This window comes from Lissotriton vulgaris, chromosome 10, assembly GCF_964263255.1.
Source record: "Lissotriton vulgaris chromosome 10, aLisVul1.2, whole genome shotgun sequence".
In the NCBI taxonomy this organism is placed as follows: domain Eukaryota; kingdom Metazoa; phylum Chordata; class Amphibia; order Caudata; family Salamandridae; genus Lissotriton; species Lissotriton vulgaris.
In genome coordinates, this window is record NC_141698.1 from 354,143,065 (window position 1) to 354,215,153 (window position 72,089).

Here is a 72,089-nt window from a genome sequence, read left to right on the forward strand (position 1 = left end):
TCACAATATTAGACACGCCATAGTACTAATAATTGATGCTTTATAAAAATCTTTTTTTGGTAGTGTTGCATTTGGTTTTGAAATATTCAAGTTCTAAAAATTGACTAACAGTAGACTTTTCCATCTGCAGTTTATACTGAATGGCCAACAGAGGCAGTGTTGCAGAGGAATATTTCTCTGCTTGCTGAGAAAAAAAAGAAAAGTCATTCCTCAGCCTTCTCCATGCCTCGATAAATATACTTGGTAAGTCAAACTCTAATTTAATAATTATGCCATTAATAAAAATTTCATTCCATCTGATGGCACTCAGTGCCTTTTAGTGGGGTCTTCCGCATTTATATAATCTTCAAAGATGGTAGCAATATGGGTAACACTATGGCCATCATGATACTTTATCAAAGACTTTGGCTGTCTATGTGGCTGACAAAATCTTCTTTAGATACTTGTGAAGGCAATTTCTTCTCTGAGTTAATTACCATCTTTCAGGCTGGAATGAGGTTTCTTAGGTTAGAGCAATTGACTTACTTTCAGATGGAGGGAAGCTATTTAACCTGTTTCCCTGCTCTCTGCGAGTGGGACACTGATACTCAAGATGGACTGGTATTTAGAAACTGTGTTCTTCTAACTCTAGCCCTCTTTAAATAGGAGCCCAATGCTTTCAATGGTGCAGAGTACTTTCCCATTACACCTCCTACTTGCTGTGCAGACTTATTCCCAGATACCTCCCTAGTGTGTAATTGCAGATGTCTGGTCCTCCGGTGTAATCGTCATCCAGGGCGATTGATCAAGTGGTGCCATTACATCACAAAGCTACAGCAGGATGTCATCTCACATGAGGGCCAATCAGTTGCCTCTTCTAACTCTAGTCTTCTTTAAATAGGAGCCAAATGCTTTTAATGGTTCAGTGTACTTTCCCATTACACCTCCTACTTGCTGTGCAGTCATATTTACAGGTAGTTACCTAGTGTGTAATTGCTGATGTCTGGTCCTCCGGTGTAATCGTCACCAAGGGCGATTGGTCAAGTGGTGCCATTACATCACAAAGCTACAGCAGGATATCATCTAACATGAGGGCCAATCAGTTGCCTAGTACGCAATAGGATACATGTATCATGGTATAGCAAAGGGAGCAATGTAGACAGGATGCCCAGCTGAAGACTAAGGTGGTGAGATGAAATGACCTAGGCCATTATTTGAAACGTATACATTTGTTTGAAGGAGTGGTTGATCATAACATTCTGGAGTTCTCTATAGGTTAGCTGATAGGGGTGTGCTAAAATTAAGATGTTGGAATCGGTTATTCATAGTTTTTATTATTCCCACAAACTGTAGTGTAAACCTTCCTCCCTTAACATATCAGATCACTGAATTGCGATGGTGTACCATAACCTATAATATTTCCTGTGAGAAGGGCACACTATCTTGTCTGCCAAAGAGATCTTTCTATCGAAGTCCTCATATAGGTGCTAGAGTTGTGTAGAGAGTACCAGCAAATGAGGTATAGGATGGAAAGAAGTCTGCTAGGTTGAAATCTAAATTGAGATTATAATTTTTAGTGAGCTTTAAATTGTCACAATATTAGACACGCCATAGTACTAATAATTGATGCTTTATAAAAATCTTTTTTTGGTAGTGTTGCATTTGGTTTTGAAATATTCAAGTTCTAAAAATTGACTAACAGTGGACTTTTCCATCTGCAGGTTATACTGAATGGCCAACAGAGGCAGTGTTGCAGAGGAATATTTCTCTGCTTGCTGAGAAAAAAAAAAGAAAAGTCATTCCTCAGCCTTCTCCATGCCTCGATAAATATACTTGGTAAGTCAAACTCTCATTTAATAATTATGCCATTAATAAAAATTTCATTCCATCTGATGGCACTCAGTGCCTTTTAGTGGGGTCTTCCGCATTTATATAATCTTCAAAGACGGTAGCAATATGGGTAAGGCTATGGCCATCATGATACTTTATCAAAGACTTTGGCTGTCTATGTGGCTAACAAAATCTTCTTTAGATACTTGTGCAGGCAATTTCTTCTCTAAGTTAATTACCATCTTTCAGGCTGGAATGAGGTTTCTTAGGTTAGAGCAATTGACTTACTTTCAGATGGAGGGAAGCTATTTAACCTGTTTCCCTGCTCTCTGCGAGTGGGACACTGATACTCAAGATGGACTGGTATTTAGAAACTGTGTTCTTCTAACTCTAGCCCTCTTTAAATAGGAGCCCAATGCTTTCAATGGTGCAGAGTACTTTCCCATTACACCTCCTACTTGCTGTGCAGACTTATTCCCAGATACCTCCCTAGTGTGTAATTGCAGATGTCTGGTCCTCCGGTGTAATCGTCATCCAGGGCGATTGATCAAGTGGTGCCATTACATCACAAAGCTACAGCAGGATGTCATCTCACATGAGGGCCAATCAGTTGCCTCTTCTAACTCTAGTCTTCTTTAAATAGGAGCCAAATGCTTTTAATGGTTCAGTGTACTTTCCCATTACACCTCCTACTTGCTGTGCAGTCATATTTACAGGTAGTTACCTAGTGTGTAATTGCTGATGTCTGGTCCTCCGGTGTAATCGTCACCAAGGGCGATTGGTCAAGTGGTGCCATTACATCACAAAGCTACAGCAGGATATCATCTAACATGAGGGCCAATCAGTTGCCTAGTACGCAATAGGATACATGTATCATGGTATAGCAAAGGGAGCAATGTAGACAGGATGCCCAGCTGAAGACTAAGGTGGTGAGATGAAATGACCTAGGCCATTATTTGAAACGTATACATTTGTTTGAAGGAGTGGTTGATCATAACATTCTGGAGTTCTCTATAGGTTAGCTGATAGGGGTGTGCTAAAATTAAGATGTTGGAATCGGTTATTCATAGTTTTTATTATTCCCACAAACTGTAGTGTAAACCTTCCTCCCTTAACATATCAGATCACTGAATTGCGATGGTGTACCATAACCTATAATAATTCCTGTGAGAAGGGCACACTATCTTGTCTGCCAAAGAGATCTTTCTATCGAAGTCCTCATATAGGTGCTAGAGTTGTGTAGAGAGTACCAGCAAATGAGGTATAGGATGGAAAGAAGTCTGCTAGGTTGAAATCTAAATTGAGATTATAATTTTTAGTGAGCTTTAAATTGTCACAATATTAGACACGCCATAGTACTAATAATTGATGCTTTATAAAAATCTTTTTTTGGTAGTGTTGCATTTGGTTTTGAAATATTCAAGTTCTAAAAATTGACTAACAGTAGACTTTTCCATCTGCAGTTTATACTGAATGGCCAACAGAGGCAGTGTTGCAGAGGAATATTTCTCTGCTTGCTGAGAAAAAAAAGAAAAGTCATTCCTCAGCCTTCTCCATGCCTCGATAAATATACTTGGTAAGTCAAACTCTAATTTAATAATTATGCCATTAATAAAAATTTCATTCCATCTGATGGCACTCAGTGCCTTTTAGTGGGGTCTTCCGCATTTATATAATCTTCAAAGATGGTAGCAATATGGGTAACACTATGGCCATCATGATACTTTATCAAAGACTTTGGCTGTCTATGTGGCTGACAAAATCTTCTTTAGATACTTGTGAAGGCAATTTCTTCTCTGAGTTAATTACCATCTTTCAGGCTGGAATGAGGTTTCTTAGGTTAGAGCAATTGACTTACTTTCAGATGGAGGGAAGCTATTTAACCTGTTTCCCTGCTCTCTGCGAGTGGGACACTGATACTCAAGATGGACTGGTATTTAGAAACTGTGTTCTTCTAACTCTAGCCCTCTTTAAATAGGAGCCCAATGCTTTCAATGGTGCAGAGTACTTTCCCATTACACCTCCTACTTGCTGTGCAGACTTATTCCCAGATACCTCCCTAGTGTGTAATTGCAGATGTCTGGTCCTCCGGTGTAATCGTCATCCAGGGCGATTGATCAAGTGGTGCCATTACATCACAAAGCTACAGCAGGATGTCATCTCACATGAGGGCCAATCAGTTGCCTCTTCTAACTCTAGTCTTCTTTAAATAGGAGCCAAATGCTTTTAATGGTTCAGTGTACTTTCCCATTACACCTCCTACTTGCTGTGCAGTCATATTTACAGGTAGTTACCTAGTGTGTAATTGCTGATGTCTGGTCCTCCGGTGTAATCGTCACCAAGGGCGATTGGTCAAGTGGTGCCATTACATCACAAAGCTACAGCAGGATATCATCTAACATGAGGGCCAATCAGTTGCCTAGTACGCAATAGGATACATGTATCATGGTATAGCAAAGGGAGCAATGTAGACAGGATGCCCAGCTGAAGACTAAGGTGGTGAGATGAAATGACCTAGGCCATTATTTGAAACGTATACATTTGTTTGAAGGAGTGGTTGATCATAACATTCTGGAGTTCTCTATAGGTTAGCTGATAGGGGTGTGCTAAAATTAAGATGTTGGAATCGGTTATTCATAGTTTTTATTATTCCCACAAACTGTAGTGTAAACCTTCCTCCCTTAACATATCAGATCACTGAATTGCGATGGTGTACCATAACCTATAATAATTCCTGTGAGAAGGGCACACTATCTTGTCTGCCAAAGAGATCTTTCTATCGAAGTCCTCATATAGGTGCTAGAGTTGTGTAGAGAGTACCAGCAAATGAGGTATAGGATGGAAAGAAGTCTGCTAGGTTGAAATCTAAATTGAGATTATAATTTTTAGTGAGCTTTAAATTGTCACAATATTAGACACGCCATAGTACTAATAATTGATGCTTTATAAAAATCTTTTTTTGGTAGTGTTGCATTTGGTTTTGAAATATTCAAGTTCTAAAAATTGACTAACAGTGGACTTTTCCATCTGCAGGTTATACTGAATGGCCAACAGAGGCAGTGTTGCAGAGGAATATTTCTCTGCTTGCTGAGAAAAAAAAAAGAAAAGTCATTCCTCAGCCTTCTCCATGCCTCGATAAATATACTTGGTAAGTCAAACTCTCATTTAATAATTATGCCATTAATAAAAATTTCATTCCATCTGATGGCACTCAGTGCCTTTTAGTGGGGTCTTCCGCATTTATATAATCTTCAAAGACGGTAGCAATATGGGTAAGGCTATGGCCATCATGATACTTTATCAAAGACTTTGGCTGTCTATGTGGCTAACAAAATCTTCTTTAGATACTTGTGCAGGCAATTTCTTCTCTAAGTTAATTACCATCTTTCAGGCTGGAATGAGGTTTCTTAGGTTAGAGCAATTGACTTACTTTCAGATGGAGGGAAGCTATTTAACCTGTTTCCCTGCTCTCTGCGAGTGGGACACTGATACTCAAGATGGACTGGTATTTAGAAACTGTGTTCTTCTAACTCTAGCCCTCTTTAAATAGGAGCCCAATGCTTTCAATGGTGCAGAGTACTTTCCCATTACACCTCCTACTTGCTGTGCAGACTTATTCCCAGATACCTCCCTAGTGTGTAATTGCAGATGTCTGGTCCTCCGGTGTAATCGTCATCCAGGGCGATTGATCAAGTGGTGCCATTACATCACAAAGCTACAGCAGGATGTCATCTCACATGAGGGCCAATCAGTTGCCTCTTCTAACTCTAGTCTTCTTTAAATAGGAGCCAAATGCTTTTAATGGTTCAGTGTACTTTCCCATTACACCTCCTACTTGCTGTGCAGTCATATTTACAGGTAGTTACCTAGTGTGTAATTGCTGATGTCTGGTCCTCCGGTGTAATCGTCACCAAGGGCGATTGGTCAAGTGGTGCCATTACATCACAAAGCTACAGCAGGATATCATCTAACATGAGGGCCAATCAGTTGCCTAGTACGCAATAGGATACATGTATCATGGTATAGCAAAGGGAGCAATGTAGACAGGATGCCCAGCTGAAGACTAAGGTGGTGAGATGAAATGACCTAGGCCATTATTTGAAACGTATACATTTGTTTGAAGGAGTGGTTGATCATAACATTCTGGAGTTCTCTATAGGTTAGCTGATAGGGGTGTGCTAAAATTAAGATGTTGGAATCGGTTATTCATAGTTTTTATTATTCCCACAAACTGTAGTGTAAACCTTCCTCCCTTAACATATCAGATCACTGAATTGCGATGGTGTACCATAACCTATAATAATTCCTGTGAGAAGGGCACACTATCTTGTCTGCCAAAGAGATCTTTCTATCGAAGTCCTCATATAGGTGCTAGAGTTGTGTAGAGAGTACCAGCAAATGAGGTATAGGATGGAAAGAAGTCTGCTAGGTTGAAATCTAAATTGAGATTATAATTTTTAGTGAGCTTTAAATTGTCACAATATTAGACACGCCATAGTACTAATAATTGATGCTTTATAAAAATCTTTTTTTGGTAGTGTTGCATTTGGTTTTGAAATATTCAAGTTCTAAAAATTGACTAACAGTAGACTTTTCCATCTGCAGTTTATACTGAATGGCCAACAGAGGCAGTGTTGCAGAGGAATATTTCTCTGCTTGCTGAGAAAAAAAAGAAAAGTCATTCCTCAGCCTTCTCCATGCCTCGATAAATATACTTGGTAAGTCAAACTCTAATTTAATAATTATGCCATTAATAAAAATTTCATTCCATCTGATGGCACTCAGTGCCTTTTAGTGGGGTCTTCCGCATTTATATAATCTTCAAAGATGGTAGCAATATGGGTAACACTATGGCCATCATGATACTTTATCAAAGACTTTGGCTGTCTATGTGGCTGACAAAATCTTCTTTAGATACTTGTGAAGGCAATTTCTTCTCTGAGTTAATTACCATCTTTCAGGCTGGAATGAGGTTTCTTAGGTTAGAGCAATTGACTTACTTTCAGATGGAGGGAAGCTATTTAACCTGTTTCCCTGCTCTCTGCGAGTGGGACACTGATACTCAAGATGGACTGGTATTTAGAAACTGTGTTCTTCTAACTCTAGCCCTCTTTAAATAGGAGCCCAATGCTTTCAATGGTGCAGAGTACTTTCCCATTACACCTCCTACTTGCTGTGCAGACTTATTCCCAGATACCTCCCTAGTGTGTAATTGCAGATGTCTGGTCCTCCGGTGTAATCGTCATCCAGGGCGATTGATCAAGTGGTGCCATTACATCACAAAGCTACAGCAGGATGTCATCTCACATGAGGGCCAATCAGTTGCCTCTTCTAACTCTAGTCTTCTTTAAATAGGAGCCAAATGCTTTTAATGGTTCAGTGTACTTTCCCATTACACCTCCTACTTGCTGTGCAGTCATATTTACAGGTAGTTACCTAGTGTGTAATTGCTGATGTCTGGTCCTCCGGTGTAATCGTCACCAAGGGCGATTGGTCAAGTGGTGCCATTACATCACAAAGCTACAGCAGGATATCATCTAACATGAGGGCCAATCAGTTGCCTAGTACGCAATAGGATACATGTATCATGGTATAGCAAAGGGAGCAATGTAGACAGGATGCCCAGCTGAAGACTAAGGTGGTGAGATGAAATGACCTAGGCCATTATTTGAAACGTATACATTTGTTTGAAGGAGTGGTTGATCATAACATTCTGGAGTTCTCTATAGGTTAGCTGATAGGGGTGTGCTAAAATTAAGATGTTGGAATCGGTTATTCATAGTTTTTATTATTCCCACAAACTGTAGTGTAAACCTTCCTCCCTTAACATATCAGATCACTGAATTGCGATGGTGTACCATAACCTATAATAATTCCTGTGAGAAGGGCACACTATCTTGTCTGCCAAAGAGATCTTTCTATCGAAGTCCTCATATAGGTGCTAGAGTTGTGTAGAGAGTACCAGCAAATGAGGTATAGGATGGAAAGAAGTCTGCTAGGTTGAAATCTAAATTGAGATTATAATTTTTAGTGAGCTTTAAATTGTCACAATATTAGACACGCCATAGTACTAATAATTGATGCTTTATAAAAATCTTTTTTTGGTAGTGTTGCATTTGGTTTTGAAATATTCAAGTTCTAAAAATTGACTAACAGTGGACTTTTCCATCTGCAGGTTATACTGAATGGCCAACAGAGGCAGTGTTGCAGAGGAATATTTCTCTGCTTGCTGAGAAAAAAAAAAGAAAAGTCATTCCTCAGCCTTCTCCATGCCTCGATAAATATACTTGGTAAGTCAAACTCTCATTTAATAATTATGCCATTAATAAAAATTTCATTCCATCTGATGGCACTCAGTGCCTTTTAGTGGGGTCTTCCGCATTTATATAATCTTCAAAGACGGTAGCAATATGGGTAAGGCTATGGCCATCATGATACTTTATCAAAGACTTTGGCTGTCTATGTGGCTGACAAAATCTTCTTTAGATACTTGTGCAGGCAATTTCTTCTCTAAGTTAATTACCATCTTTCAGGCTGGAATGAGGTTTCTTAGGTTAGAGCAATTGACTTACTTTCAGATGGAGGGAAGCTATTTAACCTGTTTCCCTGCTCTCTGCGAGTGGGACACTGATACTCAAGATGGACTGGTATTTAGAAACTGTGTTCTTCTAACTCTAGCCCTCTTTAAATAGGAGCCCAATGCTTTCAATGGTGCAGAGTACTTTCCCATTACACCTCCTACTTGCTGTGCAGACTTATTCCCAGATACCTCCCTAGTGTGTAATTGCGGATGTCTGGTCCTCCGGTGTAATCGTCATCCAGGGCGATTGATCAAGTGGTGCCATTACATCACAAAGCTACAGCAGGATGTCATCTCACATGAGGGCCAATCAGTTGCCTCTTCTAACTCTAGTCCTCTTTAAATAGGAGCACAATGCTTTTAATGGTTCAGTGTACTTTCCCATTACACCTCCTACTTGCTGTGCAGTCATATTTACAGGTAGTTACCTAGTGTGTAATTGCTGTTGTCTGGTCCTCCGGTGTAATCGTCACCAAGGGCGATTGGTCAAGTGGTGTCATTACATCACAAAGCTACAGCAGGATATCATCTAACATGAGGGCCAATCAGTTGCCTAGTACGCAATAGGATACATGTATCATGGTATAGCAAAGGGAGCAATGTAGACAGGATGCCCAGCTGAAGACTAAGGTGGTGAGATGAAATGACCTAGGCCATTATTTGAAACGTATACATTTGTTTGAAGGAGTGGTTGATCATAACATTCTGGAGTTCTCTATAGGTTAGCTGATAGGGATGTGCTAAAATTAAGATGTTGGAATCTGTTATTCATAGTTTTTATTATTCCCACAAACTGTAGTGTAAACCTTCCTCCCTTAACATATCAGATCACTGAATTGCGATGGTGTACCATAACCTATAATAATTCCTGTGAGAAGGGCACACTATCTTGTCTGCCAAAGAGATCTTTCTATCGAAGTCCTCATATAGGTGCTAGAGTTGTGTAGAGAGTACCAGCAAATGAGGTATAGGATGGAAAGAAGTCTGCTAGGTTGAAATCTAAATTGAGATTATAATTTTTAGTGAGCTTTAAATTGTCACAATATTAGACACGCCATAGTACTAATAATTGATGCTTTATAAAAATCTTTTTTTGGTAGTGTTGCATTTGGTTTTGAAATATTCAAGTTCTAAAAATTGACTAACAGTGGACTTTTCCATCTGCAGTTTATACTGAATGGCCAACATAGGCAGTGTTGCAGAGGAATATTTCTCTGCTTGCTGAGAAAAAAAAGAAAAGTAATTCCTCAGCCTTCTCCATGCCTCGATAAATATACTTGGTAAGTCAAACTCTCATTTAATAATTATGCCATTAATAAAAATTTCATTCCATCTGATGGCACTCAGTGCCTTTTAGTGGGGTCTTCCGCATTTATATAATCTTCAAAGACGGTAGCAATATGGGTAACGCTATGGCCATCATGATACTTTATCAAAGACTTTGGCTGTCTATGTGGCTGACAAAATCTTCTTTAGATACTTGTGCAGGCAATTTCTTCTCTGAGTTAATTACCATCTTTCAGGCTGGAATGAGGTTTCTTAGGTTAGAGCAATTGACTTACTTTCAGATGGAGGGAAGCTATTTAACCTGTTTCCCTGCTCTCTGCGAGTGGGACACTGATACTCAAGATGGGCTGGTATTTAGAAACTGTGTTCTTCTAACTCTAGCCCTCTTTAAATAGGAGCCCATGCTTTCAATTGTGCAGAGTACTTTCCCATTACACCTCCTACTTGCTGTGCAGACTTATTCCCAGATACATCCCTAGTGTGTAATTGTAGATGTCTGGTCCTCCGGTGTAATCGTCATCCAGGGCGATTGATCAAGTGGTGCCATTACATCACAAAGCTACAGCAGGATGTCATCTCACATGAGGGCCAATCAGTTGCCTCTTCTAACTCTAGTCTTCTTTAAATAGGAGCACAATGCTTTTAATGGTTCAGTGTACTTTCCCATTACACCTCCTACTTGCTGTGCAGTCATATTTACAGGTAGTTACCTAGTGTGTAATTGCTGATGTCTGGTCCTCCGGTGTAATCGTCACCAAGGGCGATTGGTCAAGTGGTGCCATTACATCACAAAGCTACAGCAGGATATCATCTAACATGAGGGCCAATCAGTTGCCTAGTACGCAATAGGATACATGTATCATGGTATAGCAAAGGGAGCAATGTAGACAGGATGCCCAGCTGAAGACTAAGGTGGTGAGATGAAATGACCTAGGCCATTATTTGAAACGTATACATTTGTTTGAAGGAGTGGTTGATCATAACATTCTGGAGTTCTCTATAGGTTAGCTGATAGGGATGTGCTAAAATTAAGATGTTGGAATCTGTTATTCATAGTTTTTATTATTCCCACAAACTGTAGTGTAAACCTTCCTCCCTTAACATATCAGATCACTGAATTGCGATGGTGTACCATAACCTATAATAATTCCTGTGAGAAGGGCACACTATCTTGTCTGCCAAAGAGATCTTTCTATCGAAGTCCTCATATAGGTGCTAGAGTTGTGTAGAGAGTACCAGCAAATGAGGTATAGGATGGAAAGAAGTCTGCTAGGTTGAAATCTAAATTGAGATTATAATTTTTAGTGAGCTTTAAATTGTCACAATATTAGACACGCCATAGTACTAATAATTGATGCTTTATAAAAATCTTTTTTTGGTAGTGTTGCATTTGGTTTTGAAATATTCAAATTCTAAAAATTGACTAACAGTGGACTTTTCCATCTGCAGGTTATACTGAATGGCCAACAGAGGCAGTGTTGCAGAGGAATATTTCTCTGCTTGCTGAGAAAAAAAAAGAAAAGTCATTCCTCAGCCTTCTCCATGCCTCGATAAATATACTTGGTAAGTCAAACTCTCATTTAATAATTATGCCATTAATAAAAATTTCATTCCATCTGATGGCACTCAGTGCCTTTTAGTGGGGTCTTCCGCATTTATATAATCTTCAAAGACGGTAGCAATATGGGTAAGGCTATGGCCATCATGATACTTTATCAAAGACTTTGGCTGTCTATGTGGCTAACAAAATCTTCTTTAGATACTTGTGCAGGCAATTTCTTCTCTAAGTTAATTACCATCTTTCAGGCTGGAATGAGGTTTCTTAGGTTAGAGCAATTGACTTACTTTCAGATGGAGGCAAGCTATTTAACCTGTTTCCCTGCTCTCTGCGAGTGGGACACTGATACTCAAGATGGACTGGTATTTAGAAACTGTGTTCTTCTAACTCTAGCCCTCTTTAAATAGGAGCCCAATGCTTTCAATGGTGCAGAGTACTTTCCCATTACACCTCCTACTTGCTGTGCAGACTTATTCCCAGATACCTCCCTAGTGTGTAATTGCAGATGTCTGGTCCTCCGGTGTAATCGTCATCCAGGGCGATTGATCAAGTGGTGCCATTACATCACAAAGCTACAGCAGGATGTCATCTCACATGAGGGCCAATCAGTTGCCTCTTCTAACTCTAGTCTTCTTTAAATAGGAGCCAAATGCTTTTAATGGTTCAGTGTACTTTCCCATTACACCTCCTACTTGCTGTGCAGTCATATTTACAGGTAGTTACCTAGTGTGTAATTGCTGATGTCTGGTCCTCCGGTGTAATCGTCACCAAGGGCGATTGGTCAAGTGGTGCCATTACATCACAAAGCTACAGCAGGATATCATCTAACATGAGGGCCAATCAGTTGCCTAGTACGCAATAGGATACATGTATCATGGTATAGCAAAGGGAGCAATGTAGACAGGATGCCCAGCTGAAGACTAAGGTGGTGAGATGAAATGACCTAGGCCATTATTTGAAACGTATACATTTGTTTGAAGGAGTGGTTGATCATAACATTCTGGAGTTCTCTATAGGTTAGCTGATAGGGGTGTGCTAAAATTAAGATGTTGGAATCGGTTATTCATAGTTTTTATTATTCCCACAAACTGTAGTGTAAACCTTCCTCCCTTAACATATCAGATCACTGAATTGCGATGGTGTACCATAACCTATAATAATTCCTGTGAGAAGGGCACACTATCTTGTCTGCCAAAGAGATCTTTCTATCGAAGTCCTCATATAGGTGCTAGAGTTGTGTAGAGAGTACCAGCAAATGAGGTATAGGATGGAAAGAAGTCTGCTAGGTTGAAATCTAAATTGAGATTATAATTTTTAGTGAGCTTTAAATTGTCACAATATTAGACACGCCATAGTACTAATAATTGATGCTTTATAAAAATCTTTTTTTGGTAGTGTTGCATTTGGTTTTGAAATATTCAAGTTCTAAAAATTGACTAACAGTGGACTTTTCCATCTGCAGTTTATACTGAATGGCCAACAGAGGCAGTGTTGCAGAGGAATATTTCTCTGCTTGCTGAGAAAAAAAAGAAAAGTAATTCCTCAGCCTTCTCCATGCCTCGATAAATATACTTGGTAAGTCAAACTCTCATTTAATAATTATGCCATTAATAAAAATTTCATTCCATCTGATGGCACTCAGTGCCTTTTAGTGGGGTCTTCCGCATTTATATAATCTTCAAAGACGGTAGCAATATGGGTAACGCTATGGCCATCATGATACTTTATCAAAGACTTTGGCTGTCTATGTGGCTGACAAAATCTTCTTTAGATACTTGTGCAGGCAATTTCTTCTCTAAGTTAATTACCATCTTTCAGGCTGGAATGAGGTTTCGTAGGTTAGAGCAATTGACTTACTTTCAGATGGAGGGAAGCTATTTAACCTGTTTCCCTGCTCTCTGCGAGTGGGACACTGATACTCAAGATGGACTGGTATTTAGAAACTGTGTTCTTCTAACTCTAGCCCTCTTTAAATAGGAGCCCAATGCTTTCAATGGTGCAGAGTACTTTCCCATTACACCTCCTACTTGCTGTGCAGACTTATTCCCAGATACCTCCCTAGTGTGTAATTGCAGATGTCTGGTCCTCCGGTGTAATCGTCATCCAGGGCGATTGATCAAGTGGTGCCATTACATCACAAAGCTACAGCAGGATGTCATCTCACATGAGGGCCAATCAGTTGCCTCTTCTAACTCTAGTCTTCTTTAAATAGGAGCCAAATGCTTTTAATGGTTCAGTGTACTTTCCCATTACACCTCCTACTTGCTGTGCAGTCATATTTACAGGTAGTTACCTAGTGTGTAATTGCTGATGTCTGGTCCTCCGGTGTAATCGTCACCAAGGGCGATTGGTCAAGTGGTGCCATTACATCACAAAGCTACAGCAGGATATCATCTAACATGAGGGCCAATCAGTTGCCTAGTACGCAATAGGATACATGTATCATGGTATAGCAAAGGGAGCAATGTAGACAGGATGCCCAGCTGAAGACTAAGGTGGTGAGATGAAATGACCTAGGCCATTATTTGAAACGTATACATTTGTTTGAAGGAGTGGTTGATCATAACATTCTGGAGTTCTCTGTAGGTTAGCTGATAGGGGTGTGCTAAAATTAAGATGTTGGAATCGGTTATTCATAGTTTTTATTATTCCCACAAACTGTAGTGTAAACCTTCCTCCCTTAACATATCAGATCACTGAATTGCGATGGTGTACCATAACCTATAATAATTCCTGTGAGAAGGGCACACTATCTTGTCTGCCAAAGAGATCTTTCTATCGAAGTCCTCATATAGGTGCTAGAGTTGTGTAGAGAGTACCAGCAAATGAGGTATAGGATGGAAAGAAGTCTGCTAGGTTGAAATCTAAATTGAGATTATAATTTTTAGTGAGCTTTAAATTGTCACAATATTAGACACGCCATAGTACTAATAATTGATGCTTTATAAAAATCTTTTTTTGGTAGTGTTGCATTTGGTTTTGAAATATTCAAGTTCTAAAAATTGACTAACAGTGGACTTTTCCATCTGCAGTTTATACTGAATGGCCAACAGAGGCAGTGTTGCAGAGGAATATTTCTCTGCTTGCTGAGAAAAAAAAGAAAAGTCATTCCTCAGCCTTCTCCATGCCTCGATAAATATACTTGGTAAGTCAAACTCTAATTTAATAATTATGCCATTAATAAAAATTTCATTCCATCTGATGGCACTCAGTGCCTTTTAGTGGGGTCTTCCGCATTTATATAATCTTCAAAGACGGTAGCAATATGGGTAACGCTATGGCCATCATGATACTTTATCAAAGACTTTGGCTGTCTATGTGGCTGACAAAATCTTCTTTAGATACTTGTGAAGGCAATTTCTTCTCTGAGTTAATTACCATCTTTCAGGCTGGAATGAGGTTTCTTAGGTTAGAGCAATTGACTTACTTTCAGATGGAGGGAAGCTATTTAACCTGTTTCCCTGCTCTCTGCGAGTGGGACACTGATACTCAAGATGGACTGGTATTTAGAAACTGTGTTCTTCTAACTCTAGCCCTCTTTAAATAGGAGCCCAATGCTTTCAATTGTGCAGAGTACTTTCCCATTACACCTCCTACTTGCTGTGCAGACTTATTCCCAGATACATCCCTAGTGTGTAATTGTAGATGTCTGGTCCTCCGGTTTAATCGTCATCCAGGGCGATTGATCAAGTGGTGCCATTACATCACAAAGCTACAGCAGGATGTCATCTCACATGAGGGCCAATCAGTTGCCTCTTCTAACTCTAGTCTTCTTTAAATAGGAGCACAATGCTTTTAATGGTTCAGTGTACTTTCCCATTAAACCTCCTACTTGCTGTGCAGTCATATTTACAGGTAGTTACCTCGTGTGTAATTGCTGATGTCTGGTCCTCCGGTGTAATCGTCACCAAGGGCGATTGGTCAAGTGGTGCCATTACATCACAAAGCTACAGCAGGATATCATCTAACATGAGGGCCAATCAGTTGCCTAGTACGCAATAGGATACATGTATCATGGTATAGCAAAGGGAGCAAAGTAGACAGGATGCCCAGCTGAAGACTAAGGTGGTGAGATGAAATGACCTAGGCCATTATTTGAAACGTATACATTTGTTTGAAGGAGTGGTTGATCATAACATTCTGGAGTTCTCTATAGGTTAGCTGATAGGGATGTGCTAAAATTAAGATGTTGGAATCTGTTATTCATAGTTTTTATTATTCCCACAAACTGTAGTGTAAACCTTCCTCCCTTAACATATCAGATCACTGAATTGCGATGGTGTACCATAACCTATAATAATTCCTGTGAGAAGGGCACACTATCTTGTCTGCCAAAGAGATCTTTCTATCGAAGTCCTCATATAGGTGCTAGAGTTGTGTAGAGAGTACCAGCAAATGAGGTATAGGATGGAAAGAAGTCTGCTAGGTTGAAATCTAAATTGAGATTATAATTTTTAGTGAGCTTTAAATTGTCACAATATTAGACACGCCATAGTACTAATAATTGATGCTTTATAAAAATCTTTTTTTGGTAGTGTTGCATTTGGTTTTGAAATATTCAAGTTCTAAAAATTGACTAACAGTGGACTTTTCCATCTGCAGGTTATACTGAATGGCCAACAGAGGCAGTGTTGCAGAGGAATATTTCTCTGCTTGCTGAGAAAAAAAAAAGAAAAGTCATTCCTCAGCCTTCTCCATGCCTCGATAAATATACTTGGTAAGTCAAACTCTCATTTAATAATTATGCCATTAATAAAAATTTCATTCCATCTGATGGCACTCAGTGCCTTTTAGTGGGGTCTTCCGCATTTATATAATCTTCAAAGACGGTAGCAATATGGGTAAGGCTATGGCCATCATGATACTTTATCAAAGACTTTGGCTGTCTATGTGGCTAACAAAATCTTCTTTAGATACTTGTGCAGGCAATTTCTTCTCTAAGTTAATTACCATCTTTCAGGCTGGAATGAGGTTTCTTAGGTTAGAGCAATTGACTTACTTTCAGATGGAGGGAAGCTATTTAACCTGTTTCCCTGCTCTCTGCGAGTGGGACACTGATACTCAAGATGGACTGGTATTTAGAAACTGTGTTCTTCTAACTCTAGCCCTCTTTAAATAGGAGCCCAATGCTTTCAATGGTGCAGAGTACTTTCCCATTACACCTCCTACTTGCTGTGCAGACTTATTCCCAGATACCTCCCTAGTGTGTAATTGCAGATGTCTGGTCCTCCGGTGTAATCGTCATCCAGGGCGATTGATCAAGTGGTGCCATTACATCACAAAGCTACAGCAGGATGTCATCTCACATGAGGGCCAATCAGTTGCCTCTTCTAACTCTAGTCTTCTTTAAATAGGAGCCAAATGCTTTTAATGGTTCAGTGTACTTTCCCATTACACCTCCTACTTGCTGTGCAGTCATATTTACAGGTAGTTACCTAGTGTGTAATTGCTGATGTCTGGTCCTCCGGTGTAATCGTCACCAAGGGCGATTGGTCAAGTGGTGCCATTACATCACAAAGCTACAGCAGGATATCATCTAACATGAGGGCCAATCAGTTGCCTAGTACGCAATAGGATACATGTATCATGGTATAGCAAAGGGAGCAATGTAGACAGGATGCCCAGCTGAAGACTAAGGTGGTGAGATGAAATGACCTAGGCCATTATTTGAAACGTATACATTTGTTTGAAGGAGTGGTTGATCATAACATTCTGGAGTTCTCTATAGGTTAGCTGATAGGGGTGTGCTAAAATTAAGATGTTGGAATCGGTTATTCATAGTTTTTATTATTCCCACAAACTGTAGTGTAAACCTTCCTCCCTTAACATATCAGATCACTGAATTGCGATGGTGTACCATAACCTATAATAATTCCTGTGAGAAGGGCACACTATCTTGTCTGCCAAAGAGATCTTTCTATCGAAGTCCTCATATAGGTGCTAGAGTTGTGTAGAGAGTACCAGCAAATGAGGTATAGGATGGAAAGAAGTCTGCTAGGTTGAAATCTAAATTGAGATTATAATTTTTAGTGAGCTTTAAATTGTCACAATATTAGACACGCCATAGTACTAATAATTGATGCTTTATAAAAATCTTTTTTTGGTAGTGTTGCATTTGGTTTTGAAATATTCAAGTTCTAAAAATTGACTAACAGTGGACTTTTCCATCTGCAGGTTATACTGAATGGCCAACAGAGGCAGTGTTGCAGAGGAATATTTCTCTGCTTGCTGAGAAAAAAAAAAGAAAAGTCATTCCTCAGCCTTCTCCATGCCTCGATAAATATACTTGGTAAGTCAAACTCTCATTTAATAATTATGCCATTAATAAAAATTTCATTCCATCTGATGGCACTCAGTGCCTTTTAGTGGGGTCTTCCGCATTTATATAATCTTCAAAGACGGTAGCAATATGGGTAAGGCTATGGCCATCATGATACTTTATCAAAGACTTTGGCTGTCTATGTGGCTGACAAAATCTTCTTTAGATACTTGTGCAGGCAATTTCTTCTCTAAGTTAATTACCATCTTTCAGGCTGGAATGAGGTTTCTTAGGTTAGAGCAATTGACTTACTTTCAGATGGAGGGAAGCTATTTAACCTGTTTCCCTGCTCTCTGCGAGTGGGACACTGATACTCAAGATGGACTGGTATTTAGAAACTGTGTTCTTCTAACTCTAGCCCTCTTTAAATAGGAGCCCAATGCTTTCAATGGTGCAGAGTACTTTCCCATTACACCTCCTACTTGCTGTGCAGACTTATTCCCAGATACCTCCCTAGTGTGTAATTGCGGATGTCTGGTCCTCCGGTGTAATCGTCATCCAGGGCGATTGATCAAGTGGTGCCATTACATCACAAAGCTACAGCAGGATGTCATCTCACATGAGGGCCAATCAGTTGCCTCTTCTAACTCTAGTCCTCTTTAAATAGGAGCACAATGCTTTTAATGGTTCAGTGTACTTTCCCATTACACCTCCTACTTGCTGTGCAGTCATATTTACAGGTAGTTACCTAGTGTGTAATTGCTGTTGTCTGGTCCTCCGGTGTAATCGTCACCAAGGGCGATTGGTCAAGTGGTGTCATTACATCACAAAGCTACAGCAGGATATCATCTAACATGAGGGCCAATCAGTTGCCTAGTACGCAATAGGATACATGTATCATGGTATAGCAAAGGGAGCAATGTAGACAGGATGCCCAGCTGAAGACTAAGGTGGTGAGATGAAATGACCTAGGCCATTATTTGAAACGTATACATTTGTTTGAAGGAGTGGTTGATCATAACATTCTGGAGTTCTCTATAGGTTAGCTGATAGGGATGTGCTAAAATTAAGATGTTGGAATCTGTTATTCATAGTTTTTATTATTCCCACAAACTGTAGTGTAAACCTTCCTCCCTTAACATATCAGATCACTGAATTGCGATGGTGTACCATAACCTATAATAATTCCTGTGAGAAGGGCACACTATCTTGTCTGCCAAAGAGATCTTTCTATCGAAGTCCTCATATAGGTGCTAGAGTTGTGTAGAGAGTACCAGCAAATGAGGTATAGGATGGAAAGAAGTCTGCTAGGTTGAAATCTAAATTGAGATTATAATTTTTAGTGAGCTTTAAATTGTCACAATATTAGACACGCCATAGTACTAATAATTGATGCTTTATAAAAATCTTTTTTTGGTAGTGTTGCATTTGGTTTTGAAATATTCAAGTTCTAAAAATTGACTAACAGTGGACTTTTCCATCTGCAGTTTATACTGAATGGCCAACATAGGCAGTGTTGCAGAGGAATATTTCTCTGCTTGCTGAGAAAAAAAAGAAAAGTAATTCCTCAGCCTTCTCCATGCCTCGATAAATATACTTGGTAAGTCAAACTCTCATTTAATAATTATGCCATTAATAAAAATTTCATTCCATCTGATGGCACTCAGTGCCTTTTAGTGGGGTCTTCCGCATTTATATAATCTTCAAAGACGGTAGCAATATGGGTAACGCTATGGCCATCATGATACTTTATCAAAGACTTTGGCTGTCTATGTGGCTGACAAAATCTTCTTTAGATACTTGTGCAGGCAATTTCTTCTCTGAGTTAATTACCATCTTTCAGGCTGGAATGAGGTTTCTTAGGTTAGAGCAATTGACTTACTTTCAGATGGAGGGAAGCTATTTAACCTGTTTCCCTGCTCTCTGCGAGTGGGACACTGATACTCAAGATGGGCTGGTATTTAGAAACTGTGTTCTTCTAACTCTAGCCCTCTTTAAATAGGAGCCCATGCTTTCAATTGTGCAGAGTACTTTCCCATTACACCTCCTACTTGCTGTGCAGACTTATTCCCAGATACATCCCTAGTGTGTAATTGTAGATGTCTGGTCCTCCGGTGTAATCGTCATCCAGGGCGATTGATCAAGTGGTGCCATTACATCACAAAGCTACAGCAGGATGTCATCTCACATGAGGGCCAATCAGTTGCCTCTTCTAACTCTAGTCTTCTTTAAATAGGAGCACAATGCTTTTAATGGTTCAGTGTACTTTCCCATTACACCTCCTACTTGCTGTGCAGTCATATTTACAGGTAGTTACCTAGTGTGTAATTGCTGATGTCTGGTCCTCCGGTGTAATCGTCACCAAGGGCGATTGGTCAAGTGGTGCCATTACATCACAAAGCTACAGCAGGATATCATCTAACATGAGGGCCAATCAGTTGCCTAGTACGCAATAGGATACATGTATCATGGTATAGCAAAGGGAGCAATGTAGACAGGATGCCCAGCTGAAGACTAAGGTGGTGAGATGAAATGACCTAGGCCATTATTTGAAACGTATACATTTGTTTGAAGGAGTGGTTGATCATAACATTCTGGAGTTCTCTATAGGTTAGCTGATAGGGATGTGCTAAAATTAAGATGTTGGAATCTGTTATTCATAGTTTTTATTATTCCCACAAACTGTAGTGTAAACCTTCCTCCCTTAACATATCAGATCACTGAATTGCGATGGTGTACCATAACCTATAATAATTCCTGTGAGAAGGGCACACTATCTTGTCTGCCAAAGAGATCTTTCTATCGAAGTCCTCATATAGGTGCTAGAGTTGTGTAGAGAGTACCAGCAAATGAGGTATAGGATGGAAAGAAGTCTGCTAGGTTGAAATCTAAATTGAGATTATAATTTTTAGTGAGCTTTAAATTGTCACAATATTAGACACGCCATAGTACTAATAATTGATGCTTTATAAAAATCTTTTTTTGGTAGTGTTGCATTTGGTTTTGAAATATTCAAATTCTAAAAATTGACTAACAGTGGACTTTTCCATCTGCAGGTTATACTGAATGGCCAACAGAGGCAGTGTTGCAGAGGAATATTTCTCTGCTTGCTGAGAAAAAAAAAGAAAAGTCATTCCTCAGCCTTCTCCATGCCTCGATAAATATACTTGGTAAGTCAAACTCTCATTTAATAATTATGCCATTAATAAAAATTTCATTCCATCTGATGGCACTCAGTGCCTTTTAGTGGGGTCTTCCGCATTTATATAATCTTCAAAGACGGTAGCAATATGGGTAAGGCTATGGCCATCATGATACTTTATCAAAGACTTTGGCTGTCTATGTGGCTAACAAAATCTTCTTTAGATACTTGTGCAGGCAATTTCTTCTCTAAGTTAATTACCATCTTTCAGGCTGGAATGAGGTTTCTTAGGTTAGAGCAATTGACTTACTTTCAGATGGAGGCAAGCTATTTAACCTGTTTCCCTGCTCTCTGCGAGTGGGACACTGATACTCAAGATGGACTGGTATTTAGAAACTGTGTTCTTCTAACTCTAGCCCTCTTTAAATAGGAGCCCAATGCTTTCAATGGTGCAGAGTACTTTCCCATTACACCTCCTACTTGCTGTGCAGACTTATTCCCAGATACCTCCCTAGTGTGTAATTGCAGATGTCTGGTCCTCCGGTGTAATCGTCATCCAGGGCGATTGATCAAGTGGTGCCATTACATCACAAAGCTACAGCAGGATGTCATCTCACATGAGGGCCAATCAGTTGCCTCTTCTAACTCTAGTCTTCTTTAAATAGGAGCCAAATGCTTTTAATGGTTCAGTGTACTTTCCCATTACACCTCCTACTTGCTGTGCAGTCATATTTACAGGTAGTTACCTAGTGTGTAATTGCTGATGTCTGGTCCTCCGGTGTAATCGTCACCAAGGGCGATTGGTCAAGTGGTGCCATTACATCACAAAGCTACAGCAGGATATCATCTAACATGAGGGCCAATCAGTTGCCTAGTACGCAATAGGATACATGTATCATGGTATAGCAAAGGGAGCAATGTAGACAGGATGCCCAGCTGAAGACTAAGGTGGTGAGATGAAATGACCTAGGCCATTATTTGAAACGTATACATTTGTTTGAAGGAGTGGTTGATCATAACATTCTGGAGTTCTCTATAGGTTAGCTGATAGGGGTGTGCTAAAATTAAGATGTTGGAATCGGTTATTCATAGTTTTTATTATTCCCACAAACTGTAGTGTAAACCTTCCTCCCTTAACATATCAGATCACTGAATTGCGATGGTGTACCATAACCTATAATAATTCCTGTGAGAAGGGCACACTATCTTGTCTGCCAAAGAGATCTTTCTATCGAAGTCCTCATATAGGTGCTAGAGTTGTGTAGAGAGTACCAGCAAATGAGGTATAGGATGGAAAGAAGTCTGCTAGGTTGAAATCTAAATTGAGATTATAATTTTTAGTGAGCTTTAAATTGTCACAATATTAGACACGCCATAGTACTAATAATTGATGCTTTATAAAAATCTTTTTTTGGTAGTGTTGCATTTGGTTTTGAAATATTCAAGTTCTAAAAATTGACTAACAGTGGACTTTTCCATCTGCAGTTTATACTGAATGGCCAACAGAGGCAGTGTTGCAGAGGAATATTTCTCTGCTTGCTGAGAAAAAAAAGAAAAGTAATTCCTCAGCCTTCTCCATGCCTCGATAAATATACTTGGTAAGTCAAACTCTCATTTAATAATTATGCCATTAATAAAAATTTCATTCCATCTGATGGCACTCAGTGCCTTTTAGTGGGGTCTTCCGCATTTATATAATCTTCAAAGACGGTAGCAATATGGGTAACGCTATGGCCATCATGATACTTTATCAAAGACTTTGGCTGTCTATGTGGCTGACAAAATCTTCTTTAGATACTTGTGCAGGCAATTTCTTCTCTAAGTTAATTACCATCTTTCAGGCTGGAATGAGGTTTCGTAGGTTAGAGCAATTGACTTACTTTCAGATGGAGGGAAGCTATTTAACCTGTTTCCCTGCTCTCTGCGAGTGGGACACTGATACTCAAGATGGACTGGTATTTAGAAACTGTGTTCTTCTAACTCTAGCCCTCTTTAAATAGGAGCCCAATGCTTTCAATGGTGCAGAGTACTTTCCCATTACACCTCCTACTTGCTGTGCAGACTTATTCCCAGATACCTCCCTAGTGTGTAATTGCAGATGTCTGGTCCTCCGGTGTAATCGTCATCCAGGGCGATTGATCAAGTGGTGCCATTACATCACAAAGCTACAGCAGGATGTCATCTCACATGAGGGCCAATCAGTTGCCTCTTCTAACTCTAGTCTTCTTTAAATAGGAGCCAAATGCTTTTAATGGTTCAGTGTACTTTCCCATTACACCTCCTACTTGCTGTGCAGTCATATTTACAGGTAGTTACCTAGTGTGTAATTGCTGATGTCTGGTCCTCCGGTGTAATCGTCACCAAGGGCGATTGGTCAAGTGGTGCCATTACATCACAAAGCTACAGCAGGATATCATCTAACATGAGGGCCAATCAGTTGCCTAGTACGCAATAGGATACATGTATCATGGTATAGCAAAGGGAGCAATGTAGACAGGATGCCCAGCTGAAGACTAAGGTGGTGAGATGAAATGACCTAGGCCATTATTTGAAACGTATACATTTGTTTGAAGGAGTGGTTGATCATAACATTCTGGAGTTCTCTGTAGGTTAGCTGATAGGGGTGTGCTAAAATTAAGATGTTGGAATCGGTTATTCATAGTTTTTATTATTCCCACAAACTGTAGTGTAAACCTTCCTCCCTTAACATATCAGATCACTGAATTGCGATGGTGTACCATAACCTATAATAATTCCTGTGAGAAGGGCACACTATCTTGTCTGCCAAAGAGATCTTTCTATCGAAGTCCTCATATAGGTGCTAGAGTTGTGTAGAGAGTACCAGCAAATGAGGTATAGGATGGAAAGAAGTCTGCTAGGTTGAAATCTAAATTGAGATTATAATTTTTAGTGAGCTTTAAATTGTCACAATATTAGACACGCCATAGTACTAATAATTGATGCTTTATAAAAATCTTTTTTTGGTAGTGTTGCATTTGGTTTTGAAATATTCAAGTTCTAAAAATTGACTAACAGTGGACTTTTCCATCTGCAGTTTATACTGAATGGCCAACAGAGGCAGTGTTGCAGAGGAATATTTCTCTGCTTGCTGAGAAAAAAAAGAAAAGTCATTCCTCAGCCTTCTCCATGCCTCGATAAATATACTTGGTAAGTCAAACTCTAATTTAATAATTATGCCATTAATAAAAATTTCATTCCATCTGATGGCACTCAGTGCCTTTTAGTGGGGTCTTCCGCATTTATATAATCTTCAAAGACGGTAGCAATATGGGTAACGCTATGGCCATCATGATACTTTATCAAAGACTTTGGCTGTCTATGTGGCTGACAAAATCTTCTTTAGATACTTGTGAAGGCAATTTCTTCTCTGAGTTAATTACCATCTTTCAGGCTGGAATGAGGTTTCTTAGGTTAGAGCAATTGACTTACTTTCAGATGGAGGGAAGCTATTTAACCTGTTTCCCTGCTCTCTGCGAGTGGGACACTGATACTCAAGATGGACTGGTATTTAGAAACTGTGTTCTTCTAACTCTAGCCCTCTTTAAATAGGAGCCCAATGCTTTCAATTGTGCAGAGTACTTTCCCATTACACCTCCTACTTGCTGTGCAGACTTATTCCCAGATACATCCCTAGTGTGTAATTGTAGATGTCTGGTCCTCCGGTTTAATCGTCATCCAGGGCGATTGATCAAGTGGTGCCATTACATCACAAAGCTACAGCAGGATGTCATCTCACATGAGGGCCAATCAGTTGCCTCTTCTAACTCTAGTCTTCTTTAAATAGGAGCACAATGCTTTTAATGGTTCAGTGTACTTTCCCATTAAACCTCCTACTTGCTGTGCAGTCATATTTACAGGTAGTTACCTCGTGTGTAATTGCTGATGTCTGGTCCTCCGGTGTAATCGTCACCAAGGGCGATTGGTCAAGTGGTGCCATTACATCACAAAGCTACAGCAGGATATCATCTAACATGAGGGCCAATCAGTTGCCTAGTACGCAATAGGATACATGTATCATGGTATAGCAAAGGGAGCAAAGTAGACAGGATGCCCAGCTGAAGACTAAGGTGGTGAGATGAAATGACCTAGGCCATTATTTGAAACGTATACATTTGTTTGAAGGAGTGGTTGATCATAACATTCTGGAGTTCTCTATAGGTTAGCTGATAGGGATGTGCTAAAATTAAGATGTTGGAATCTGTTATTCATAGTTTTTATTATTCCCACAAACTGTAGTGTAAACCTTCCTCCCTTAACATATCAGATCACTGAATTGCGATGGTGTACCATAACCTATAATAATTCCTGTGAGAAGGGCACACTATCTTGTCTGCCAAAGAGATCTTTCTATCGAAGTCCTCATATAGGTGCTAGAGTTGTGTAGAGAGTACCAGCAAATGAGGTATAGGATGGAAAGAAGTCTGCTAGGTTGAAATCTAAATTGAGATTATAATTTTTAGTGAGCTTTAAATTGTCACAATATTAGACACGCCATAGTACTAATAATTGATGCTTTATAAAAATCTTTTTTTGGTAGTGTTGCATTTGGTTTTGAAATATTCAAGTTCTAAAAATTGACTAACAGTGGACTTTTCCATCTGCAGGTTATACTGAATGGCCAACAGAGGCAGTGTTGCAGAGGAATATTTCTCTGCTTGCTGAGAAAAAAAAAAGAAAAGTCATTCCTCAGCCTTCTCCATGCCTCGATAAATATACTTGGTAAGTCAAACTCTCATTTAATAATTATGCCATTAATAAAAATTTCATTCCATCTGATGGCACTCAGTGCCTTTTAGTGGGGTCTTCCGCATTTATATAATCTTCAAAGACGGTAGCAATATGGGTAAGGCTATGGCCATCATGATACTTTATCAAAGACTTTGGCTGTCTATGTGGCTAACAAAATCTTCTTTAGATACTTGTGCAGGCAATTTCTTCTCTAAGTTAATTACCATCTTTCAGGCTGGAATGAGGTTTCTTAGGTTAGAGCAATTGACTTACTTTCAGATGGAGGGAAGCTATTTAACCTGTTTCCCTGCTCTCTGCGAGTGGGACACTGATACTCAAGATGGACTGGTATTTAGAAACTGTGTTCTTCTAACTCTAGCCCTCTTTAAATAGGAGCCCAATGCTTTCAATGGTGCAGAGTACTTTCCCATTACACCTCATACTTGCTGTGCAGTCATATTTACAGGTAGTTACCTAGTGTGTAATTGCTGATGTCTGGTCCTCCGGTGTAATCGTCACCAAGGGCGATTGGTCAAGTGGTGCCATTACATCACAAAGCTACAGCAGGATATCATCTAACATGAGGGCCAATCAGTTGCCTAGTACGCAATAGGATACATGTATCATGGTATAGCAAAGGGAGCAATGTAGACAGGATGCCCAGCTGAAGACTAAGGTGGTGAGATGAAATGACCTAGGCCATTATTTGAAACGTATACATTTGTTTGAAGGAGTGGTTGATCATAACATTCTGGAGTTCTCTATAGGTTAGCTGATAGGGGTGTGCTAAAATTAAGATGTTGGAATCGGTTATTCATAGTTTTTATTATTCCCACAAACTGTAGTGTAAACCTTCCTCCCTTAACATATCAGATCACTGAATTGCGATGGTGTACCATAACCTATAATAATTCCTGTGAGAAGGGCACACTATCTTGTCTGCCAAAGAGATCTTTCTATCGAAGTCCTCATATAGGTGCTAGAGTTGTGTAGAGAGTACCAGCAAATGAGGTATAGGATGGAAAGAAGTCTGCTAGGTTGAAATCTAAATTGAGATTATAATTTTTAGTGAGCTTTAAATTGTCACAATATTAGACACGCCATAGTACTAATAATTGATGCTTTATAAAAATCTTTTTTTGGTAGTGTTGCATTTGGTTTTGAAATATTCAAGTTCTAAAAATTGACTAACAGTGGACTTTTCCATCTGCAGTTTATACTGAATGGCCAACAGAGGCAGTGTTGCAGAGGAATATTTCTCTGCTTGCTGAGAAAAAAAAGAAAAGTCATTCCTCAGCCTTCTCCATGCCTCGATAAATATACTTGGTAAGTCAAACTCTAATTTAATAATTATGCCATTAATAAAAATTTCATTCCATCTGATGGCACTCAGTGCCTTTTAGTGGGGTCTTCCGCATTTATATAATCTTCAAAGACGGTAGCAATATGGGTAACGCTATGGCCATCATGATACTTTATCAAAGACTTTGGCTGTCTATGTGGCTGACAAAATCTTCTTTAGATACTTGTGAAGGCAATTTCTTCTCTGAGTTAATTACCATCTTTCAGGCTGGAATGAGGTTTCTTAGGTTAGAGCAATTGACTTACTTTCAGATGGAGGGAAGCTATTTAACCTGTTTCCCTGCTCTCTGCGAGTGGGACACTGATACTCAAGATGGACTGGTATTTAGAAACTGTGTTCTTCTAACTCTAGCCCTCTTTAAATAGGAGCCCAATGCTTTCAATTGTGCAGAGTACTTTCCCATTACACCTCCTACTTGCTGTGCAGACTTATTCCCAGATACATCCCTAGTGTGTAATTGTAGATGTCTGGTCCTCCGGTTTAATCGTCATCCAGGGCGATTGATCAAGTGGTGCCATTACATCACAAAGCTACAGCAGGATGTCATCTCACATGAGGGCCAATCAGTTGCCTCTTCTAACTCTAGTCCTCTTTAAATAGGAGCACAATGCTTTTAATGGTTCAGTGTACTTTCCCATTACACCTCCTACTTGCTGTGCAGTCATATTTACAGGTAGTTACCTAGTGTGTAATTGCTGTTGTCTGGTCCTCCGGTGTAATCGTCACCAAGGGCGATTGGTCAAGTGGTGTCATTACATCACAAAGCTACAGCAGGATATCATCTAACATGAGGGCCAATCAGTTGCCTAGTACGCAATAGGATACATGTATCATGGTATAGCAAAGGGAGCAATGTAGACAGGATGCCCAGCTGAAGACTAAGGTGGTGAGATGAAATGACCTAGGCCATTATTTGAAACGTATACATTTGTTTGAAGGAGTGGTTGATCATAACATTCTGGAGTTCTCTATAGGTTAGCTGATAGGGATGTGCTAAAATTAAGATGTTGGAATCGGTTATTCATAGTTTTTATTATTCCCATAAACTGTAGTGTAAACCTTCCTCCCTTAACATATCAGATCACTGAATTGCGATGGTGTACCATAACCTATAATAATTCCTGTGAGAAGGGCACACTATCTTGTCTGCCAAAGAGATCTTTCTATCGAAGTCCTCATATAGGTGCTAGAGTTGTGTAGAGAGTACCAGCAAATGAGGTATAGGATGGAAAGAAGTCTGCTAGGTTGAAATCTAAATTGAGATTATAATTTTTAGTGAGCTTTAAATTGTCACAATATTAGACACGCCATAGTACTAATAATTGATGCTTTATAAAAATGTTTTTTTGGTAGTATTGCATTTGGTTTGGAAATATTCAAGTTCTAAAAATTGACTAACAGTGGACTTTTCCATCTGCAGGTTATACTGAATGGCCAACAGAGGCAGTGTTGCAGAGGAATATTTCTCTGCTTGCTGAGAAAAAAAAAAGAAAAGTCATTCCTCAGCCTTCTCCATGCCTCGATAAATATACTTGGTAAGTCAAACTCTCATTTAATAATTATGCCATTAATAAAAATTTCATTCCATCTGATGGCACTCAGTGCCTTTTAGTGGGGTCTTCCGCATTTATATAATCTTCAAAGACGGTAGCAATATGGGTAAGGCTATGGCCATCATGATACTTTATCAAAGACTTTGGCTGTCTATGTGGCTAACAAAATCTTCTTTAGATACTTGTGCAGGCAATTTCTTCTCTAAGTTAATTACCATCTTTCAGGCTGGAATGAGGTTTCTTAGGTTAGAGCAATTGACTTACTTTCAGATGGAGGGAAGCTATTTAACCTGTTTCCCTGCTCTCTGCGAGTGGGACACTGATACTCAAGATGGACTGGTATTTAGAAACTGTGTTCTTCTAACTCTAGCCCTCTTTAAATAGGAGCCCAATGCTTTCAATGGTGCAGAGTACTTTCCCATTACACCTCCTACTTGCTGTGCAGACTTATTCCCAGATACCTCCCTAGTGTGTAATTGCGGATGTCTGGTCCTCCGGTGTAATCGTCATCCAGGGCGATTGATCAAGTGGTGCCATTACATCACAAAGCTACAGCAGGATGTCATCTCACATGAGGGCCAATCAGTTGCCTCTTCTAACTCTAGTCCTCTTTAAATAGGAGCACAATGCTTTTAATGGTTCAGTGTACTTTCCCATTACACCTCCTACTTGCTGTGCAGTCATATTTACAGGTAGTTACCTAGTGTGTAATTGCTGTTGTCTGGTCCTCCGGTGTAATCGTCACCAAGGGCGATTGGTCAAGTGGTGTCATTACATCACAAAGCTACAGCAGGATATCATCTAACATGAGGGCCAATCAGTTGCCTAGTACGCAATAGGATACATGTATCATGGTATAGCAAAGGGAGCAATGTAGACAGGATGCCCAGCTGAAGACTAAGGTGGTGAGATGAAATGACCTAGGCCATTATTTGAAACGTATACATTTGTTTGAAGGAGTGGTTGATCATAACATTCTGGAGTTCTCTATAGGTTAGCTGATAGGGATGTGCTAAAATTAAGATGTTGGAATCTGTTATTCATAGTTTTTATTATTCCCACAAACTGTAGTGTAAACCTTCCTCCCTTAACATATCAGATCACTGAATTGCGATGGTGTACCATAACCTATAATAATTCCTGTGAGAAGGGCACACTATCTTGTCTGCCAAAGAGATCTTTCTATCGAAGTCCTCATATAGGTGCTAGAGTTGTGTAGAGAGTACCAGCAAATGAGGTATAGGATGGAAAGAAGTCTGCTAGGTTGAAATCTAAATTGAGATTATAATTTTTAGTGAGCTTTAAATTGTCACAATATTAGACACGCCATAGTACTAATAATTGATGCTTTATAAAAATCTTTTTTTGGTAGTGTTGCATTTGGTTTTGAAATATTCAAGTTCTAAAAATTGACTAACAGTGGACTTTTCCATCTGCAGGTTATACTGAATGGCCAACAGAGGCAGTGTTGCAGAGGAATATTTCTCTGCTTGCTGAGAAAAAAAAAAGAAAAGTCATTCCTCAGCCTTCTCCATGCCTCGATAAATATACTTGGTAAGTCAAACTCTCATTTAATAATTATGCCATTAATAAAAATTTCATTCCATCTGATGGCACTCAGTGCCTTTTAGTGGGGTCTTCCGCATTTATATAATCTTCAAAGACGGTAGCAATATGGGTAAGGCTATGGCCATCATGATACTTTATCAAAGACTTTGGCTGTCTATGTGGCTGACAAAATCTTCTTTAGATACTTGTGCAGGCAATTTCTTCTCTAAGTTAATTACCATCTTTCAGGCTGGAATGAGGTTTCTTAGGTTAGAGCAATTGACTTACTTTCAGATGGAGGGAAGCTATTTAACCTGTTTCCCTGCTCTCTGCGAGTGGGACACTGATACTCAAGATGGACTGGTATTTAGAAACTGTGTTCTTTTAACTCTAGCCCTCTTTAAATAGGAGCCCAATGCTTTCAATGGTGCAGAGTACTTTCCCATTACACCTCCTACTTGCTGTGCAGACTTATTCCCAGATACCTCCCTAGTGTATAATTGCGGATGTCTGGTCCTCCGGTGTAATCGTCATCCAGGGCGATTGATCAAGTGGTGCCATTACATCACAAAGCTACAGCAGGATGTCATCTCACATGAGGGCCAATCAGTTGCCTCTTCTAACTCTAGTCCTCTTTAAATAGGAGCACAATGCTTTTAATGGTTCAGTGTACTTTCCCATTACACCTCCTACTTGCTGTGCAGTCATATTTACAGGTAGTTACCTAGTGTGTAATTGCTGATGTCTGGTCCTCCGGTGTAATCGTCACCAAGGGCGATTGGTCAAGTGGTGCCATTACATCACAAAGCTACAGCAGGATATCATCTAACATGAGGGCCAATCAGTTGCCTAGTACGCAATAGGATACATGTATCATGGTATAGCAAAGGGAGCAAAGTAGACAGGATGCCCAGCTGAAGGCTAAGGTGGTGAGATGAAATGACCTAGGCCATTATTTGAAACGTATACATTTGTTTGAAGGAGTGGTTGATCATAACATTCTGGAGTTCTCTATAGGTTAGCTGATAGGGATGTGCTAAAATTAAGATGTTGGAATCTGTTATTCATAGTTTTTATTATTCCCACAAACTGTAGTGTAAACCTTCCTCCCTTAACATATCAGATCACTGAATTGCGATGGTGTACCATAACCTATAATAATTCCTGTGAGAAGGGCACACTATCTTGTCTGCCAAAGAGATCTTTCTATCGAAGTCCTCATATAGGTGCTAGAGTTGTGTAGAGAGTACCAGCAAATGAGGTATAGGATGGAAAGAAGTCTGCTAGGTTGAAATCTAAATTGAGATTATAATTTTTAGTGAGCTTTAAATTGTCACAATATTAGACACGCCATAGTACTAATAATTGATGCTTTATAAAAATCTTTTTTTGGTAGTGTTGCATTTGGTTTTGAAATATTCAAGTTCTAAAAATTGACTAACAGTGGACTTTTCCATCTGCAGGTTATACTGAATGGCCAACAGAGGCAGTGTTGCAGAGGAATATTTCTCTGCTTGCTGAGAAAAAAAAAAGAAAAGTCATTCCTCAGCCTTCTCCATGCCTCGATAAATATACTTGGTAAGTCAAACTCTCATTTAATAATTATGCCATTAATAAAAATTTCATTCCATCTGATGGCACTCAGTGCCTTTTAGTGGGGTCTTCCGCATTTATATAATCTTCAAAGACGGTAGCAATATGGGTAAGGCTATGGCCATCATGATACTTTATCAAAGACTTTGGCTGTCTATGTGGCTAACAAAATCTTCTTTAGATACTTGTGCAGGCAATTTCTTCTCTAAGTTAATTACCATCTTTCAGGCTGGAATGAGGTTTCTTAGGTTAGAGCAATTGACTTACTTTCAGATGGAGGGAAGCTATTTAACCTGTTTCCCTGCTCTCTGCGAGTGGGACACTGATACTCAAGATGGACTGGTATTTAGAAACTGTGTTCTTCTAACTCTAGCCCTCTTTAAATAGGAGCCCAATGCTTTCAATGGTGCAGAGTACTTTCCCATTACACCTCCTACTTGCTGTGCAGACTTATTCCCAGATACCTCCCTAGTGTGTAATTGCAGATGTCTGGTCCTCCGGTGTAATCGTCATCCAGGGCGATTGATCAAGTGGTGCCATTACATCACAAAGCTACAGCAGGATGTCATCTCACATGAGGGCCAATCAGTTGCCTCTTCTAACTCTAGTCTTCTTTAAATAGGAGCCAAATGCTTTTAATGGTTCAGTGTACTTTCCCATTACACCTCCTACTTGCTGTGCAGTCATATTTACAGGTAGTTACCTAGTGTGTAATTGCTGATGTCTGGTCCTCCGGTGTAATCGTCACCAAGGGCGATTGGTCAAGTGGTGCCATTACATCACAAAGCTACAGCAGGATATCATCTAACATGAGGGCCAATCAGTTGCCTAGTACGCAATAGGATACATGAATCATGGTATAGCAAAGGGAGCAATGTAGACAGGATGCCCAGCTGAAGACTAAGGTGGTGAGATGAAATGACCTAGGCCATTATTTGAAACGTATACATTTGTTTGAAGGAGTGGTTGATCATAACATTCTGGAGTTCTCTATAGGTTAGCTGATAGGGGTGTGCTAAAATTAAGATGTTGGAATCGGTTATTCATAGTTTTTATTATTCCCACAAACTGTAGTGTAAACCTTCCTCCCTTAACATATCAGATCACTGAATTGCGATGGTGTACCATAACCTATAATAATTCCTGTGAGAAGGGCACACTATCTTGTCTGCCAAAGAGATCTTTCTATCGAAGTCCTCATATAGGTGCTAGAGTTGTGTAGAGAGTACCAGCAAATGAGGTATAGGATGGAAAGAAGTCTGCTAGGTTGAAATCTAAATTGAGATTATAATTTTTAGTGAGCTTTAAATTGTCACAATATTAGACACGCCATAGTACTAATAATTGATGCTTTATAAAAATCTTTTTTTGGTAGTGTTGCATTTGGTTTTGAAATATTCAAGTTCTAAAAATTGACTAACAGTGGACTTTTCCATCTGCAGGTTATACTGAATGGCCAACAGAGGCAGTGTTGCAGAGGAATATTTCTCTGCTTGCTGAGAAAAAAAAAAGAAAAGTCATTCCTCAGCCTTCTCCATGCCTCGATAAATATACTTGGTAAGTCAAACTCTCATTTAATAATTATGCCATTAATAAAAATTTCATTCCATCTGATGGCACTCAGTGCCTTTTAGTGGGGTCTTCCGCATTTATATAATCTTCAAAGACGGTAGCAATATGGGTAAGGCTATGGCCATCATGATACTTTATCAAAGACTTTGGCTGTCTATGTGGCTAACAAAATCTTCTTTAGATACTTGTGCAGGCAATTTCTTCTCTAAGTTAATTACCATCTTTCAGGCTGGAATGAGGTTTCTTAGGTTAGAGCAATTGACTTACTTTCAGATGGAGGGAAGCTATTTAACCTGTTTCCCTGCTCTCTGCGAGTGGGACACTGATACTCAAGATGGACTGGTATTTAGAAACTGTGTTCTTCTAACTCTAGCCCTCTTTAAATAGGAGCCCAATGCTTTCAATGGTGCAGAGTACTTTCCCATTACACCTCCTACTTGCTGTGCAGACTTATTCCCAGATACCTCCCTAGTGTGTAATTGCAGATGTCTGGTCCTCCGGTGTAATCGTCATCCAGGGCGATTGATCAAGTGGTGCCATTACATCACAAAGCTACAGCAGGATGTCATCTCACATGAGGGCCAATCAGTTGCCTCTTCTAACTCTAGTCTTCTTTAAATAGGAGCCAAATGCTTTTAATGGTTCAGTGTACTTTCCCATTACACCTCCTACTTGCTGTGCAGTCATATTTACAGGTAGTTACCTAGTGTGTAATTGCTGATGTCTGGTCCTCCGGTGTAATCGTCACCAAGGGCGATTGGTCAAGTGGTGCCATTACATCACAAAGCTACAGCAGGATATCATCTAACATGAGGGCCAATCAGTTGCCTAGTACGCAATAGGATACATGAATCATGGTATAGCAAAGGGAGCAATGTAGACAGGATGCCCAGCTGAAGACTAAGGTGGTGAGATGAAATGACCTAGGCCATTATTTGAAACGTATACATTTGTTTGAAGGAGTGGTTGATCATAACATTCTGGAGTTCTCTATAGGTTAGCTGATAGGGGTGTGCTAAAATTAAGATGTTGGAATCGGTTATTCATAGTTTTTATTATTCCCACAAACTGTAGTGTAAACCTTCCTCCCTTAACATATCAGATCACTGAATTGCGATGGTGTACCATAACCTATAATAATTCCTGTGAGAAGGGCACACTATCTTGTCTGCCAAAGAGATCTTTCTATCGAAGTCCTCATATAGGTGCTAGAGTTGTGTAGAGAGTACCAGCAAATGAGGTATAGGATGGAAAGAAGTCTGCTAGGTTGAAATCTAAATTGAGATTATAATTTTTAGTGAGCTTTAAATTGTCACAATATTAGACACGCCATAGTACTAATAATTGATGCTTTATAAAAATCTTTTTTTGGTAGTGTTGCATTTGGTTTTGAAATATTCAAGTTCTAAAAATTGACTAACAGTGGACTTTTCCATCTGCAGGTTATACTGAATGGCCAACAGAGGCAGTGTTGCAGAGGAATATTTCTCTGCTTGCTGAGAAAAAAAAAAGAAAAGTCATTCCTCAGCCTTCTCCATGCCTCGATAAATATACTTGGTAAGTCAAACTCTCATTTAATAATTATGCCATTAATAAAAATTTCATTCCATCTGATGGCACTCAGTGCCTTTTAGTGGGGTCTTCGGCATTTATATAATCTTCAAAGACGGTAGCAATATGGGTAAGGCTATGGCCATCATGATACTTTATCAAAGACTTTGGCTGTCTATGTGGCTAACAAAATCTTCTTTAGATACTTGTGCAGGCAATTTCTTCTCTAAGTTAATTACCATCTTTCAGGCTGGAATGAGGTTTCTTAGGTTAGAGCAATTGACTTACTTTCAGATGGAGGGAAGCTATTTAACCTGTTTCCCTGCTCTCTGCGAGTGGGACACTGATACTCAAGATGGACTGGTATTTAGAAACTGTGTTCTTCTAACTCTAGCCCTCTTTAAATAGGAGCCCAATGCTTTCAATGGTGCAGAGTACTTTCCCATTACACCTCCTACTTGCTGTGCAGACTTATTCCCAGATACCTCCCTAGTGTGTAATTGCAGATGTCTGGTCCTCCGGTGTAATCGTCATCCAGGGCGATTGATCAAGTGGTGCCATTACATCACAAAGCTACAGCAGGATGTCATCTCACATGAGGGCCAATCAGTTGCCTCTTCTAACTCTAGTCCTCTTTAAATAGGAGCACAATGCTTTTAATGGTTCAGTGTACTTTCCCATTACACCTCCTACTTGCTGTGCAGTCATATTTACAGGTAGTTACCTAGTGTGTAATTGCTGTTGTCTGGTCCTCCGGTGTAATCGTCACCAAGGGCGATTGGTCAAGTGGTGTCATTACATCACAAAGCTACAGCAGGATATCATCTAACATGAGGGCCAATCAGTTGCCTAGTACGCAATAGGATACATGTATCATGGTATAGCAAAGGGAGCAATGTAGACAGGATGCCCAGCTGAAGACTAAGGTGGTGAGATGAAATGACCTAGGCCATTATTTGAAACGTATACATTTGTTTGAAGGAGTGGTTGATCATAACATTCTGGAGTTCTCTATAGGTTAGCTGATAGGGATGTGCTAAAATTAAGATGTTGGAATCTGTTATTCATAGTTTTTATTATTCCCACAAACTGTAGTGTAAACATTCCTCCCTTAACATATCAGATCACTGAATTGCGATGGTGTACCATAACCTATAATAATTCCTGTGAGAAGGGCACACTATCTTGTCTGCCAAAGAGATCTTTCTATCGAAGTCCTCATATAGGTGCTAGAGTTGTGTAGAGAGTACCAGCAAATGAGGTATAGGATGGAAAGAAGTCTGCTAGGTTGAAATCTAAATTGAGATTATAATTTTTAGTGAGCTTTAAATTGTCACAATATTAGACACGCCATAGTACTAATAATTGATGCTTTATAAAAATCTTTTTTTGGTAGTGTTGCATTTGGTTTTGAAATATTCAAGTTCTAAAAATTGACTAACAGTGGACTTTTCCATCTGCAGTTTATACTGAATGGCCAACAGAGGCAGTGTTGCAGAGGAATATTTCTCTGCTTGCTGAGAAAAAAAAGAAAAGTAATTCCTCAGCCTTCTCCATGCCTCGATAAATATAGTTGGTAAGTCAAACTCTCATTTAATAATTATGCCATTAATAAAAATTTCATTCCATCTGATGGCACTCAGTGCCTTTTAGTGGGGTCTTCCGCATTTATATAATCTTCAAAGACGGTAGCAATATGGGTAACGCTATGGCCATCATGATACTTTATCAAAGACTTTGGCTGTCTATGTGGCTGACAAAATCTTCTTTAGATACTTGTGCAGGCAATTTCTTCTCTGAGTTAATTACCATCTTTCAGGCTGGAATGAGGTTTCTTAGGTTAGAGCAATTGACTTACTTTCAGATGGAGGGAAGCTATTTAACCTGTTTCCCTGCTCTCTGCGAGTGGGACACTGATACTCAAGATGGGCTGGTATTTAGAAACTGTGTTCTTCTAACTCTAGCCCTCTTTAAATAGGAGCCCATGCTTTCAATTGTGCAGAGTACTTTCCCATTACACCTCCTACTTGCTGTGCAGACTTATTCCCAGATACATCCCTAGTGTGTAATTGTAGATGTCTGGTCCTCCGGTGTAATCGTCATCCAGGGCGATTGATCAAGTGGTGCCATTACATCACAAAGCTACAGCAGGATGTCATCTCACATGAGGGCCAATCAGTTGCCTCTTCTAACTCTAGTCTTCTTTAAATAGGAGCACAATGCTTTTAATGGTTCAGTGTACTTTCCCATTACACCTCCTACTTGCTGTGCAGTCATATTTACAGGTAGTTACCTAGTGTGTAATTGCTGATGTCTGGTCCTCCGGTGTAATCGTCACCAAGGGCGATTGGTCAAGTGGTGCCATTACATCACAAAGCTACAGCAGGATATCATCTAACATGAGGGCCAATCAGTTGCCTAGTACGCAATAGGATACATGTATCATGGTATAGCAAAGGGAGCAATGTAGACAGGATGCCCAGCTGAAGACTAAGGTGGTGAGATGAAATGACCTAGGCCATTATTTGAAACGTATACATTTGTTTGAAGGAGTGGTTGATCATAACATTCTGGAGTTCTCTATAGGTTAGCTGATAGGGATGTGCTAAAATTAAGATGTTGGAATCTGTTATTCATAGTTTTTATTATTCCCACAAACTGTAGTGTAAACCTTCCTCCCTTAACATATCAGATCACTGAATTGCGATGGTGTACCATAACCTATAATAATTCCTGTGAGAAGGGCACACTATCTTGTCTGCCAAAGAGATCTTTCTATCGAAGTCCTCATATAGGTGCTAGAGTTGTGTAGAGAGTACCAGCAAATGAGGTATAGGATGGAAAGAAGTCTGCTAGGTTGAAATCTAAATTGAGATTATAATTTTTAGTGAGCTTTAAATTGTCACAATATTAGACACGCCATAGTACTAATAATTGATGCTTTATAAAAATCTTTTTTTGGTAGTGTTGCATTTGGTTTTGAAATATTCAAGTTCTAAAAATTGACTAACAGTGGACTTTTCCATCTGCAGGTTATACTGAATGGCCAACAGAGGCAGTGTTGCAGAGGAATATTTCTCTGCTTGCTGAGAAAAAAAAAGAAAAGTCATTCCTCAGCCTTCTCCATGCCTCGATAAATATACTTGGTAAGTCAAACTCTCATTTAATAATTATGCCATTAATAAAAATTTCATTCCATCTGATGGCACTCAGTGCCTTTTAGTGGGGTCTTCCGCATTTATATAATCTTCAAAGACGGTAGCAATATGGGTAAGGCTATGGCCATCATGATACTTTATCAAAGACTTTGGCTGTCTATGTGGCTAACAACATCTTCTTTAGATACTTGTGCAGGCAATTTCTTCTCTAAGTTAATTACCATCTTTCAGGCTGGAATGAGGTTTCTTAGGTTAGAGCAATTGACTTACTTTCAGATGGAGGGAAGCTATTTAACCTGTTTCCCTGCTCTCTGCGAGTGGTACACTGATACTCAAGATGGACTGGTATTTAGAAACTGTGTTCTTCTAACTCTAGCCCTCTTTAAATAGGAGCCCAATGCTTTCAATGGTGCAGAGTACTTTCCCATTACACCTCCTACTTGCTGTGCAGACTTATTCCCAGATACCTCCCTAGTGTGTAATTGCAGATGTCTGGTCCTCCGGTGTAATCGTCATCCAGGGCGATTGATCAAGTGGTGCCATTACATCACAAAGCTACAGCAGGATGTCATCTCACATGAGGGCCAATCAGTTGCCTCTTCTAACTCTAGTCTTCTTTAAATAGGAGCCAAATGCTTTTAATGGTTCAGTGTACTTTCCCATTACACCTCCTACTTGCTGTGCAGTCATATTTACAGGTAGGTTCCTAGTGTGTAATTGCTGATGTCTGGTCCTCCGGTGTAATCGTCACCAAGGGCGATTGGTCAAGTGGTGCCATTACATCACAAAGCTACAGCAGGATATCATCTAACATGAGGGCCAATCAGTTGCCTAGTACGCAATAGGATACATGTATCATGGTATAGCAAAGGGAGCAATGTAGACAGGATGCCCAGCTGAAGACTAAGGTGGTGAGATGAAATGACCTAGGCCATTATTTGAAACGTATACATTTGTTTGAAGGAGTGGTTGATCATAACATTCTGGAGTTCTCTATAGGTTAGCTGATAGGGATGTGCTAAAATTAAGATGTTGGAATCTGTTATTCATAGTTTTTATTATTCCCACTAACTGTAGTGTAAACCTTCCTCCCTTAACATATCAGATCACTGAATTGCGATGGTGTACCATAACCTATAATAATTCCTGTGAGAAGGGCACACTATCTTGTCTGCCAAAGAGATCTTTCTATCGAAGTCCTCATATAGGTGCTAGAGTTGTGTAGAGAGTACCAGCAAATGAGGTATAGGATGGAAAGAAGTCTGCTAGGTTGAAATCTAAATTGAGATTATAATTTTTAGTGAGCTTTAAATTGTCACAATATTAGACACACCATAGTACTAATAATTGATGCTTTATAAAAATCTTTTTTTGGTAGTGTTGCATTTGGTTTTGAAATATTCAAGTTCTAAAAATTGACTAACAGTGGACTTTTCTATCTGCAGTTTATACTGAATGGCCAACAGAGGCAGTGTTGCAGAGGAATATTTCTCTGCTTGCTGAGAAAAAAAAGAAAAGTCATTCCTCAGCCTTCTCCATGCCTCGATAAATATACTTGGTAAGTCAAACTCTCATTTAATAATTATGCCATTAATAAAAATTTCATTCCATCTGATGGCACTCAGTGCCTTTTAGTGGGGTCTTCCGCATTTATATAATCTTCAAAGACGGTAGCAATATGGGTAACACTATGGCCATCATGATACTTTATCAAAGACTTTGGCTGTCTATGTGGCTGACAAAATCTTCTTTAGATACTTGTGAAGGCAATTTCTTCTCTGAGTTAATTACCATCTTTCAGGCTGGAATGAGGTTTCTTAGGTTAGAGCAATTGACTTACTTTCAGATGGAGGGAAGCTATTTAACCTGTTTCCCTGCTCTCTGCGAGTGGGACACTGATACTCAAGATGGACTGGTATTTAGAAACTGTGTTCTTCTAACTCTAGCCCTCTTTAAATAGGAGCCCAATGCTTTCAATGGTGCAGAGTACTTTCCCATTACACCTCCTACTTGCTGTGCAGACTTATTCCCAGATACCTCCCTAGTGTGTAATTGCAGATGTCTGGTCCTCCGGTGTAATCGTCATCCAGGGCGATTGATCAAGTGGTGCCATTACATCACAAAGCTACAGCAGGATGTCATCTCACATGAGGGCCAATCAGTTGCCTCTTCTAACTCTAGTCTTCTTTAAATAGGAGCACAATGCTTTTAATGGTTCAGTGTACTTTCCCATTACACCTCCTACTTGCTGTGCAGTCATATTTACAGGTAGTTACCTAGTGTGTAATTGCTGATGTCTGGTCCTCCGGTGTAATCGTCACCAAGGGCGATTGGTCAAGTGGTGCCATTACATCACAACGCTACAGCAGGATATCATCTAACATGAGGGCCAATCAGTTGCCTAGTACGCAATAGGATACATGTATAATGGTATAGCAAAGGGAGCAATGTAGACAGGATGCCCAGCTGAAGACTAAGGTGGTGAGATGAAATGACCTAGGCCATTATTTGAAACGTATACATTTGTTTGAAGGAGTGGTTGATCATAACATTCTGGAGTTCTCTATAGGTTAGCTGATAGGGATGTGCTAAAATTAAGATGTTGGAATCGGTTATTCATAGTTTTTATTATTCCCATAAACTGTAGTGTAAACCTTCCTCCCTTAACATATCAGATCACTGAATTGCGATGGTGTACCATAACCTATAATAATTCCTGTGAGAAGGGCACACTATCTTGTCTGCCAAAGAGATCTTTCTATCGAAGTCCTCATATAGGTGCTAGAGTTGTGTAGAGAGTACCAGCAAATGAGGTATAGGATGGAAAGAAGTCTGCTAGGTTGAAATCTAAATTGAGATTATAATTTTTAGTGAGCTTTAAATTGTCACAATATTAGACACGCCATAGTACTAATAATTGATGCTTTATAAAAATCTTTTTTTGGTAGTGTTGCATTTGGTTTTGAAATATTCAAGTTCTAAAAATTGACTAACAGTGGACTTTTCCATCTGCAGGTTATACTGAATGGCCAACAGAGGCAGTGTTGCAGAGGAATATTTCTCTGCTTGCTGAGAAAAAAAAAAGAAAAGTCATTCCTCAGCCTTCTCCATGCCTCGATAAATATACTTGGTAAGTCAAACTCTCATTTAATAATTATGCCATTAATAAAAATTTCATTCCATCTGATGGCACTCAGTGCCTTTTAGTGGGGTCTTCCGCATTTATATAATCTTCAAAGACGGTAGCAATATGGGTAAGGCTATGGCCATCATGATACTTTATCAAAGACTTTGGCTGTCTATGTGGCTGACAAAATCTTCTTTAGATACTTGTGCAGGCAATTTCTTCTCTAAGTTAATTACCATCTTTCAGGCTGGAATGAGGTTTCTTAGGTTAGAGCAATTGACTTACTTTCAGATGGAGGGAAGCTATTTAACCTGTTTCCCTGCTCTCTGCGAGTGGGACACTGATACTCAAGATGGACTGGTATTTAGAAACTGTGTTCTTTTAACTCTAGCCCTCTTTAAATAGGAGCCCAATGCTTTCAATGGTGCAGAGTACTTTCCCATTACACCTCCTACTTGCTGTGCAGACTTATTCCCAGATACCTCCCTAGTGTGTAATTGCGGATGTCTGGTCCTCCGGTGTAATCGTCATCCAGGGCGATTGATCAAGTGGTGCCATTACATCACAAAGCTACAGCAGGATGTCATCTCACATGAGGGCCAATCAGTTGCCTCTTCTAACTCTAGTCCTCTTTAAATAGGAGCACAATGCTTTTAATGGTTCAGTGTACTTTCCCATTACACCTCCTACTTGCTGTGCAGTCATATTTACAGGTAGTTACCTAGTGTGTAATTGCTGATGTCTGGTCCTCCGGTGTAATCGTCACCAAGGGCGATTGGTCAAGTGGTGCCATTACATCACAAAGCTACAGCAGGATATCATCTAACATGAGGGCCAATCAGTTGCCTAGTACGCAATAGGATACATGTATCATGGTATAGCAAAGGGAGCAAAGTAGACAGGATGCCCAGCTGAAGGCTAAGGTGGTGAGATGAAATGACCTAGGCCATTATTTGAAACGTATACATTTGTTTGAAGGAGTGGTTGATCATAACATTCTGGAGTTCTCTATAGGTTAGCTGATAGGGATGTGCTAAAATTAAGATGTTGGAATCTGTTATTCATAGTTTTTATTATTCCCACAAACTGTAGTGTAAACCTTCCTCCCTTAACATATCAGATCACTGAATTGCGATGGTGTACCATAACCTATAATAATTCCTGTGAGAAGGGCACACTATCTTGTCTGCCAAAGAGATCTTTCTATCGAAGTCCTCATATAGGTGCTAGAGTTGTGTAGAGAGTACCAGCAAATGAGGTATAGGATGGAAAGAAGTCTGCTAGGTTGAAATCTAAATTGAGATTATAATTTTTAGTGAGCTTTAAATTGTCACAATATTAGACACGCCATAGTACTAATAATTGATGCTTTATAAAAATCTTTTTTTGGTAGTGTTGCATTTGGTTTTGAAATATTCAAGTTCTAAAAATTGACTAACAGTGGACTTTTCCATCTGCAGGTTATACTGAATGGCCAACAGAGGCAGTGTTGCAGAGGAATATTTCTCTGCTTGCTGAGAAAAAAAAAAGAAAAGTCATTCCTCAGCCTTCTCCATGCCTCGATAAATATACTTGGTAAGTCAAACTCTCATTTAATAATTATGCCATTAATAAAAATTTCATTCCATCTGATGGCACTCAGTGCCTTTTAGTGGGGTCTTCCGCATTTATATAATCTTCAAAGACGGTAGCAATATGGGTAAGGCTATGGCCATCATGATACTTTATCAAAGACTTTGGCTGTCTATGTGGCTAACAAAATCTTCTTTAGATACTTGTGCAGGCAATTTCTTCTCTAAGTTAATTACCATCTTTCAGGCTGGAATGAGGTTTCTTAGGTTAGAGCAATTGACTTACTTTCAGATGGAGGGAAGCTATTTAACCTGTTTCCCTGCTCTCTGCGAGTGGGACACTGATACTCAAGATGGACTGGTATTTAGAAACTGTGTTCTTCTAACTCTAGCCCTCTTTAAATAGGAGCCCAATGCTTTCAATGGTGCAGAGTACTTTCCCATTACACCTCCTACTTGCTGTGCAGACTTATTCCCAGATACCTCCCTAGTGTGTAATTGCAGATGTCTGGTCCTCCGGTGTAATCGTCATCCAGGGCGATTGATCAAGTGGTGCCATTACATCACAAAGCTACAGCAGGATGTCATCTCACATGAGGGCCAATCAGTTGCCTCTTCTAACTCTAGTCTTCTTTAAATAGGAGCCAAATGCTTTTAATGGTTCAGTGTACTTTCCCATTACACCTCCTACTTGCTGTGCAGTCATATTTACAGGTAGTTACCTAGTGTGTAATTGCTGATGTCTGGTCCTCCGGTGTAATCGTCACCAAGGGCGATTGGTCAAGTGGTGCCATTACATCACAAAGCTACAGCAGGATATCATCTAACATGAGGGCCAATCAGTTGCCTAGTACGCAATAGGATACATGAATCATGGTATAGCAAAGGGAGCAATGTAGACAGGATGCCCAGCTGAAGACTAAGGTGGTGAGATGAAATGACCTAGGCCATTATTTGAAACGTATACATTTGTTTGAAGGAGTGGTTGATCATAACATTCTGGAGTTCTCTATAGGTTAGCTGATAGGGGTGTGCTAAAATTAAGATGTTGGAATCGGTTATTCATAGTTTTTATTATTCCCACAAACTGTAGTGTAAACATTCCTCCCTTAACATATCAGATCACTGAATTGCGATGGTGTACCATAACCTATAATAATTCCTGTGAGAAGGGCACACTATCTTGTCTGCCAAAGAGATCTTTCTATCGAAGTCCTCATATAGGTGCTAGAGTTGTGTAGAGAGTACCAGCAAATGAGGTATAGGATGGAAAGAAGTCTGCTAGGTTGAAATCTAAATTGAGATTATAATTTTTAGTGAGCTTTAAATTGTCACAATATTAGACACGCCATAGTACTAATAATTGATGCTTTATAAAAATCTTTTTTTGGTAGTGTTGCATTTGGTTTTGAAATATTCAAGTTCTAAAAATTGACTAACAGTGGACTTTTCCATCTGCAGTTTATACTGAATGGCCAACAGAGGCAGTGTTGCAGAGGAATATTTCTCTGCTTGCTGAGAAAAAAAAGAAAAGTAATTCCTCAGCCTTCTCCATGCCTCGATAAATATAGTTGGTAAGTCAAACTCTCATTTAATAATTATGCCATTAATAAAAATTTCATTCCATCTGATGGCACTCAGTGCCTTTTCGTGGGGTCTTCCGCATTTATATAATCTTCAAAGACGGTAGCAATATGGGTAACGCTATGGCCATCATGATACTTTATCAAAGACTTTGGCTGTCTATGTGGCTGACAAAATCTTCTTTAGATACTTGTGCAGGCAATTTCTTCTCTGAGTTAATTACCATCTTTCAGGCTGGAATGAGGTTTCTTAGGTTAGAGCAATTGACTTACTTTCAGATGGAGGGAAGCTATTTAACCTGTTTCCCTGCTCTCTGCGAGTGGGACACTGATACTCAAGATGGGCTGGTATTTAGAAACTGTGTTCTTCTAACTCTAGCCCTCTTTAAATAGGAGCCCAATGCTTTCAATGGTGCAGAGTACTTTCCCATTACACCTCCTACTTGCTGTGCAGACTTATTCCCAGATACCTCCCTAGTGTGTAATTGCAGATGTCTGGTCCTCCGGTGTAATCGTCATCCAGGGCGATTGATCAAGTGGTGCCATTACATCACAAAGCTACAGCAGGATGTCATCTCACATGAGGGCCAATCAGTTGCCTCTTCTAACTCTAGTCTTCTTTAAATAGGAGCCAAATGCTTTTAATGGTTCAGTGTACTTTCCCATTACACCTCCTACTTGCTGTGCAGTCATATTTACAGGTAGGTTCCTAGTGTGTAATTGCTGATGTCTGGTCCTCCGGTGTAATCGTCACCAAGGGCGATTGGTCAAGTGGTGCCATTACATCACAAAGCTACAGCAGGATATCATCTAACATGAGGGCCAATCAGTTGCCTAGTACGCAATAGGATACATGTATCATGGTATAGCAAAGGGAGCAATGTAGACAGGATGCCCAGCTGAAGACTAAGGTGGTGAGATGAAATGACCTAGGCCATTATTTGAAACGTATACATTTGTTTGAAGGAGTGGTTGATCATAACATTCTGGAGTTCTCTATAGGTTAGCTGATAGGGATGTGCTAAAATTAAGATGTTGGAATCTGTTATTCATAGTTTTTATTATTCCCACAAACTGTAGTGTAAACCTTCCTCCCTTAACATATCAGATCACTGAATTGCGATGGTGTACCATAACCTATAATAATTCCTGTGAGAAGGGCACACTATCTTGTCTGCCAAAGAGATCTTTCTATCGAAGTCCTCATATAGGTGCTAGAGTTGTGTAGAGAGTACCAGCAAATGAGGTATAGGATGGAAAGAAGTCTGCTAGGTTGAAATCTAAATTGAGATTATAATTTTTAGTGAGCTTTAAATTGTCACAATATTAGACACACCATAGTACTAATAAGTGATGCTTTATAAAAATCTTTTTTTGGTAGTGTTGCATTTGGTTTTGAAATATTCAAGTTCTAAAAATTGACTAACAGTGGACTTTTCTATCTGCAGTTTATACTGAATGGCCAACAGAGGCAGTGTTGCAGAGGAATATTTCTCTGCTTGCTGAGAAAAAAAAGAAAAGTCATTCCTCAGCCTTCTCCATGCCTCGATAAATATACTTGGTAAGTCAAACTCTCATTTAATAATTATGCCATTAATAAAAATTTCATTCCATCTGATGGCACTCAGTGCCTTTTAGTGGGGTCTTCCGCATTTATATAATCTTCAAAGACGGTAGCAATATGGGTAACGCTATGGCCATCATGATACTTTATCAAAGACTTTGGCTGTCTATGTGGCTGACAAAATCTTCTTTAGATACTTGTGCAGGCAATTTCTTCTCTGAGTTAATTACCATCTTTCAGGCTGGAATGAGGTTTCTTAGGTTAGAGCAATTGACTTACTTTCAGATGGAGGGAAGCTATTTAACCTGTTTCCCTGCTCTCTGCGAGTGGGACACTGATACTCAAGATGGACTGGTATTTAGAAACTGTGTTCTTCTAACTCTAGCCCTCTTTAAATAGGAGCCCAATGCTTTCAATTGTGCAGAGTACTTTCCCATTACACCTCCTACTTGCTGTGCAGACTTATTCCCAGATACATCCCTAGTGTGTAATTGTAGATGTCTGGTCCTCCGGTGTAATCGTCATCCAGGGCGATTGATCAAGTGGTGCCATTACATCACAAAGCTACAGCAGGATGTCATCTCACATGAGGGCCAATCAGTTGCCTCTTCTAACTCTAGTCTTCTTTAAATAGGAGCACAATGCTTTTAATGGTTCAGTGTACTTTCCCATTACACCTCCTACTTGCTGTGCAGTCATATTTACAGGTAGTTACCTAGTGTGTAATTGCTGATGTCTGGTCCTCCGGTGTAATCGTCACCAAGGGCGATTGGTCAAGTGGTGCCATTACATCACAAAGCTACAGCAGGATATCATCTAACATGAGGGCCAATCAGTTGCCTAGTACGCAATAGGATACATGTATCATGGTATAGCAAAGGGAGCAAAGTAGACAGGATGCCCAGCTGAAGACTAAGGTGGTGAGATGAAATGACCTAGGCCATTATTTGAAACGTATACATTTGTTTGAAGGAGTGGTTGATCATAACATTCTGGAGTTCTCTATAGGTTAGCTGATAGGGATGTGCTAAAATTAAGATGTTGGAATCTGTTATTCATAGTTTTTATTATTCCCACAAACTGTAGTGTAAACCTTCCTCCCTTAACATATCAGATCACTGAATTGCGATGGTGTACCATAACCTATAATAATTCCTGTGAGAAGGGCACACTATCTTGTCTGCCAAAGAGATCTTTCTATCGAAGTCCTCATATAGGTGCTAGAGTTGTGTAGAGAGTACCAGCAAATGAGGTATAGGATGGAAAGAAGTCTGCTAGGTTGAAATCTAAATTGAGATTATAATTTTTAGTGAGCTTTAAATTGTCACAATATTAGACACGCCATAGTACTAATAATTGATGCTTTATAGAAATCTTTTTTTGGTAGTGTTGCATTTGGTTTTGAAATATTCAAGTTCTAAAAATTGACTAACAGTGGACTTTTCCATCTGCAGTTTATACTGAATGGCCAACAGAGGCAGTGTTGCAGAGGAATATTTCTCTGCTTGCTGAGAAAAAAAAGAAAAGTCATTCCTCAGCCTTCTCCATGCCTCGATAAATATACTTGGTAAGTCAAACTCTAATTTAATAATTATGCCATTAATACAAATTTCATTCCATCTGATGGCACTCAGTGCCTTTTAGTGGGGTCTTCCGCATTTATATAATCTTCAAAGACGGTAGCAATATGGGTAACGCTATGGCCATCATGATACTTTATCAAAGACTTTGGCTGTCTATGTGGCTGACAAAATCTTCTTTAGATACTTGTGAAGGCAATTTCTTCTCTGAGTTAATTACCATCTTTCAGGCTGGAATGAGGTTTCTTAGGTTAGAGCAATTGACTTACTTTCAGATGGAGGGAAGCTATTTAACCTGTTTCCCTGCTCTCTGCGAGTGGGACACTGATACTCAAGATGGACTGGTATTTAGAAACTGTGTTCTTCTAACTCTAGCCCTCTTTAAATAGGAGCCCAATGCTTTCAATTGTGCAGAGTACTTTCCCATTACATCTCCTACTTGCTGTGCAGACTTATTCCCAGATACATCCCTAGTGTGTAATTGTAGATGTCTGGTCCTCCGGTTTAATCGTCATCCAGGGCGATTGATCAAGTGGTGCCATTACATCACAAAGCTACAGCAGGATGTCATCTCACATGAGGGCCAATCAGTTGCCTCTTCTAACTCTAGTCTTCTTTAAATAGGAGCACAATGCTTTTAATGGTTCAGTGTACTTTCCCATTACACCTCCTACTTGCTGTGCAGTCATATTTACAGGTAGTTACCTAGTGTGTAATTGCTGATGTCTGGTCCTCCGGTGTAATCGTCACCAAGGGCGATTGGTCAAGTGGTGCCATTACATCACAAAGCTACAGCAGGATATCATCTAACATGAGGGCCAATCAGTTGCCTAGTACGCAATAGGATACATGTATCATGGTATAGCAAAGGGAGCAAAGTAGACAGGATGCCCAGCTGAAGACTAAGGTGGTGAGATGAAATGACCTAGGCCATTATTTGAAACGTATACATTTGTTTGAAGGAGTGGTTGATCATAACATTCTGGAGTTCTCTATAGGTTAGCTGATAGGGATGTGCTAAAATTAAGATGTTGGAATCTGTTATTCATAGTTTTTATTATTCCCACAAACTGTAGTGTAAACCTTCCTCCCTTAACATATCAGATCACTGAATTGCGATGGTGTACCATAACCTATAATAATTCCTGTGAGAAGGGCACACTATCTTGTCTGCCAAAGAGATCTTTCTATCGAAGTCCTCATATAGGTGCTAGAGTTGTGTAGAGAGTACCAGCAAATGAGGTATAGGATGGAAAGAAGTCTGCTAGGTTGAAATCTAAATTGAGATTATAATTTTTAGTGAGCTTTAAATTGTCACAATATTAGACACACCATAGTACTAATAAGTGATGCTTTATAAAAATCTTTTTTTGGTAGTGTTGCATTTGGTTTTGAAATATTCAAGTTCTAAAAATTGACTAACAGTGGACTTTTCTATCTGCAGTTTATACTGAATGGCCAACAGAGGCAGTGTTGCAGAGGAATATTTCTCTGCTTGCTGAGAAAAAAAAGAAAAGTCATTCCTCAGCCTTCTCCATGCCTCGATAAATATACTTGGTAAGTCAAACTCTCATTTAATAATTATGCCATTAATAAAAATTTCATTCCATCTGATGGCACTCAGTGCCTTTTAGTGGGGTCTTCCGCATTTATATAATCTTCAAAGACGGTAGCAATATGGGTAACGCTATGGCCATCATGATACTTTATCAAAGACTTTGGCTGTCTATGTGGCTGACAAAATCTTCTTTAGATACTTGTGCAGGCAATTTCTTCTCTGAGTTAATTACCATCTTTCAGGCTGGAATGAGGTTTCTTAGGTTAGAGCAATTGACTTACTTTCAGATGGAGGGAAGCTATTTAACCTGTTTCCCTGCTCTCTGCGAGTGGGACACTGATACTCAAGATGGACTGGTATTTAGAAACTGTGTTCTTCTAACTCTAGCCCTCTTTAAATAGGAGCCCAATGCTTTCAATTGTGCAGAGTACTTTCCCATTACACCTCCTACTTGCTGTGCAGACTTATTCCCAGATACATCCCTAGTGTGTAATTGTAGATGTCTGGTCCTCCGGTGTAATCGTCATCCAGGGCGATTGATCAAGTGGTGCCATTACATCACAAAGCTACAGCAGGATGTCATCTCACATGAGGGCCAATCAGTTGCCTCTTCTAACTCTAGTCTTCTTTAAATAGGAGCACAATGCTTTTAATGGTTCAGTGTACTTTCCCATTACACCTCCTACTTGCTGTGCAGTCATATTTACAGGTAGTTACCTAGTGTGTAATTGCTGATGTCTGGTCCTCCGGTGTAATCGTCACCAAGGGTGATTGGTCAAGTGGTGCCATTACATCACAAAGCTACAGCAGGATATCATCTAACATGAGGGCCAATCAGTTGCCTAGTACGCAATAGGATACATGTATCATGGTATAGCAAAGGGAGCAATGTAGACAGGATGCCCAGCTGAAGACTAAGGTGGTGAGATGAAATGACCTAGGCCATTATTTGAAACGTATACATTTGTTTGAAGGAGTGGTTGATCATAACATTCTGGAGTTCTCTATAGGTTAGCTGATAGGGATGTGCTAAAATTAAGATGTTGGAATCGGTTATTCATAGTTTTTATTATTCCCACAAACTGTAGTGTAAACCTTCCTCCCTTAACATATCAGATCACTGAATTGCGATGGTGTACCATAACCTATAATAATTCCTGTGAGAAGGGCACACTATCTTGTCTGCCAAAGAGATCTTTCTATCGAAGTCCTCATATAGGTGCTAGAGTTGTGTAGAGAGTACCAGCAAATGAGGTATAGGATGGAAAGAAGTCTGCTAGGTTGAAATCTAAATTGAGATTATAATTTTTAGTGAGCTTTAAATTGTCACAATATTAGACACGCCATAGTACTAATAATTGATGCTTTATAAAAATCTTTTTTTGGTAGTGTTGCATTTGGTTTTGAAATATTCAAGTTCTAAAAATTGACTAACAGTGGACTTTTCCATCTGCAGTTTATACTGAATGGCCAACAGAGGCAGTGTTGCAGAGGAATATTTCTCTGCTTGCTGAGAAAAAAAAAGAAAAGTCATTCCTCAGCCTTCTCCATGCCTCAATAAATATACTTGGTAAGTCAAACTCTCATTTAATAATTTTGCCATTAATAAAAATTTCATACCATCTAATGGCTCTCAGTGCCTTTTAGTGGGGTCTTCCGCATTTATATAATCTTCAAAGACGGTAGCAATATGGGTAACGCTATGGCCATCATGATACTTTATCAAAGACTTTGGCTGTCTATGTGGCTGACAAAATCTTCTTTAGATACTTGTGAAGGCAATTTCTTCTCTGAGTTAATTACCATCTTTCAGGCTGGAATGAGGTTTCTTAGGTTAGAGCAATTGACTTACTTTCAGATGGAGGGAAGCTATTTAACCTGTTTCCCTGCTCTCTGCGAGTGGGACACTGATACTCAAGATGGACTGGTATTTAGAAACTGTGTTCTTCTAACTCTAGCCCTCTTTAAATAGGAGCCCAATGCTTTCAATGGTGCAGAGTACTTTCCCATTACACCTCCTACTTGCTGTGCAGACTTATTCCCAGATACATCCCTAGTGTGTAATTGTAGATGTCTGGTCCTCCGGTTTAATCGTCATCCAGGGCGATTGATCAAGTGGTGCCATTACATCACAAAGCTACAGCAGGATGTCATCTCACATGAGGGCCAATCAGTTGCCTCTTCTAACTCTAGTCTTCTTTAAATAGGAGCACAATGCTTTTAATGGTTCAGTGTACTTTCCCATTACACCTCCTACTTGCTGTGCAGTCATATTTACAGGTAGTTACCTAGTGTGTAATTGCTGATGTCTGGTCCTCCGGTGTAATCGTCACCAAGGGCGATTGGTCAAGTGGTGCCATTACATCACAAAGCTACAGCAGGATATCATCTAACATGAGGGCCAATCAGTTGCCTAGTACGCAATAGGATACATGTATCATGGTATAGCAAAGGGAGCAAAGTAGACAGGATGCCCAGCTGAAGACTAAGGTGGTGAGATGAAATGACCTAGGCCATTATTTGAAACGTATACATTTGTTTGAAGGAGTGGTTGATCATAACATTCTGGAGTTCTCTATAGGTTAGCTGATAGGGATGTGCTAAAATTAAGATGTTGGAATCTGTTATTCATAGTTTTTATTATTCCCACAAACTGTAGTGTAAACCTTCCTCCCTTAACATATCAGATCACTGAATTGCGATGGTGTACCATAACCTATAATAATTCCTGTGAGAAGGGCACACTATCTTGTCTGCCAAAGAGATCTTTCTATCGAAGTCCTCATATAGGTGCTAGAGTTGTGTAGAGAGTACCAGCAAATGAGGTATAGGATGGAAAGAAGTCTGCTAGGTTGAAATCTAAATTGAGATTATAATTTTTAGTGAGCTTTAAATTGTCACAATATTAGACACGCCATAGTACTAATAATTGATGCTTTATAAAAATCTTTTTTTGGTAGTGTTGCATTTGGTTTTGAAATATTCAAGTTCTAAAAATTGACTAACAGTGGACTTTTCCATCTGCAGGTTATACTGAATGGCCAACAGAGGCAGTGTTGCAGAGGAATATTTCTCTGCTTGCTGAGAAAAAAAAAGAAAAGTCATTCCTCAGCCTTCTCCATGCCTCGATAAATATACTTGGTAAGTCAAACTCTCATTTAATAATTATGCCATTAATAAAAATTTCATTCCATCTGATGGCACTCAGTGCCTTTTAGTGGGGTCTTCCGCATTTATATAATCTTCAAAGACGGTAGCAATATGGGTAACGCTATGGCCATCATGATACTTTATCAAAGACTTTGGCTGTCTATGTGGCTGACAAAATCTTCTTTAGATACTTGTGAAGGCAATTTCTTCTCTGAGTTAATTACCATCTTTCAGGCTGGAATGAGGTTTCTTAGGTTAGAGCAATTGACTTACTTTCAGATGGAGGGAAGCTATTTAACCTGTTTCCCTGCTCTCTGCGAGTGGGACACTGATACTCAAGATGGACTGGTATTTAGAAACTGTGTTCTTCTAACTCTAGCCCTCTTTAAATAGGAGCCCAATGCTTTCAATTGTGCAGAGTACTTTCCCATTACACCTCCTACTTGCTGTGCAGACTTATTCCCAGATACATCCCTAGTGTGTAATTGTAGATGTCTGGTCCTCCGGTTTAATCGTCATCCAGGGCGATTGATCAAGTGGTGCCATTACATCACAAAGCTACAGCAGGATGTCATCTCACATGAGGGCCAATCAGTTGCCTCTTCTAACTCTAGTCTTCTTTAAATAGGAGCACAATGCTTTTAATGGTTCAGTGTACTTTCCCATTACACCTCCTACTTGCTGTGCAGTCATATTTACAGGTAGTTACCTAGTGTGTAATTGCTGATGTCTGGTCCTCCGGTGTAATCGTCACCAAGGGCGATTGGTCAAGTGGTGCCATTACATCACAAAGCTACAGCAGGATATCATCTAACATGAGGGCCAATCAGTTGCCTAGTACGCAATAGGATACATGTATCATGGTATAGCAAAGGGAGCAAAGTAGACAGGATGCCCAGCTGAAGACTAAGGTGGTGAGATGAAATGACCTAGGCCATTATTTGAAACGTATACATTTGTTTGAAGGAGTGGTTGATCATAACATTCTGGAGTTCTCTATAGGTTAGCTGATAGGGATGTGCTAAAATTAAGATGTTGGAATCTGTTATTCATAGTTTTTATTATTCCCACAAACTGTAGTGTAAACCTTCCTCCCTTAACATATCAGATCACTGAATTGCGATGGTGTACCATAACCTATAATAATTCCTGTGAGAAGGGCACACTATCTTGTCTGCCAAAGAGATCTTTCTATCGAAGTCCTCATATAGGTGCTAGAGTTGTGTAGAGAGTACCAGCAAATGAGGTATAGTATGGAAAGAAGTCTGCTAGGTTGAAATCTAAATTGAGATTATAATTTTTAGTGAGCTTTAAATTGTCACAATATTAGACACGCCATAGTACTAATAATTGATGCTTTATAAAAATCTTTTTTTGGTAGTGTTGCATTTGGTTTTGAAATATTCAAGTTCTAAAAATTGACTAACAGTGGACTTTTCCATCTGCAGGTTATACTGAATGGCCAACAGAGGCAGTGTTGCATAGGAATATTTCTCTGCTTGCTGAGAAAAAAAAAGAAAAGTCATTCCTCAGCCTTCTCCATGCCTCGATAAATATACTTGGTAAGTCAAACTCTCATTTAATAATTTTGCCATTAATAAACATTTCATACCATCTGATGGCACTCAGTGCCTTTTAGTGGGGTCTTCCGCATTTATATAATCTTCAAAGACGGTAGCAATATGGGTAACGCTATGGCCATCATGATACTTTATCAAAGACTTTGGCTGTCTATGTGGCTGACAAAATCTTCTTTAGATACTTGTGAAGGCAATTTCTTCTCTGAGTTAATTACCATCTTTCAGGCTGGAATGAGGTTTCTTAGGTTGGAGCAATTGACTTACTTTCAGATGGAGGGAAGCTATTTAACCTGTTTCCCTGCTCTCTGCGAGTGGGACACTGATACTCAAGATGGACTGGTATTTAGAAACTGTGTTCTTCTAACTCTAGCCCTCTTTAAATAGGAGCCCAATGCTTTCAATTGTGCAGAGTACTTTCCCATTACACCTCCTACTTGCTGTGCAGACTTATTCCCAGATACCTCCCTAGTGTGTAATTGCAGATGTCTGGTCCTCCGGTGTAATCGTCATCCAGGGCGATTGATCAAGTGGTGCCATTACATCACAAAGCTACAGCAGGATGTCATCTCACATGAGGGCCAATCAGTTGCCTCTTCTAACTCTAGTCTTCTTTAAATAGGAGCACAATGCTTTTAATGGTTCAGTGTACTTTCCCATTACACCTCCTACTTGCTGTGCAGTCATATTTACAGGTAGTTACCTAGTGTGTAATTGCTGATGTCTGGTCCTCCGGTGTAATCGTCACCAAGGGCGATTGGTCAAGTGTTGCCATTACATCACAAAGCTATAGCAGGATATCATCTAACATGAGGGCCAATCAGTTGCCTAGTACGCAATAGGATACATGTATCATGGTATAGCAAAGGGAGCAATGTAGACAGGATGCCCAGCTGAAGACTAAGGTGGTGAGATGAAATGACCTAGGCCATTATTTGAAACGTACACATTTGTTTGAAGGAGTGGTTGATCATAACATTCTGGAGTTCTCTATAGGTTAGCTGATAGGGATGTGCTAAAATTAAGATGTTGGAATCTGTTATTCATAGTTTTTATTATTCCCACAAACTGTTGTGTAAACCTTCCTCCCTTAACATATCAGATCACTGAATTGCGATGGTGTACCATAACCTATAATAATTCCTGTGAGAAGGGCACACTATCTTGTCTGCCAAAGAGATCTTTCTATCGAAGTCCTCATATAGGTGCTAGAGTTGTGTAGAGAGTACCAGCAAATGAGGTATAGGATGGAAAGAAGTCTGCTAGGTTGAAATCTAAATTGAGATTATAATTTTTAGTGAGCTTTAAATTGTCACAATATTAGACACGCCATAGTACTAATAATTGATGCTTTATAAAAATCTTTTTTTGGTAGTGTTGCATTTTGTTTGGAAATATTCAAGTTCTAAAAATTGACTAACAGTGGACTTTTCCATCTGCAGATTATACTGAATGGGCAACAGAGGCAGTGTTGCAGAGGAATATTTCTCTGCTTGCTGAGAAAAAAAAAGAAAAGTCATTCCTCAGCCTTCTCCATGCCTCGATAAATATACTTGGTAAGTCAAACTCTCATTTAATAATTTTGCCATTAATAAAAATGTCATACCATCTGATGGCACTCAGTGCCTTTTAGTGGGGTCTTCCGCATTTATATAATCTTCAAAGACGGTAGCAATATGGGTAACGCTATGGCCATCATGATACTTTATCAAAGACTTTGGCTGTCTATTTGGCTGACAAAATCTTCTTTAGATACTTGTGCAGGCAATTTCTTCTCTGAGTTAATTACCATCTTTCAGGCTGGAATGAGGTTTCTTAGGTTAGAGCAATTGACTTACTTTCAGATGGAGGGAAGCTATTTAACCTGTTTCCCTGCTCTCTGCGAGTGGGACACTGATACTCAAGATGGACTGGTATTTAGAAACTGTGTTCTTCTAACTCGAGTCCTCTTTAAATAGGAGCCCAATGCTTTCAATGGTGCAGAGTACTTTCCCATTACACCTCCTACTTGCTGTGCAGACTTATTCCCAGATACATCCCTAGTGTGTAATTGCAGATGTCTGGTCCTCCGGTGTAATCGTCATCCAGGGCGATTGATCAAGTGGTGCCATTACATCACAAAGCTACAGCAGGATGTCATCTCACATGAGGGCCAATCAGTTGCCTCTTCTAACTCTAGTCTTCTTTAAATAGGAGCACAATGCTTTTAATGGTTCAGTGTACTTTCCCATTACACCTCCTACTTGCTGTGCAGTCATATTTACAGGTAGGTTCCTAGTGTGTAATTGCTGATGTCTGGTCCTACGGTGTAATCGTCACCAAGGGCGATTGGTCAAGTGGTGCCATTACATCACAAAGCTACAGCAGGATATCATCTAACATGAGGGCCAATCAGTTGCCTAGTACGCAATAGGATACATGTATCATGGTATAGCAAAGGGAGCAATGTAGACAGGATGCCCAGCTGAAGACTAAGGTGGTGAGATGAAATGACCTAGGCCATTATTTGAAACGTATACATTTGTTTGAAGGAGTGGTTGATCATAACATTCTGGAGTTCTCTATAGGTTAGCTGATAGGGATGTGCTAAAATTAAGATGTTGGAATCTGTTATTCATAGTTTTTATTATTCCCACAAACTGTAGTGTAAACCTTCCTCCCTTAACATATCAGATCACTGAATTGCGATGGTGTACCATAACCTATAATAATTCCTGTGAGAAGGGCACACTATCTTGTCTGCCAAAGAGATCTTTCTATCGAAGTCCTCATATAGGTGCTAGAGTTGTGTAGAGAGTACCAGCAAATGAGGTATAGGATGGAAAGAAGTCTGCTAGGTTGAAATCTAAATTGAGATTATAATTTTTAGTGAGCTTTAAATTGTCACAATATTAGACACGCCATAGTACTAATAATTGATGCTTTATAAAAATCTTTTTTTGGTAGTGTTGCATTTGGTTTTGAAATATTCAAGTTCTAAAAATTGACTAACAGTGGACTTTTCCATCTGCAGTTTATACTGAATGGCCAACAGAGGCAGTGTTGCAGAGGAATATTTCTCTGCTTGCTGAGAAAAAAAAGAAAAGTCATTCCTCAGCCTTCTCCATGCCTCGATAAATATACTTGGTAAGTCAAACTCTAATTTAATAATTATGCCATTAATACAAATTTCATTCCATCTGATGGCACTCAGTGCCTTTTAGTGGGGTCTTCCGCATTTATATAATCTTCAAAGACGGTAGCAATATGGGTAACGCTATGGCCATCATGATACTTTATCAAAGACTTTGGCTGTCTATGTGGCTGACAAAATCTTCTTTAGATACTTGTGAAGGCAATTTCTTCTCTGAGTTAATTACCATCTTTCAGGCTGGAATGAGGTTTCTTAGGTTAGAGCAATTGACTTACTTTCAGATGGAGGGAAGCTATTTAACCTGTTTCCCTGCTCTCTGCGAGTGGGACACTGATACTCAAGATGGACTGGTATTTAGAAACTGTGTTCTTCTAACTCTAGCCCTCTTTAAATAGGAGCCCAATGCTTTCAATTGTGCAGAGTACTTTCCCATTACACCTCCTACTTGCTGTGCAGACTTATTCCCAGATACATCCCTAGTGTGTAATTGTAGATGTCTGGTCCTCCGGTTTAATCGTCATCCAGGGCGATTGATCAAGTGGTGCCATTACATCACAAAGCTACAGCAGGATGTCATCTCACATGAGGGCCAATCAGTTGCCTCTTCTAACTCTAGTCTTCTTTAAATAGGAGCACAAGGCTTTTAATGGTTCAGTGTACTTTCCCATTACACCTCCTACTTGCTGTGCAGTCATATTTACAGGTAGTTACCTAGTGTGTAATTGCTGATGTCTGGTCCTCCGGTGTAATCGTCACCAAGGGCGATTGGTCAAGTGGTGCCATTACATCACAAAGCTACAGCAGGATATCATCTAACATGAGGGCCAATCAGTTGCCTAGTACGCAATAGGATACATGTATCATGGTATAGCAAAGGGAGCAAAGTAGACAGGATGCCCAGCTGAAGACTAAGGTGGTGAGATGAAATGACCTAGGCCATTATTTGAAACGTATACATTTGTTTGAAGGAGTGGTTGATCATAACATTCTGGAGTTCTCTATAGGTTAGCTGATAGGGATGTGCTAAAATTAAGATGTTGGAATCTGTTATTCATAGTTTTTATTATTCCCACAAACTGTAGTGTAAACCTTCCTCCCTTAACATATCAGATCACTGAATTGCGATGGTGTACCATAACCTATAATAATTCCTGTGAGAAGGGCACACTATCTTGTCTGCCAAAGAGATCTTTCTATCGAAGTCCTCATATAGGTGCTAGAGTTGTGTAGAGAGTACCAGCAAATGAGGTATAGGATGGAAAGAAGTCTGCTAGGTTGAAATCTAAATTGAGATTATAATTTTTAGTGAGCTTTAAATTGTCACAATATTAGACACGCCATAGTACTAATAATTGATGCTTTATAAAAATCTTTTTTTGGTAGTGTTGCATTTGGTTTTGAAATATTCAAGTTCTAAAAATTGACTAACAGTGGACTTTTCCATCTGCAGTTTATACTGAATGGCCAACAGAGGCAGTGTTGCAGAGGAATATTTCTCTGCTTGCTGAGAAAAAAAAGAAAAGTCATTCCTCAGCCTTCTCCATGCCTCGATAAATATACTTGGTAAGTCAAACTCTCATTTAATAATTATGCCATTAATAAAAATTTCATTCCATCTGATGGCACTCAGTGCCTTTTAGTGGGGTCTTCCGCATTTATATAATCTTCAAAGACGGTAGCAATATGGGTAAGGCTATGGCCATCATGATACTTTATCAAAGACTTTGGCTGTCTATGTGGCTGACAAAATCTTCTTTAGATACTTGTGCAGGCAATTTCTTCTCTAAGTTAATTACCATCTTTCAGGCTGGAATGAGGTTTCTTAGGTTAGAGCAATTGACTTACTTTCAGATGGAGGGAAGCTATTTAACCTGTTTCCCTGCTCTCTGCGAGTGGGGCACTGATACTCAAGATGGACTGGTATTTAGAAACTGTGTTCTTCTAACTCTAGCCCTCTTTAAATAGGAGCCCAATGCTTTCAATGGTGCAGAGTACTTTCCCATTACACCTCCTACTTGCTGTGCAGACTTATTCCCAGATACCTCCCTAGTGTGTAATTGCAGATGTCTGGTCCTCCGGTGTAATCGTCATCCAGGGCGATTGATCAAGTGGTGCCATTACATCACAAAGCTACAGCAGGATGTCATCTCACATGAGGGCCAATCAGTTGCCTCTTCTAACTCTAGTCTTCTTTAAATAGGAGCACAATGCTTTTAATGGTTCAGTGTACTTTCCCATTACACCTCCTACTTGCTGTGCAGTCATATTTACAGGTAGTTACCTAGTGTGTAATTGCTGATGTCTGGTCCTCCGGCGTAATCGTCACCAAGGGCGATTGGTTAAGTGGTGCCATTACATCACAAAGCTACAGCAGGATATCATCTAACATAAAGGCCAATCAGTTGCCTAGTACGCAATAGGATACATGTATCATGGTATAGCAAAGGGAGCAAAGTAGACAGGATGCCCAGCTGAAGACTAAGGTGGTGAGATGAAATGACCTAGGCCATTATTTGAAACGTATACATTTGTTTGAAGGAGTGGTTGATCATAACATTCTGGAGTTCTCTATAGGTTAGCTGATAGGGATGTGCTAAAATTAAGATGTTGGAATCTGTTATTCATAGTTTTTATTATTCCCACAAACTGTAGTGTAAACCTTCCTCCCTTAACATATCAGATCACTGAATTGCGATGGTGTACCATAACCTATAATAATTCCTGTGAGAAGGGCACACTATCTTGTCTGCCAAAGAGATCTTTCTATCGAAGTCCTCATATAGGTTCTAGAGTTGTGTAGAGAGTACCAGCAAATGAGGTATAGGATGGAAAGAAGTCTGCTAGGTTGAAATCTAAATTGAGATTATAATTTTTAGTGAGCTTTAAATTGTCACAATATTAGACACGCCATAGTACTAATAATTGATGCTTTATAAAAATCTTTTTTTGGTAGTGTTGCATTTGGTTTTGAAATATTCAAGTTCTAAAAATTGACTAACAGTGGACTTTTCCATCTGCAGGTTATACTGAATGGCCAACAGAGGCAGTGTTGCAGAGGAATATTTCTCTGCTTGCTGAGAAAAAAAAAAGAAAAGTCATTCCTCAGCCTTCTCCATGCCTCGATAAATATACTTGGTAAGTCAAACTCTCATTTAATAATTATGCCATTAATAAAAATTTCATTCCATCTGATGGCACTCAGTGCCTTTTAGTGGGGTCTTCCGCATTTATATAATCTTCAAAGACGGTAGCAATATGGGTAACGCTATGGCCATCATGATACTTTATCAAAGACTTTGGCTGTCTATGTGGCTGACAAAATCTTCTTTAGATACTTGTGAAGGCAATTTCTTCTCTGAGTTAATTACCATCTTTCAGGCTGGAATGAGGTTTCTTAGGTTAGAGCAATTGACTTACTTTCAGATGGAGGGAAGCTATTTAACCTGTTTCCCTGCTCTCTGCGAGTGGGACACTGATACTCAAGATGGAATGGTATTTAGAAACTGTGTTCTTCTAACTCTAGCCCTCTTTAAATAGGAGCCCAATGCTTTCAATTGTGCAGAGTACTTTCCCATTACACCTCCTACTTGCTGTGCAGACTTATTCCCAGATACATCCCTAGTGTGTAATTGTAGATGTCTGGTCCTCCGGTTTAATCGTCATCCAGGGCGATTGATCAAGTGGTGCCATTACATCACAAAGCTACAGCAGGATGTCATCTCACATGAGGGCCAATCAGTTGCCTCTTCTAACTCTAGTCTTCTTTAAATAGGAGCACAATGCTTTTAATGGTTCAGTGTACTTTCCCATTACACCTCCTACTTGCTGTGCAGTCATATTTACAGGTAGTTACCTAGTGTGTAATTGCTGATGTCTGGTCCTCCGGTGTAATCGTCACCAAGGGCGATTGGTCAAGTGGTGCCATTACATCACAAAGCTACAGCAGGATATCATCTAACATGAGGGCCAATCAGTTGCCTAGTACGCAATAGGATACATGTATCATGGTATAGCAAAGGGAGCAAAGTAGACAGGATGCCCAGCTGAAGACTAAGGTGGTGAGATGAAATGACCTAGGCCATTATTTGAAACGTATACATTTGTTTGAAGGAGTGGTTGATCATAACATTCTGGAGTTCTCTATAGGTTAGCTGATAGGGATGTGCTAAAATTAAGATGTTGGAATCTGTTATTCATAGTTTTTATTATTCCCACAAACTGTAGTGTAAACCTTCCTCCCTTAACATATCAGATCACTGAATTGCGATGGTGTACCATAACCTATAATAATTCCTGTGAGAAGGGCACACTATCTTGTCTGCCAAAGAGATCTTTCTATCGAAGTCCTCATATAGGTGCTAGAGTTGTGTAGAGAGTACCAGCAAATGAGGTATAGGATGGAAAGAAGTCTGCTAGGTTGAAATCTAAATTGAGATTATAATTTTTAGTGAGCTTTAAATTGTCACAATATTAGACACGCCATAGTACTAATAATTGATGCTTTATAAAAATCTTTTTTTGGTAGTGTTGCATTTGGTTTTGAAATATTCAAGTTCTAAAAATTGACTAACAGTGGACTTTTCCATCTGCAGTTTATACTGAATGGCCAACAGAGGCAGTGTTGCAGAGGAATATTTCTCTGCTTGCTGAGAAAAAAAAGAAAAGTCATTCCTCAGCCTTCTCCATGCCTCGATAAATATACTTGGTAAGTCAAACTCTCATTTAATAATTATGCCATTAATAAAAATTTCATTCCATCTGATGGCACTCAGTGCCTTTTAGTGGGGTCTTCCGCATTTATATAATCTTCAAAGACGGTAGCAATATGGGTAAGGCTATGGCCATCATGATACTTTATCAAAGACTTTGGCTGTCTATGTGGCTAACAAAATCTTCTTTAGATACTTGTGCAGGCAATTTCTTCTCTAAGTTAATTACCATCTTTCAGGCTGGAATGAGGTTTCTTAGGTTAGAGCAATTGACTTACTTTCAGATGGAGGGAAGCTATTTAACCTGTTTCCCTGCTCTCTGCGAGTGGGACACTGATACTCAAGATGGACTGGTATTTAGAAACTGTGTTCTTCTAACTCTAGCCCTCTTTAAATAGGAGCCCAATGCTTTCAATGGTGCAGAGTACTTTCCCATTACACCTCCTACTTGCTGTGCAGACTTATTCCCAGATACCTCCCTAGTGTGTAATTGCAGATGTCTGGTCCTCCGGTGTAATCGTCATCCAGGGCGATTGATCAAGTGGTGCCATTACATCACAAAGCTACAGCAGGATGTCATCTCACATGAGGGCCAATCAGTTGCCTCTTCTAACTCTAGTCTTCTTTAAATAGGAGCACAATGCTTTTAATGGTTCAGTGTACTTTCCCATTACACCTCCTACTTGCTGTGCAGTCATATTTACAGGTAGTTACCTAGTGTGTAATTGCTGATGTCTGGTCCTCCGGTGTAATCGTCACCAAGGGCGATTGGTTAAGTGGTGCCATTACATCACAAAGCTACAGCAGGATATCATCTAACATGAGGGCCAATCAGTTGCCTAGTACGCAATAGGATACATGTATCATGGTATAGCAAAGGGAGCAAAGTAGACAGGATGCCCAGCTGAAGACTAAGGTGGTGAGATGAAATGACCTAGGCCATTATTTGAAACGTATACATTTGTTTGAAGGAGTGGTTGATCATAACATTCTGGAGTTCTCTATAGGTTAGCTGATAGGGATGTGCTAAAATTAAGATGTTGGAATCTGTTATTCATAGTTTTTATTATTCCCACAAACTGTAGTGTAAACCTTCCTCCCTTAACATATCAGATCACTGAATTGCGATGGTGTACCATAACCTATAATAATTCCTGTGAGAAGGGCACACTATCTTGTCTGCCAAAGAGATCTTTCTATCGAAGTCCTCATATAGGTTCTAGAGTTGTGTAGAGAGTACCAGCAAATGAGGTATAGGATGGAAAGAAGTCTGCTAGGTTGAAATCTAAATTGAGATTATAATTTTTAGTGAGCTTTAAATTGTCACAATATTAGACACGCCATAGTACTAATAATTGATGCTTTATAAAAATCTTTTTTTGGTAGTGTTGCATTTGGTTTTGAAATATTCAAGTTCTAAAAATTGACTAACAGTGGACTTTTCCATCTGCAGGTTATACTGAATGGCCAACAGAGGCAGTGTTGCAGAGGAATATTTCTCTGCTTGCTGAGAAAAAAAAAAGAAAAGTCATTCCTCAGCCTTCTCCATGCCTCGATAAATATACTTGGTAAGTCAAACTCTCATTTAATAATTATGCCATTAATAAAAATTTCATTCCATCTGATGGCACTCAGTGCCTTTTAGTGGGGTCTTCCGCATTTATATAATCTTCAAAGACGGTAGCAATATGGGTAACGCTATGGCCATCATGATACTTTATCAAAGACTTTGGCTGTCTATGTGGCTGACAAAATCTTCTTTAGATACTTGTGAAGGCAATTTCTTCTCTGAGTTAATTACCATCTTTCAGGCTGGAATGAGGTTTCTTAGGTTAGAGCAATTGACTTACTTTCAGATGGAGGGAAGCTATTTAACCTGTTTCCCTGCTCTCTGCGAGTGGGACACTGATACTCAAGATGGACTGGTATTTAGAAACTGTGTTCTTCTAACTCTAGCCCTCTTTAAATAGGAGCCCAATGCTTTCAATTGTGCAGAGTACTTTCCCATTACACCTCCTACTTGCTGTGCAGACTTATTCCCAGATACATCCCTAGTGTGTAATTGTAGATGTCTGGTCCTCCGGTTTAATCGTCATCCAGGGCGATTGATCAAGTGGTGCCATTACATCACAAAGCTACAGCAGGATGTCATCTCACATGAGGGCCAATCAGTTGCCTCTTCTAACTCTAGTCTTCTTTAAATAGGAGCACAATGCTTTTAATGGTTCAGTGTACTTTCCCATTACACCTCCTACTTGCTGTGCAGTCATATTTACAGGTAGTTACCTAGTGTGTAATTGCTGATGTCTGGTCCTCCGGTGTAATCGTCACCAAGGGCGATTGGTCAAGTGGTGCCATTACATCACAAAGCTACAGCAGGATATCATCTAACATGAGGGCCAATCAGTTGCCTAGTACGCAATAGGATACATGTATCATGGTATAGCAAAGGGAGCAAAGTAGACAGGATGCCCAGCTGAAGACTAAGGTGGTGAGATGAAATGACCTAGGCCATTATTTGAAACGTATACATTTGTTTGAAGGAGTGGTTGATCATAACATTCTGGAGTTCTCTATAGGTTAGCTGATAGGGATGTGCTAAAATTAAGATGTTGGAATCTGTTATTCATAGTTTTTATTATTCCCACAAACTGTAGTGTAAACCTTCCTCCCTTAACATATCAGATCACTGAATTGCGATGGTGTACCATAACCTATAATAATTCCTGTGAGAAGGGCACACTATCTTGTCTGCCAAAGAGATCTTTCTATCGAAGTCCTCATATAGGTGCTAGAGTTGTGTAGAGAGTACCAGCAAATGAGGTATAGGATGGAAAGAAGTCTGCTAGGTTGAAATCTAAATTGAGATTATAATTTTTAGTGAGCTTTAAATTGTCACAATATTAGACACGCCATAGTACTAATAATTGATGCTTTATAAAAATCTTTTTTTGGTAGTGTTGCATTTGGTTTTGAAATATTCAAGTTCTAAAAATTGACTAACAGTGGACTTTTCCATCTGCAGGTTATACTGAATGGCCAACAGAGGCAGTGTTGCAGAGGAATATTTCTCTGCTTGCTGAGAAAAAAAAAAGAAAAGTCATTCCTCAGCCTTCTCCATGCCTCGATAAATATACTTGGTAAGTCAAACTCTCATTTAATAATTATGCCATTAATAAAAATTTCATTCCATCTGATGGCACTCAGTGCCTTTTAGTGGGGTCTTCCGCATTTATATAATCTTCAAAGACGGTAGCAATATGGGTAACGCTATGGCCATCATGATACTTTATCAAAGACTTTGGCTGTCTATGTGGCTGACAAAATCTTCTTTAGATACTTGTGAAGGCAATTTCTTCTCTGAGTTAATTACCATCTTTCAGGCTGGAATGAGGTTTCTTAGGTTAGAGCAATTGACTTACTTTCAGATGGAGGGAAGCTATTTAACCTGTTTCCCTGCTCTCTGCGAGTGGGACACTGATACTCAAGATGGACTGGTATTTAGAAACTGTGTTCTTCTAACTCTAGCCCTCTTTAAATAGGAGCCCAATGCTTTCAATTGTGCAGAGTACTTTCCCATTACACCTCCTACTTGCTGTGCAGACTTATTCCCAGATACATCCCTAGTGTGTAATTGTAGATGTCTGGTCCTCCGGTTTAATCGTCATCCAGGGCGATTGATCAAGTGGTGCCATTACATCACAAAGCTACAGCAGGATGTCATCTCACATGAGGGCCAATCAGTTGCCTCTTCTAACTCTAGTCTTCTTTAAATAGGAGCACAATGCTTTTAATGGTTCAGTGTACTTTCCCATTACACCTCCTACTTGCTGTGCAGTCATATTTACAGGTAGTTACCTAGTGTGTAATTGCTGATGTCTGGTCCTCCGGTGTAATCGTCACCAAGGGCGATTGGTCAAGTGGTGCCATTACATCACAAAGCTACAGCAGGATATCATCTAACATGAGGGCCAATCAGTTGCCTAGTACGCAATAGGATACATGTATCATGGTATAGCAAAGGGAGCAAAGTAGACAGGATGCCCAGCTGAAGACTAAGGTGGTGAGATGAAATGACCTAGGCCATTATTTGAAACGTATACATTTGTTTGAAGGAGTGGTTGATCATAACATTCTGGAGTTCTCTATAGGTTAGCTGATAGGGATGTGCTAAAATTAAGATGTTGGAATCTGTTATTCATAGTTTTTATTATTCCCACAAACTGTAGTGTAAACCTTCCTCCCTTAACATATCAGATCACTGAATTGCGATGGTGTACCATAACCTATAATAATTCCTGTGAGAAGGGCACACTATCTTGTCTGCCAAAGAGATCTTTCTATCGAAGTCCTCATATAGGTGCTAGAGTTGTGTAGAGAGTACCAGCAAATGAGGTATAGGATGGAAAGAAGTCTGCTAGGTTGAAATCTAAATTGAGATTATAATTTTTAGTGAGCTTTAAATTGTCACAATATTAGACACGCCATAGTACTAATAATTGATGCTTTATAAAAATCTTTTTTTGGTAGTGTTGCATTTGGTTTTGAAATATTCAAGTTCTAAAAATTGACTAACAGTGGACTTTTCCATCTGCAGGTTATACTGAATGGCCAACAGAGGCAGTGTTGCAGAGGAATATTTCTCTGCTTGCTGAGAAAAAAAAAAGAAAAGTCATTCCTCAGCCTTCTCCATGCCTCGATAAATATACTTGGTAAGTCAAACTCTCATTTAATAATTATGCCATTAATAAAAATTTCATTCCATCTGATGGCACTCAGTGCCTTTTAGTGGGGTCTTCCGCATTTATATAATCTTCAAAGACGGTAGCAATATGGGTAACGCTATGGCCATCATGATACTTTATCAAAGACTTTGGCTGTCTATGTGGCTGACAAAATCTTCTTTAGATACTTGTGCAGGCAATTTCTTCTCTAAGTTAATTACCATCTTTCAGGCTGGAATGAGGTTTCTTAGGTTAGAGCAATTGACTTACTTTCAGATGGAGGGAAGCTATTTAACCTGTTTCCCTGCTCTCTGCGAGTGGGACACTGATACTCAAGATGGACTGGTATTTAGAAACTGTGTTCTTCTAACTCTAGCCCTCTTTAAATAGGAGCCCAATGCTTTCAATGGTGCAGAGTACTTTCCCATTACACCTCCTACTTGCTGTGCAGACTTATTCCCAGATACCTCCCTAGTGTGTAATTGCAGATGTCTGGTCCTCCGGTGTAATCGTCATCCAGGGCGATTGATCAAGTGGTGCCATTACATCACAAAGCTACAGCAGGATGTCATCTCACATGAGGGCCAATCAGTTGCCTCTTCTAACTCTAGTCTTCTTTAAATAGGAGCACAATGCTTTTAATGGTTCAGTGTACTTTCCCATTACACCTCCTACTTGCTGTGCAGTCATATTTACAGGTAGTTACCTAGTGTGTAATTGCTGATGTCTGGTCCTCCGGTGTAATCGTCACCAAGGGCGATTGGTCAAGTGGTGCCATTACATCACAAAGCTACAGCAGGATATCATCTAACATGAGGGCCAATCAGTTGCCTAGTACGCAATAGGATACATGTATCATGGTATAGCAAAGGGAGCAATGTAGACAGGATGCCCAGCTGAAGACTAAGGTGGTGAGATGAAATGACCTAGGCCATTATTTGAAACGTATACATTTGTTTGAAGGAGTGGTTGATCATAACATTCTGGAGTTCTCTATAGGTTAGCTGATAGGGATGTGCTAAAATTAAGATGTTGGAATCTGTTATTCATAGTTTTTATTATTCCCACAAACTGTAGTGTAAACCTTCCTCCCTTAACATATCAGATCACTGAATTGCGATGGTGTACCATAACCTATAATAATTCCTGTGAGAAGGGCACACTATCTTGTCTGCCAAAGAGATCTTTCTATCGAAGTCCTCATATAGGTGCTAGAGTTGTGTAGAGAGTACCAGCAAATGAGGTATAGGATGGAAAGAAGTCTGCTAGGTTGAAATCTAAATTGAGATTATAATTTTTAGTGAGCTTTAAATTGTCACAATATTAGACACGCCATAGTACTAATAATTGATGCTTTATAAAAATCTTTTTTTGGTAGTGTTGCATTTGGTTTTGAAATATTCAAGTTCTAAAAATTGACTAACAGTGGACTTTTCCATCTGCAGGTTATACTGAATGGCCAACAGAGGCAGTGTTGCAGAGGAATATTTCTCTGCTTGCTGAGAAAAAAAAAGAAAAGTCATTCCTCAGCCTTCTCCATGCCTCGATAAATATACTTGGTAAGTCAAACTCTCATTTAATAATTATGCCATTAATAAAAATGTCATTCCATCTGATGGCACTCAGTGCCTTTTAGTGGGGTCTTCCGCATTTATATAATCTTCAAAGACGGTAGCAATATGGGTAAGGCTATGGCCATCATGATACTTTATCAAAGACTTTGGCTGTCTATGTGGCTAACAAAATCTTCTTTAGATACTTGTGCAGGCAATTTCTTCTCTAAGTTAATTACCATCTTTCAGGCTGGAATGAGGTTTCTTAGGTTAGAGCAATTGACTTACTTTCAGATGGAGGGAAGCTATTTAACCTGTTTCCCTGCTCTCTGCGAGTGGGACACTGATACTCAAGATGGACTGGTATTTAGAAACTGTGTTCTTCTAACTCTAGCCCTCTTTAAATAGGAGCCCAATGCTTTCAATGGTGCAGAGTACTTTCCCATTACACCTCCTACTTGCTGTGCAGACTTATTCCCAGATACCTCCCTAGTGTGTAATTGCAGATGTCTGGTCCTCCGGTGTAATCGTCATCCAGGGCGATTGATCAAGTGGTGCCATTACATCACAAAGCTACAGCAGGATGTCATCTCACATGAGGGCCAATCAGTTGCCTCTTCTAACTCTAGTCTTCTTTAAATAGGAGCCAAATGCTTTTAATGGTTCAGTGTACTTTCCCATTACACCTCCTACTTGCTGTGCAGTCATATTTACAGGTAGTTACCTAGTGTGTAATTGCTGATGTCTGGTCCTCCGGTGTAATCGTCACCAAGGGCGATTGGTCAAGTGGTGCCATTACATCACAAAGCTACAGCAGGATATCATCTAACATGAGGGCCAATCAGTTGCCTAGTACGCAATAGGATACATGTATCATGGTATAGCAAAGGGAGCAATGTAGACAGGATGCCCAGCTGAAGACTAAGGTGGTGAGATGAAATGACCTAGGCCATTATTTGAAACGTATACATTTGTTTGAAGGAGTGGTTGATCATAACATTCTGGAGTTCTCTATAGGTTAGCTGATAGGGGTGTGCTAAAATTAAGATGTTGGAATCGGTTATTCATAGTTTTAATTATTCCCACAAACTGTAGTGTAAACCTTCCTCCCTTAACATATCAGATCACTGAATTGCGATGGTGTACCATAACCTATAATAATTCCTGTGAGAAGGGCACACTATCTTGTCTGCCAAAGAGATCTTTCTATCGAAGTCCTCATATAGGTGCTAGAGTTGTGTAGAGAGTACCAGCAAATGAGGTATAGGATGGAAAGAAGTCTGCTAGGTTGAAATCTAAATTGAGATTATAATTTTTAGTGAGCTTTAAATTGTCACAATATTAGACACGCCATAGTACTAATAATTGATGCTTTATAAAAATCTTTTTTTGGTAGTGTTGCATTTGGTTTTGAAATATTCAAGTTCTAAAAATTGACTAACAGTGGACTTTTCCATCTGCAGGTTATACTGAATGGCCAACAGAGGCAGTGTTGCAGAGGAATATTTCTCTGCTTGCTGAGAAAAAAAAAAGAAAAGTCATTCCTCAGCCTTCTCCATGCCTCGATAAATATACTTGGTAAGTCAAACTCTCATTTAATAATTATGCCATTAATAAAAATTTCATTCCATCTGATGGCACTCAGTGCCTTTTAGTGGGGTCTTCCGCATTTATATAATCTTCAAAGACGGTAGCAATATGGGTAACGCTATGGCCATCATGATACTTTATCAAAGACTTTGGCTGTCTATGTGGCTGACAAAATCTTCTTTAGATACTTGTGCAGGCAATTTCTTCTCTAAGTTAATTACCATCTTTCAGGCTGGAATGAGGTTTCTTAGGTTAGAGCAATTGACTTACTTTCAGATGGAGGGAAGCTATTTAACCTGTTTCCCTGCTCTCTGCGAGTGGGACACTGATACTCAAGATGGACTGGTATTTAGAAACTGTGTTCTTCTAACTCTAGCCCTCTTTAAATAGGAGCCCAATGCTTTCAATGGTGCAGAGTACTTTCCCATTACACCTCCTACTTGCTGTGCAGACTTATTCCCAGATACCTCCCTAGTGTGTAATTGCAGATGTCTGGTCCTCCGGTGTAATCGTCATCCAGGGCGATTGATCAAGTGGTGCCATTACATCACAAAGCTACAGCAGGATGTCATCTCACATGAGGGCCAATCAGTTGCCTCTTCTAACTCTAGTCTTCTTTAAATAGGAGCACAATGCTTTTAATGGTTCAGTGTACTTTCCCATTACACCTCCTACTTGCTGTGCAGTCATATTTACAGGTAGTTACCTAGTGTGTAATTGCTGATGTCTGGTCCTCCGGTGTAATCGTCACCAAGGGCGATTGGTCAAGTGGTGCCATTACATCACAAAGCTACAGCAGGATATCATCTAACATGAGGGCCAATCAGTTGCCTAGTACGCAATAGGATACATGTATCATGGTATAGCAAAGGGAGCAATGTAGACAGGATGCCCAGCTGAAGACTAAGGTGGTGAGATGAAATGACCTAGGCCATTATTTGAAACGTATACATTTGTTTGAAGGAGTGGTTGATCATAACATTCTGGAGTTCTCTATAGGTTAGCTGATAGGGATGTGCTAAAATTAAGATGTTGGAATCTGTTATTCATAGTTTTTATTATTCCCACAAACTGTAGTGTAAACCTTCCTCCCTTAACATATCAGATCACTGAATTGCGATGGTGTACCATAACCTATAATAATTCCTGTGAGAAGGGCACACTATCTTGTCTGCCAAAGAGATCTTTCTATCGAAGTCCTCATATAGGTGCTAGAGTTGTGTAGAGAGTACCAGCAAATGAGGTATAGGATGGAAAGAAGTCTGCTAGGTTGAAATCTAAATTGAGATTATAATTTTTAGTGAGCTTTAAATTGTCACAATATTAGACACGCCATAGTACTAATAATTGATGCTTTATAAAAATCTTTTTTTGGTAGTGTTGCATTTGGTTTTGAAATATTCAAGTTCTAAAAATTGACTAACAGTGGACTTTTCCATCTGCAGGTTATACTGAATGGCCAACAGAGGCAGTGTTGCAGAGGAATATTTCTCTGCTTGCTGAGAAAAAAAAAGAAAAGTCATTCCTCAGCCTTCTCCATGCCTCGATAAATATACTTGGTAAGTCAAACTCTCATTTAATAATTATGCCATTAATAAAAATGTCATTCCATCTGATGGCACTCAGTGCCTTTTAGTGGGGTCTTCCGCATTTATATAATCTTCAAAGACGGTAGCAATATGGGTAAGGCTATGGCCATCATGATACTTTATCAAAGACTTTGGCTGTCTATGTGGCTAACAAAATCTTCTTTAGATACTTGTGCAGGCAATTTCTTCTCTAAGTTAATTACCATCTTTCAGGCTGGAATGAGGTTTCTTAGGTTAGAGCAATTGACTTACTTTCAGATGGAGGGAAGCTATTTAACCTGTTTCCCTGCTCTCTGCGAGTGGGACACTGATACTCAAGATGGACTGGTATTTAGAAACTGTGTTCTTCTAACTCTAGCCCTCTTTAAATAGGAGCCCAATGCTTTCAATGGTGCAGAGTACTTTCCCATTACACCTCCTACTTGCTGTGCAGACTTATTCCCAGATACCTCCCTAGTGTGTAATTGCAGATGTCTGGTCCTCCGGTGTAATCGTCATCCAGGGCGATTGATCAAGTGGTGCCATTACATCACAAAGCTACAGCAGGATGTCATCTCACATGAGGGCCAATCAGTTGCCTCTTCTAACTCTAGTCTTCTTTAAATAGGAGCCAAATGCTTTTAATGGTTCAGTGTACTTTCCCATTACACCTCCTACTTGCTGTGCAGTCATATTTACAGGTAGTTACCTAGTGTGTAATTGCTGATGTCTGGTCCTCCGGTGTAATCGTCACCAAGGGCGATTGGTCAAGTGGTGCCATTACATCACAAAGCTACAGCAGGATATCATCTAACATGAGGGCCAATCAGTTGCCTAGTACGCAATAGGATACATGTATCATGGTATAGCAAAGGGAGCAATGTAGACAGGATGCCCAGCTGAAGACTAAGGTGGTGAGATGAAATGACCTAGGCCATTATTTGAAACGTATACATTTGTTTGAAGGAGTGGTTGATCATAACATTCTGGAGTTCTCTATAGGTTAGCTGATAGGGGTGTGCTAAAATTAAGATGTTGGAATCGGTTATTCATAGTTTTAATTATTCCCACAAACTGTAGTGTAAACCTTCCTCCCTTAACATATCAGATCACTGAATTGCGATGGTGTACCATAACCTATAATAATTCCTGTGAGAAGGGCACACTATCTTGTCTGCCAAAGAGATCTTTCTATCGAAGTCCTCATATAGGTGCTAGAGTTGTGTAGAGAGTACCAGCAAATGAGGTATAGGATGGAAAGAAGTCTGCTAGGTTGAAATCTAAATTGAGATTATAATTTTTAGTGAGCTTTAAATTGTCACAATATTAGACACGCCATAGTACTAATAATTGATGCTTTATAAAAATCTTTTTTTGGTA